Genomic DNA, 72,089 nt, shown 5'->3' on the forward strand with positions numbered 1-72,089 from the left:
GTATCTTCCCATTTCCCCTTCTCTCTCTCTCTCTCTTTCTCATCCTATTCCCCTCCTCTAGGCCTGTGACAGAAGGGGATCTCCTCCCCCACCATATGATGACAGCCTATCAGGTCTCATCTTGATAACATGCTTCCTCTTCCTCTGTGTGCTACCAGACCTTTCCACCAAGGGGAAGTAGCCAAATTGGGGCCACGAGAAGTCATGTCAGAGGCAGTCCCCATTCCCACAACCATGGAGAATGAGCTGTCCATTGGCTAGATCTTAACAGGGGTGTTTGGGTTTACTTCATGCATTGTCCTTGGTTAGTGCAACAGTTTGAACAGGGCCCCATGGTTCCAGATCTGTCAGCCTTGATGGTCTGTCTCCTTATGGGGCTCCGACTCTTCCTGTTTTCTGCTTAGAGTTTGAGATGTGATATCTCAGCTGCTCCAGTCCCCATGTCTTCCTGATGCCAAGCTTCCTACCATGATGGTGATGAACTCTTACCCCACTGGAAGGACACGCCCCCAACAAATCCTTCCATCTATCAGTTGTTCTTCATAGCATTTAACCACAGCAATGGAAAAGTAACTAACAGAATCTGACTCCAGGATCATGAGTTATTGCCGTGGCCGACTTCAAAACACTCAGTTTTCTGGAGAAATGTAGAAGACTCTGGAACTTTGGACTAGAAAAGTGGTTGAATGCTATAAACAGAACTTAATGGGTCATCCTAGTAGAAGCTTGGAAAACAATAGTGTGGCAGCTATGTTGACTGTGAGGTCCAACTCAAGGGACTTCTGTGGAAACAATATTTGCAACTGGGCTAGAGAGCTTACTTGTTATATTTTGGCAAAAAAAAAAAAAAAAAAAAAATATGGCTGATTTCTCTCCATGTCCTGAGAACTTGCCTGAAGCTAAATTTAAAAGTAATAAAATAATTTCTTGGGTGGAGGAGAGTTCAAGATAGCCTAATATTGACTCACTCTTATGCAAGTTTATAATGAAAAAGAACAAATGGAACAGAAAGAAATGCAAAATGTATAGTTTGACAAGAAAAGGGAACTAATACATTTAGAGTTGCAGTTAAAGATTGTGCAGAAAGAGTTAAGGAGATTAAGGAGAGGTCCTATTGGCAGTGTTATAAAGGGGAGTGTTGGTCTCCAGGTAAGGCACCGCCCAGCTAAGCTTCCAACTCATGAAAGGAAATGGCCTAAGAAAACGCTTGCTCCTAGAGATGAGCATCAATCTTAAGCTGTCACAAATGTGATTCACAGGGGCCAGAGGCCACAGCCAACTGGCAGGGGAAGTTGGCAGTGTTGTTCAGGTAGTGTTGGCTTTAGAGCCTTGAAGGACACATGAAGAGAAATGTTAAGAAAATTTCACCCACAGTTTCAGAAAGAGTTGGAGATGAGATGTGTAGCACAGGAGCCCCTGACTGAAGGCCCTGCAAGGTAGAAGGCCCTAAGAGGCCATTGCATGGAGCTGAGGAAGAGAAACATAGGTTGTACTGGACACCCCAAGACATTGAAGGAGCTAGAGCCACGGGGTACCTGCCAGTAAGAACTCCATTCAGGAAGTGGAGCCAGGCCACATCAACCATGTGTGTAGCAGGAAACACTGGAGGAGAAGAGCCACCTAAGCCCTTTGACAACAGGCATGGAGCTACAGTATTTGACCTGATAGGTTCTCATTTTTGCTTTGGCCCAGTATTTTCTCATTATTGCCAGATTCTTCCATGTTGCAATGGTAATATGTACTATTACATGTTGGAAGTATAAACTTACCCTTTTGAATTTACAGGGGCTTGATGACAGTAAATTGCTTTGGGTTTCAGAGGAGAATATGGACTTTTAAACAGTGCTGAGACGGTGTGACATACCATGAAGACTTTTTAAGTTAGATTAAATGCATTTTGCATTGTGATATCACATGAGACTTATGGGGGCCAGGGAGTGGAGTGTGACGGCTCTAATGAGATGTGCCCCACCCCCCATAGTCTCAGGCATTTGAGTACTCAATCCCCAGTTGGTGGAGTTATTTGAAGAAACATAGGAGCTGTGGCCTCACTGGAAAGGGTGTGTCACAAGGAGTGGTCTTTGAGGTTTCAAAAGCCGGATACCAGTCCCAGTCCACTCTCTCTATTCTTCTCTATTTCCTGTGTGCATGTGTGATATGTGAACTCTCAGATGCTCCAGTCCCCAATCTGCCAAGCTTCCCGGCCAAGATGGTGGTGGACTCTTACCTCACTAGAACCATAAGTACAAAACAAACCCCTCCTTCTATAAGTTGCTTTGGTCATGATGGTTTACACAATAGAAAATTAAATGATTTTATGTAAAAAAGTAACTAATAAGGGCATGAACTCTACTAAACATGATAATGTGTCAACACTGGCTTACTTGTAGCAAACATACAACACTGATACGTTAATGGTAATGGTTCTGGTACATGGGAACTTACTCTGTAGTTCCACAACTTTTATGTATTTCTGTTTATATAGTGGAGGATGCACGCATATGCACAGATGCAATCACATGCATATACACGTATACATGGAAACCAGGAGTTAATCTTAAGTATTATTGCTATGATCCTGTCCATCTTATTTCCTGAGATAGGTCTCTCAGTATCCCAGGCTCATCAAGTCAGCCAGGCTAGCTGTCCATCAAGCACAAGGATCCTCTTCTTCCTACTTCTCTGGGTCTAGAATTATACACATGTGTCTCTCTGTATACCTTTCTAAGGTAAGTTGCTGAGGAGGCTGGGAGAATTGAACTTGGATCCTCACCCTTGTACGACAATTATTTTACCAATGGAGGAGCTTTCTCCAACTCCCATCTTCATAAATTGTTCTGAAGTATAAATAAAAACCTGTTGCAATATACAATATACTATAATAATAATAATAATAATAATAATAATAATAATAATAATAATAATAATAATATCTAAGAGAAGGCTGTGAACGATCAAGAGGAGGGTGAGGCTGATAACATCAGGGAATCTAAGCTAAGGATTCCTTTGTGGTTGGAGACAAAGAGGACACAGATAGATTTGGTAATAGGAAGATCGCCTTGGAGATTCTGAATCAAGGTCCAGAAGTCCAATAGGCCACAGCAGAGCCTGATTTGGTGTCTTGGAGGTAGGGAAGGGAGAGCAGGTTCAGAGACACCCACTTGGGAGTCATTATGTACATAGGTGGTGGTTGAAGCATTTGATGTGCTAAATACCATTCTGGAGATCAGCGGCTGGCAACTCTGTTATTACCGTATAAAGGATGAGCTGGGGGAGGGGGAATGGGAGCCAATCTGATTATAACTGCAGAGCAGCTGGAGACTCTCACCCTTGTCCTGTGGGCACAGACACTGTTTTCCCTGATTCTGGAAGGCATTTCCTGAGACAAAACTCTGGATACAATAATTATGCTGGTTGGTAAGTTGATCTAGCCTCAACTGCATAGACTGGGAGCCCACAACAAAATGCTTCCATGTCACTCAATACATTGGCTGTTCTTAAAAAAGAAACATTTAAATTCTTTCTCCCATGGCAGATCTGGGATAATTATGTCAGATGAAACTAGTTTGATAAACATCTTTCTTGAGGACACAGCACCTCCGTCATTTTAAAGCCTAAGTTAATTAGATATCTGATGCTAACAAAAGCTTCCATTTAGAAAAAGAGTCCTCAAATACTACATCCCCAGACTTCTGCTTTAGCAGAGGAGCCAATGCTAAGTACAGCTTTTATCATCAAACTGGCATTTTTACATAGTTAATCATAGATGTCTGCTGGCTCTGAGATGCAGAGGCATCCCCATTCTACCCCAAAGATGAAAGAGCATCAACATGGTGAAATTCATGTTTTCCCCATGACTAGCCTATCGAGTGGCATCAGAGACAGTAAGAAATCCACATTGCCAGGCATCCAAGGCCTACCAGCTTTGTTAGGGAACAGACATTTCTTGGTCACAAAAGTGAGATACTCTTAATGACCTCAAGAGTACATACTGTACATGCCATAGTGGTCCCCAAAGGATGCTGACAATCACTTGAAGTGGACAGGATGACCAGCATCACACATGTCTTCTTCATGAGAAGCCTTTGATGTGTAGAGCTTCTTGTAAGTAAGCAGATACAAATGGAAATATTCACCCCACTAAAAAAGCAATTGTGCATAACACACACACACACACACACACACACGAGAGAGAGAGAGAGAGAGAGAGAGAGAGAGAGAGAGAGAGAGAGAGAGAGAGAGAGAGAATCTCTAAACTGGCAATCCAAGGGTGATCTCATCAGCTCTCTTTAACTTACTGAAAGAAAAAAATAATTTAAGACTGCCAGGTGGCAGAGGCTCCAGGAATAGGCAGTGTGAGAGCTAGGAGTGCCAGAAGCCTGTGTGAGCTTCTACTCCTCGTCTTCCAGGTTCTATGACCTCATGTACACTGCCTGTTTCCCTGAGTCTGACTTTTCTGTTGTGAAGACCTGAGTATAATGATGCTCATTATAAGTGTAGTGGTACCTACTCAGAATCTCTCACTTGTCAGGCACTTCTCTTGGAAGACAGTGTTGAGCGCAGAAAGCTTGGTGGTCCCACTGAGAGATTAGAATGCTTTCAGGGAAGTTGCACAGAGGGTTCCAGGCTATTAAGTATATGTGTGGCTTGCTGCCTAGCTGCTCAACAAAAAAACTCACTCTTTCCCAAAAATGAGCAATTGAATTTGAGCAAAATGATAGTCTAATAACAGGACCGAGGAGCACGGGGCCTAGGACCATAGAGTATTATTTTGCACAACTTCAGAAGACTTTAATAGCAAACACATTGAAGAAGCCAATGAGCTTTCAAGTCAGAGGGAGCTGCCTGGGCACCTTTGTCTTGTCCCACTAACTATATGATGGATTGCAATTTGCCTAATTTTTTTGAGGCTAAATTTCCTTATTTGTGATGGAAAGGTATTGTTAGGTATATCTATCTGAAACCAATCTTATAAACAATGAACAAGATATTCTATGTGAAAAGCAGTCATTAGAGGCTAAAGCAAAAGCCACATGTTAGTTATTATTGATTATTTTCATTATTATTGAGAAACCGCTAACAACAACGGTGGCTGCCATGTGGTGCCTGTGGGGCTGCTGTTCTGGGCTGAGGGATTGCAGCAGCTACATTAGCACATCTCGGGCTCCAAAGTGACATCCAATCACTGGAAGGCTTTGTAAATAAGTCTCTGGCCTAATTAAGAACAGATACAAGGACATGGACTTTCTTTGTCATAATAGCAGGAGAGACCACGGCACAGAGAAAGCCTGGAGAGGAAATTCCTCAAGGTCCCATGAGCAGTGCTGGTACATGCATCTTAGGCAATACAGCTCTTCATTAAGTGCTCTCACAGGTAGCTTAATCCCTCTGTGTTTCAGAGAGTGACACATGTTTAAGGAGCACAACTATCTATCATTCTCAGACTAAGTCCTCCTCAGCAGTCATCAACTGCAACCCTATATGAAGCCAATAACTCTGAGATCTTACGGCCCAAGATGAATTCCCAATCTGATCTGAGCAACCATCACAGAATTTGGGGGATCTCCATGATCTTTATAGGTTCACAGTTCCATTGAACCCCAATGGTTGTGGAAAATTTAGTCACTTTAAAGGGTCAGCTTCCACAGTTCTTCCAAGAGGACACAACATATTATGTATCTAGATCCCTGAAGAGCATCTCAGATGCCTTAGCGTTGGTAAGATGCTTTGTCAAGAATTTCTCTGTTCTACAATGTTACTCTGGAATTTATAATAAAGGCTTAGTCATAACAATATGAGTCTATCATTTGAGTCCATCGTATGGTCTCACACATCTTTACCCTTGCTTTACCACTGCCGGAAGGACTTGTTTCTCCTCTGCCTGCCTGATGATTGACTATTCACTCTTTATAACTTCAGCTCCGTGCTTCTTGTGTGAAGCCAACCCTGGCCTCTTTCTACTCCACTAGCCCACCTGGCTTCAGATCTCAAGATCTGTCCCATGAAGTGAGTTCTCAAGAAGTGATTCGGATTTCCTCCAGTTCTGGAGCTGACCTGGTTTCTTCCCCAGCCTCTGATAAATAGATCCAGTGCAATGCAGGAGACTGGAAGTCAGCTATGCAGTTGTGAAATCTTTGATTTAAGGCAAGACTTTAGATTGCTCAAATGAGAGTTATGTAACCTAGGCATGGTGCAATGGGCAGGAGGACCTCACTGGGAGCAGATTTGGAGGCTCATTCTGATGTGACAGTATCAAAGCTAGCACACCTCCCTGCCCCAGCCAAGGTCTACGCACTATAGCAGGAGTCTCTGATATTTATAGGACAGAAGAGACAAATCCAAGAGCTAGAAGACTCTAGGAGTTTTTCTTTTATTCTCTACAACACTGGTTGGCCCATTTGCAAAAGCCCAGTGAAGGCTCGCTCTACGGAAGCCATTTCTCCATTTATAGATTGTAATCAGGTAAAAGAAGGCAGTGTCATTATTGATAATGAGGCTGAAGAGTTGGCAGTAGGCATCTGGGAGAAAGATACTGTCACAGGTCAAAGTCAACATTATTATATCAGGATTGTTATTACTAATTTTTTGCTTTGTTTTTTTAATGGCAGAAAAATTGTTCAGAACTTTTGCAAAGTCATTCTTATTATGACCTATTTATTTTAACTTTCCTGTGTGATAACCCTGTAAAGATGTCTGCAGAGAGAAGAGGCTCAATCAATAAAAACTGAATCTCACACCCCAGCCAGCAACTTAGACTGGAGTGATATGAGGTATCCCTCATACCATGAGAAATGGTACAACTGGCAGACACAGAGTCTCAGTGTGTCTTAGTGTCTCCTTCTGCAGACCAGTCCTAGCCTTCTCACCAAAACTAGCCTTTCTCCTCCACATCATTTTGTTCTAAAGACCCTTACCAGAGCTGCCCATGCACCTATGGCTCTTCATAAATTAAGGGCTTCTGGGAACATAATTGAATGCAAAGAACACAACGTCTGGGAATGTATGCTTGAGTCAGATTTTTTTTCTGCGATTCATTAGCTGAGTGATGTTAGACAAGTTCCTCTGCCTTTCTGACATGATTTCACCACCATCTGTAATGCATGCATAATCCAATCCTCTATCCACAGGGTCACAGGGCTAGAACAAGAGAATCTGAGTGACAGTGTGGTAACATAGGCTCGTGGCTTTGGATTGTATGGTCTCTCCGACTCACTAGCTGATCATTCAGATCATATTTATTAACTTTCTATTTTTGGCAAAATTCTTATTAAATTTGTTCTTTGGTCATTGATTATTGTCCTTCTCACTGTCTTGTCTCTGAAGTCCCCTCCAACCCCCCGCCCTTTACAAGTCCCCTTTCCCAATTCATGCCATTTGTTGTTGTTTGTTTTCTTTTGAGACTGAGCTTAATTAGGGCCATCCTTGTGCCAATACATCTGAAACTATGCATTGGAGTGTGGTAGTCTTGTCAGTGGATACTGAACTGAAGATGGTATTTTCTCCTCCCTCAGAATCCATTAAAAGCACATCATGGAGTCTTAGGGCCCTGTGAGGCCCTCCTTACACTGTGACTGACAGTTGGCAGGTCCAGTCTCACGCAGCAGCTCCATTTCAGGTTGCTCCTGTGCAATCCCCATTTGGATTTTACACTACCTTTGCTTTCTTTCTGCATCCTTTTCTGAGATACCCCTTAGCCTTCAGGACGAGGATGTAAATGACAGGTTTAGGGATGAGCATTCAGCCATCTCTGATTCCCAGAATCTTGAGCAACCATGCATTTCTGTGTTGACTGTCATTCGCTGCCCTTTGATTAGCCTGAGAGACAATCTGTCTGGGAGTGTAAACACAAATATTTGGAGGAAGCTTGTGATGTAGAATAAGTAAATCCTTGTAAGGTTCTAGGGGTATGAAATGAGCAAAAAATAAAAATTAAAAATAAAGAGCCCAGCCCAGAGCTTGACCCAAACCAAATGCACAACAACCATGGGCTTTTCTCCTCCTTGCATTTGATTCCCTTTCCCTGACCCACATGCTGATCTTCAAAAATACCATACACAGGACCTGGTAGAGAGGCAGCTGAAATGGTGGGCTATTGCAGCATACTATGGAAAGGTAGGATGTTCCAGCATTGTATAGTTTTAAAGATATCTCATCTTTTCTTTGACTTTAGCCAACTTAGATAAGAAAAGCAAGGTTATGACTCAGCACAGAAGAGGAGAGAGAGAGAGAGAGAGAGAGAGAGAGAGAGAGAGAGAGAGAGAGAGAGAGAGAGAGAAGAATTGACATGGTTTGGGCCTCAAGGAGAGGCCTGACAATGATAGGAAAAGAGATTGAGAGGATAAGGTCACAATATTATTGTCATGTCAACCTTGCACAAAGACATCCTCTGTTTGAGCATCTGCATATGAAATAGGTCCACTGTCCCTAGACTGGAAATGAGATGTAATACAACATGCCATGCTAGGAAGTCTTGGTATCTAAGAGTCAACTAGGATGTGTCTAACCTCACCGCTTGGCTCAAAGAGGCCCTGGTGATTGATTCTTCAGTTGGCAGACCCATTGAGCTTGGGCATGCTTTTCCAGAAACAAAAAGTATGGCATCCCAGTCAGAACTATGCCCTCTCAAAGGCCTCGGGGGCATAGTCAGGTCCCTGTGCACCCAATGGCAACAGCAGAGCCCAATTAAAAGCAGCTTCTGGCCTGTAAGCCATGTGAGACTTGGTGGGTTCCCTTGGTTTCCAGAATCAAAGACACTTGCAGAACAAGCCAGGCTCAGTGCTGCAATTAAAGTACATGATTGGAAAATCCAACAAGATCCTATTTGGGAAATTTCTCATTTCATTCTCAAACCAAACCAAGAAATTCTTAGAAATCCAAAGCCCATGCTTACAGCAGTGTCTCTTTCTTTTGTGTTAAAACCATCTCTGCGGGACAAACGAGGGACAAGAACTATGTCCTTTTGTTTCTTTCATCCCTGGCTGTAAATAGAAGCCCATGTCTTTCCTGGGAAGGGCCTTAGGGGTAAGCACATGCCATATTCTCATGTGAAGTTGCAGTATATCAGAATTTTCTAGAAGGGTTAGAGAACCGCTTTGGGTCCCCCAGTAAACAAGATACCCCTTCCTTAAGGAGGCCGTACCCACTCTTCCATACAGGATGGCCCATCTATCTTGGCCCTAACATTGGTTGAAATGCAGCTTGCTTTGGCCAAGTACTGACAGACTTCACTTTGTTCTTGTAACACATTTCCTGAGGAAAAAAGGGAGGTGTCTAATTTTCTCTCTTTCAGAAAAGAGTGGATTTGTGGTTTTCCAAAGACAGGCAAATTTCTCAGCTTCTTTCTCATCCCCAATCCCATCCCAGAGCTGGGATTAACCTTGAACCCCTGTGCTGAATAGTTCTTATCACCCTATGGTCCCAATTCCTGTTTCTCCCTCCCTGTTCTGTTTGTGTTTCTGCTTTGGGCCCCATGATAGAAAGAAATGCTTCTCATTTTTGTTTGTTATTTGCTCTTCTTTTCCCTTCTAGTCTATCTTATTTCTTTTCTTGACTGAGACGCAGTGTGAAGTACACCAACAGCTGGTGTACAGATGAGTGTGTTTTCATCTATATATTCCTAGGTTACAGTTTTCCTGATAAACCTACGAAAAACCTCCAGTGCTCTGAATCCTTCTTGTGTCCATGCCCACTAGTGCCTTCCCCAAAGGTGATCACGATTCTGATTTTAGTGTTGTTTTCTCTTAAACTTTATATGTAGAATCATGAAAAAAAGTCAATTTTGTAGATAGCTTCTAACGCATGTCCAATGGGAATTACCTCTCTTCTTTGACGTGTTGGTCATTGAATATTCAGTGAATGAATGTATAAAAAACTCAATGTCTGAAGCTGTTTATTGAAACAACATGTTAAGAAATGCTTTATAGAGCTGGGAAGTGGTGGCACACACCTTTAATCCCAGCACTTGGGAGGCAGAGGCAGGCAAATTGAGGTGAGTTCAAGGCCAGCCTGGTCTACAAAGTGAGTCCTGGACAGCCAAGGCTACACAGAGAAACCCTGTCTTGAAAAATGAGAAAAAAAATGGTTTTTAGTGCTAAAATGAGATCTTTCCTAATGAGAAAATGAGAGGCCCTGGTAAAAACATTGTGATAGGTCATCTTTTAAAAATAGAAGAACATGACAAATGTCACTCAGATGATTCCCTTCCTCTTTGTCATCATAAATAAGGAACTAAATTGTTTATGTAGATGGTTCTGCACTCACCTCTCACCTTCTTCTTCGAAGAAGGCACAAAGGGGATGTGTTCAGAAGTTTGCTGTGGTCTGTGAGGTGTGTGTCGCTTTCAGTGCCACACCTTGGATTCAGGTGCTGTATGTTGCTCGGCACTCATGCTAGGTAGCTACAAGTGCTTCAAGAGTTTCCGAGATTTCAGGCTCAACTTAATAGTCTATCATCCATATATTGAGTAGATTAAAGGAGATTACTATGTGAACACTTAAGAACATCATGAACCTTTAAAGATTGGTTTTATAAGCTAGCTGTGATGGTTAATTTTATTGTGTCATCTTAGTTGGGTCATGGTGCCCAGATGTTTAGTGATACATTATTTTGGATGCTTCCACCATTGTCATTTTTGTGTATGCCTATGTGTGTGTGTACATATATAAGTGTGTGTATTTGTGTGTGTGTGTGTGTGTGTGTACATGTGTCCATGCATGGAGGCAGGATGCTGATGTCAATTGTTATTCATTCCTCAGTCATTTTGAGAGACAGCATCTCTCACTGGAGTCAGAACTAGGCTGGCTGGCCAGCAGTCTAACTGGCCCTACCTCCACAGCACTAGGATTACAAGTGTGTACTGCTACATCAGATTATTTTGCCTGCATTCAAAAGCTCTGAACTCAGGTCCTCATGTTTGCCAACTGAGCCATCTCTCAGGTCCAACGGTGATTTTAATTTTGATAAAGGTAATATTGAAATGCTTGCCATTAGAATAAAGTAGATTATCCCTATAATGTAGGTGGATTTTATCCAATTAGTTAAAGACTCTAACTGCACAGACTGCCCTCTCCTAACCAAGAAAGAACTCTACCAGCCAACAGCTTTGGATTTGAACTCATCTCTGGATTTCAGTCTGCTGGCCTGCCCTGCAGAAGTGAAGAAAAATTAAAGTGTCCACCATCATATGAGTCATTTGTTCTACTTGTGTTTGCTGCTTAGTGATCCGCAAACTGTATATATCTCTGGAGGATGTTAATCTGCTATTTGTTCATTTCAATTCTTAACTCTAAAGTTTTCTTACTTGTTTTGTCTCCTCTTTTATTTCAGATGCTATCTAGCTTATTCTTTGCTAAATCACTGAGGAAAAGATTTAAAACCACATTTTCTTCTTATTGTATTTATTTCAATTATTTTTTCTTTTCATTATTTTCTTGTCTGCTGTCTCTGAGAGAGGGGGAAGAAATAACTTTTTGGCAGGCATACTGTGTGTCTCACTCAGAGCTGGGATATTAGTGACATTTAGCAAAGACACTTCTTACCACCATGCAGATTTCAACACACTGTGATTCTTAGTCATGTCATTAGATTACTGGCTCACCAACGGGCACATCTTACTCCCTTCCACACCAAGGTCATGTCTGGTTTCCCCAGAAAACTGACTATAAATCCAGATACCAGCTGTCCCCAGCTCTTTCTGACCACACAACCCACACTTCTGATAGGAAAATTTCTCTAGAACACCTTTGGTTATCTTGAAGACAAGGTTTCATTTGACATTTTCTCCTCAAAACTCAGCCAAGCTTGTCTTTGTCATGCAAATCAGAAGGCATCAAGAACCTCATGACCACACAAGCCTGGCTTGAAGGAATAAAGTCCAAGGGAGACTTGGAGTAAAATGAACCCCCAAGACCATACCTCCTTGTGGTTGTAGAACTTCCTAGCATAGCACGTCCAACTGGGGACCCAGCTGTGATTGCAAGAGCGTGTGTGTGTGTGTGTGTTGTGTGTGATACTTCGTACTTAAATCATAGCTCAAGGTTTCTTTTTATTGGTAAACATGGAGTTGTTTATAATAATAATAGATTTTAATTGAAATCCAATTGAATGTCTTTATCTGATGTTTCAGAATTATGGGCTCTGCTGTGTATAAAGTATAGATGTTCTCAGAAAGAAAACAAAACAAAACAACAACAAAACAACCCCCTCCAAACTTTTAACTAGCTAGTAAGTGGCTCAAGGGTTCTTGATCCATATATGGAAAGAGGTACCTAGTGGTATGAGACGAGAGATTAGAGTGGCTATTTGGGGCTGTACCAACCACAGCTTCCCATTGGGTCTACCAAATGTGTCCTACCTTAACGATCGCTATTTAGACCATTACCCAGCTCCCAGTATAACTAAAACAAGAACCCCTCCAGTGGCTAGCCCCAAATGTCCTGTCTGTGGAACAGTAGCATTACCAATTCTATAGTAGCAATGGGCCGTTCTCACTCAGGCGGCTCATTTCAGGTTATGACACTTAAACATTATTATAGTGTCACTCATTATATTTATCTTTACCTAGAAACTGGTTGCTATTTCATAAAATTTATGATATGTTCAAGCATGTGTGCCATGTATAAATATGCCTTTTATCTGTAAGTGTGAAATAGCAGAAGGGAATGTTTCAAACTATCGGTAGAGAGGCTACGACTCTGTAGAGTTGAAGCTAAGGTAACAAGCTCAAGTTCTTTGTCTAACAAGTTAGAGGAGCAGGATCCGGAGATGGAGGGAGGTGTTTCTCTGCTTGTAGAGTGACATGAGTGGATCCACATAATGTCCAGCATCTAACTCCAATAGGCCAGAGCAATTGCTCCCCAGTGGTGAACAGAGGCCCTGGCACCTCTGAGAACTAGATCAGCCACAGAGTACTTGGGCCTTGGGAGCCAGTGTCACCATCCTCTTGTACTATGATGTGTTCTCATCAGGGACCATTTTTAGTGCATTTGCTATTTATAAAGCAGACCTTTGTCTTAGGATAGAGGCTGGAGAGGGTACTGCAGGAGGCAGCTGAGGATAAGACCCTCAGATAGCCTTCCCTGGCTTCTGCTACAAAATCGAGATATCTCTGTAGCAACGACTTGAAACAAGTTGAAAGGGAAAAACCAACATGACCCGAATTCTGTTAATCACTTATTTTGGAGATTTGAGTTGATTCTGCTTCTGGTTTTGCAAGGTCTGGCTACATGGGCTGCCTTGAGGAAGCCTCCCTAGCACTTAGAGTATTGCCAAGACCTGGCTGCCACTGCAAGCATCCACTAGATTAGAAGTTCTCAGCCTGTGGGTCGCAATCCCTTTGGGGGGTTGAACAACCCTTTCAAAGGATTGCCTAAGACAATCAGAAAATACAGATGTTTGCATTATGATTCATAATAGCAAAATTACAGTGATGAAGTGGCAATGAAAATAATTTTATGTGTGTGTGGGGAGGGAGGGGTCACCGCTACATAAGGGACTATACTAAAGGGTCGCAGCATTAAGGAAGGTTTACAGCCACTGTGTTAGACGGATACTTGGCCTCTTAGTAGCTTTGCTTAGGACAGGTTTCTGGTCCTCAGTTCTCCAGCGTCTGAGTATATGAGCCACCATCATTCCCACTTTTGTTTCCCAACCTACGATGCTGCCTAGTTGCTCTCTGAAGGGGATGTCTCCTTCTATTTGCCAGGCTTTAGAAACTGCACTAAGCCACATGCCTTCTTGACCTCCATATGCTGCTCCATGATCATCAGACAAGTGGCTTTCCCGGGGTTCATGCTTACACAGACACAGACAGACAGACAGACAGACAGACAGACAGACACACACACACACACACACACACACACACACACACACACACTCCATCACTTCTCTTCTCTGCGTACAACAGGATTGCAGGGCTGTAAATAGCTATGGGTGGGATCCGCCTATGAAAACCATCAGCTGCTTGTTCCAATAGAGATCCAGCCACATGGAAAAATGAGGAAGTTCTCATTAGTGTGGGTACAGTGCATTCCAGAAAGAGAGTAGGAAAAGCCCCAAATCTAGAGTGTCAGCTTTGGAGTCAAGAGAGCTTGGCTTGGAATCTGGGACCTGCTATAACAGAGGGATCTTAAGAGTCAGTCTCTAGCTGTCAGACATTTTGATAATCCACAGGAATAATTAGTCTTTTAAGCTCAAGGTGCTGAAACAAATTCAAAGCAACTCTTTAGCAATGGCTCCTATTCTGTGTAACCAGATTATGCTGCTGTGAAGCCCACTCCAGCACAATGCTGTGCCAGACCAGCACAGCACACACAGCAGGCAGCACAGCAGGCAGCCCAGCACACACAGCACACACAGCACAGCACACACACCAAGCACACACACACACACAACACAGCACACCAAACACACAGCACACCAGCACACCCACACCACCAAGCACACAGCACAACACAAACACACCAGCACACACAGCACAACAGCACACACAGCACACACAACACAGCACACACACACACACACACAGCACACACACACACACACACACAGCACACACACACAAACACAGCACAGCACACACAGCACACACACACACACAGCACAGCACACACAGCACACACACAGCACACACAGCCACACAGCACACACACACAGCACACACAGCAGCACACAGCACACACACACACACCACAAGCACACACAGCACAGCACCACCACACACAGCACACAGCACACAAGCACACAAACACACACATCACACAGCACACACACACAGCACACACAGCACACACACACCACACACAGCACAACACACGCAGCACACACAGCACACACAGCACACACAGCACAGCACACACAACACAGCACACACACACGCACACACACACACACACACAGCACACAAAGCCACACAGCACACAGACACACACACAGCACACACGCAACACACAGCACACACACACAGCACAGCACACACAGCACACACAGCACACACAGCACACACAGCACACACAGCACACACAGCACACACATCACACACACACACACAACACACACAGCAACACACACAGCACACACAGCACACACAGCACACACACACACACACACAACACACACAGCACATCCAACGCACACCACACACAGCACACACACACACACAAACACACACCACACAGCACAACAGCACACACAGACACACAGCACATCAACACAAAGCAGCACACACAGCACACACACACAGCCACAGCACACACACAGCACACACACAGCACACACAGCACACAACAGCACACACAGCAGGCAGCACAGCACACACAGCACAGCACACACAGCACAGCACACACAGCACACACACACCCACACACAGCATCAGCAGCAGCACACATCACAGCACACACAGCACAGCACACACACACACCACAGCACACACCACAGGCAGGCACAGACACACAGCACAGCACACACATCAGCACACACACATCACAGCACACGCAGCACAGCACACGCAGCAGCATGCACAGCACAACACAGCACAACACACACAGCACAGCACACACACATCACAACACACACAGCACCACACAAACAGCAAACACACACAGCACAACAGCACAGCACAACACACACACACACAGCAGCACACACACACAAGCACACACCACACACACGCCACAGCACACGCAGCAGGCAGCATACTTGGCACCTTTCTGTGTTCCTCGTGCTTAAGAAACACTGGGATGAGGATTTTTTTTTTTTACCGCTGTTGTTATAACAGCAACATCAATACCCGTCATCCTAGGCATTCTTTGTATCAGCTGATATGTTACCATTTGTACCCTCTCAGCAGCACTCAGTCCTGGCTTTTAGATCACTTGGAAGACAATTAAAAGTGTCAGTGCATGGGCCTTACTCAAAGGTTCTAAAGGACCGCTCAGAATGGATTTCGTGACTTGTTTTCTGCAGGCATGCTTTCCATTGGAAGAGGCTGAAGCTAAGAGAAGGGAGACAAATTGTTCTAGGACGTCAGTTAGACAGAGCCTGGCTCAGAGTCTGCCTTAGTCTGCCTTCTCCCACTGATATAAACACTATGGCCAAAAACAGCTTGGGGAGGAGATGGCTTGTTTCAGCTCATAGGGGTGGTCCATCACATAAAGAAGTCAGAGCAGAAACTCAAGGCAGGAACCTGGCGGCAGGAGCTGAGGTAAGGGCCGTGGGAGAGTGCTGCTCACTGGCTTGTTCTCCCTGCATTTCTCAGTCTCCTTCCTTATCCCACCTAGGAACATTACCTGCCCAGATGGCACAGCCTACAGCGGGCTGGGCACTCCCACTTCAACCAGTAATTTTTTAAAAATGCCCTACAAACTTTCCTATAGGCAGTGTGATGGAAGAATGTTCTCAGCTGTGTTACTTCTCAGAAAACCCTAGCTTGTGTCAAATTGACAAACAAATGAACAAAAACAAGAACTGGAACAGACACCAAGCTGGTTGTTCCAGATTCTGGTACAGCCATCTTGCCTGGGCTCCTTCTTGTCTGGTTTAAAGAATGAGCGAGACAGGGGGAGTGTAATGGTTTATCGCCAACTGTCAATTTAACTGGATCTGGAGTCACATAGGAGACACAAACACCCCAGCTCTAGAGCTGCTTACCTGACGGAGGAAGGCCATCCCTCAGCAGCAACATCCTGTGGGCTAGGATCCCAGACTGAATAAAAAGAGAGAAAGAGACGAAGCAAGCCAAGTACCAGCACAGATCTGATCTCTGTTTTCTGATTGCTGTCACGATGTAACCAGGGCTTTGTGCTTCGACCACCCAGCCCTCCACCGGGATGGATTGTACCTGTCTTAAACCCTGAATTAAGAAGAAGCCTTCTTCCTTTAAATTGCTTCTGTCAGATGTTTTGGCACAGTGCTGAGGAAAGCAACTGACCCAGGAGCATATCCTAAGGGTTGCCCTTTATTAAACAAGAAATGTCAGGTTTCCCTCTGCTCGGCGCAGAACTTCAGGGAGCATGTCTTTATTCTCCCAGATAATTCTTGTGCTTTTGCTACTACTACCAAGGCCTGGGCTAGGCTCTTCTGAGATGACGCATTCCCTCTGGAAGCTCATGGCTATTCTAGGAAATGAAGCAGGCAAGAAAGAACCAGTCAACTGAGATGCCCCTTTTATGACCACTGGGATGGCCATGAGCTACAGTTGCTCATGGAATCCAGAGGAGGCTTCTGGCCTTTAAGGGAGAAGTTGAGGGCCTGGCAGAGAAGTCTTTATTGGAAAGCCAATTTTAAGCTGAGTTTGGAGGGAAAAGGAGTAGTTTTCTTGGTAAAATAGGAAATACAATGTAAAACCAAGAAAATGAAAAACCAAAGCAAAGCTATACTTAAACCATCTAAACCCAGGGATAATATATGTGGAGTTTGAAGGGGCTAAAAGCATTGGAAAGTGTGAGCTGCTGCACCAGTGGGAAAGCCAGGGCTGGGGGGATGGCAGGGTCATCCAGTAAAAAGTGGCTGTTAGAGTGTAGGGGCAAAAGATACAGGGACCGGTGAAAGACAGTGTGTCAGAAGCATCAGGTCACAAACTGCAGAAAGTGGCATGAGTGGCCATGTGGAAGCTGGGCTGAGGTGAACTGTCCAAAGGCAGAAACACACACAGGAAAGGAACAAAGTAACAATGGGGTTAGGCAGGCAGGAAATGCAAGTAGAGTCAAAGCTGTCCCCTAGGCTTCTGGCTTGGACAACTAGGACAACCTTCCTAAGGCTGTGACCCTTGGATTGAGTTCCTCATGTTGTGGTGACTCCCAACTATAAAATTATTTTCATTGATACTTCATAAGTGTAATTTTACTGCTGTTGTGAGTCAGAATGCAATATCTGGTACTCAGATATCTGATATGTGACCCCCCGCAAAGGGGTCGTGACTCACAGGTTGAGAACTGTTGAGGTCAATAGAGGTGTCAAATAATAGGGAAGCATATTTGTTTCTACCTTCCATCTTAGACTGGACTGACATAATGAAGTATCATAGACTTCAACAAATGAAATAGTTTCTCAGAGTTACAGAAGCATCTGTCATGGCTGGCTCTGTGCAAAAGGAGATAGAAGACCACATGCCTGCATAGGAGGGTTAGAGCTAATCTGTGAATTTATAGTGAAGACTTCCCACTGCAAATGTAGGAAGTTAGGCTCCTGAGGACTCTTTTGTGCATGACCCAGAATTAGCACTTGGGAATAACATATGAATGGGGCGAGGTGGGGTGAGGGGAGCGCACTCTCCTTGTGGACCTTAGATCTTAGTAAATTGTAGTTATGCGGTGAAGAACCCTTCTAGAAGGTCAACCCGTTAGACATTAGGTAGCCTTGGGTCATGAGAATCCTGCCTCGGAACATAAAGTTTGAGACTGATCTTGTCACTCTCCTTTCCATGGTAGCTCTTCTAATTCCTCAGGCTAGGGCTATCTACTTCCTGGACTCCTAAGTGCCTTGTTAGCACGAATCAGGTTCTGATTTTAAAGAAGGTTTTGCTTGTTGAAAAGAGCCCCTCGTTTGATCTCAGGTTAGAGTGTATAGGTTTTGTTCAGTCAATCATGAACCTGGCGTCAGGGTCTCCCAGCATCGCTTTCTGTATGATATTCAAGGCGTTTGGGCCTGGCCCTGTAGCCAATATGACCTGACTTCAACAGCAATTGGTGTCTGTTTTTCTCTATCTTTTTATGATAATTCATCATTCTTGGAGTTCAAGGAAAGGTAGGTCCTTCTAAAATGGCCCCTGTATCTAAGAAATCAATGACAGGATAAGACATACATACACCCAGCACAAGAAATGCTGATAATTAAAACCTGGCCCTTGCTCAGGTGACCTTTTAAGAATACATGATTCTTTATTGGACATCGCTGTCATGTAGAGAAAATGACCATTGGACAGACTTTATTTTTGTTCTAGTGGTTTTCATGTGCAAAGCACATTCATTCCATCTTTTCCTTCACCTCTCATATCAGCCTCACATAGCAGAGACGGGGAGGAAAAGAGCTAAATTTTTCAAAAGAGAATTTCTAAGACTTGCAAGACGTGCAAGACTTATTCACTATATCAGGGGTAGCAGACGCAGAAGAACGGAACACATGTTGAGCCATAGTATGACTCCCTCATATGTGGACTTATTTAATCCATAGACCCATCTGAGAAGTAAGTGCTGCTGTGCCCTTTTGAAAGATGAAAACACTGACCAATCAGCAATGGAAGCAGCTGTCTCAGAGTTGCCCAGAGGAGAGTGTCTTAAGTCCCCACTGACCACTCAGCATCTGGCAGGCAGTGTGCTCCTCAAGCCGGACTATAAGGGCAGAGCAACATTTCTGCTGAGTTAAATGTTGGAAGAAGAACCACAGCAAGAAAAGTGGGTCATCTCCTGTGTTTACAGACAGATTTGGAAATGTGCTTCCCTATGTATAAAATGAAAGGAGTCACAGAGACAGAAACCAGCTGCCTGTGTGCTTCTGACAGAATTCTGGGCTTTCCAGCGATCAGCCATCCTAAACCAAGCGGCAATTCCCAGGCGCAATTGTGAGGCTCTAGACCACAGGCCAACCCTGTGTGAAGAAGACCTTCTTTTCTCTGCCTTTTGTTGATATTTTCCTCTTCTTAGGCACTCTGTGGTCTGGCGGCGGGTCTGGAAGCCTCAGTGGAGAAGGCAGTATGGCAGCAGTCGTCCTTGGTCCTTGGATGGAGTGAGCCTAGCTCCACTTCTCAGCCAGATAGAAATTTAATCCCAAGCAACTAAACATATTTCACCTTCGAGTCATTTGCCAAGTCCAAAGCCAGGCAGACTTGAAGGTCACTGGGCAGGAAGACACTCTTTGGAAAGTTGAAATAGCAGATCAAGGATCTTCCACTCTGTGCTCTAGATGCTCTTCCCTGTACCCCTCCCTGTGATGGACAGCAAAAGGAAAACAAGTGTTCCTTTAGGCCAGGAACTCCCACACTTTGTCTCATTTAATGTCTATATAATTCCTTTCTGAAGCGGGTATTATGACTGGATATCCAGTTGAGGAAACTGAGGCTCTGAGTAGCCTGGCAGTATGCCTCAGGGAGCCAGCAGATCTTGAACACCATGACTGTTAACCCTGTTCTAGCTTCCCCCTCTCTCATGCACAGATACAATTTTAAGCTTTGCTGAGGCTCACAATACCCTATTCTCCTGGCAGTCAAAGCTCTTCAGCACCAAACCCTTGTTGAAGAGTGGTAATGAGTAGCTCAAGGGCAGTAACCTTCTTGCTCTTGTTTTCCTCCTTCATCAAACTTAGCACAAAAGTAACAGATACTAAATCATTTTTAAAATTAAAACCCAAAATTTCATGCATATATACCCCACAGTTGCTTCTCCTCAAAGGTCAAGAGTCTCTGGCATTTGGGATAGTGTTTTCCTTTGCCCCAGTGAAACGCCTTCCTACCACTTTTGCAGGTCTTCTTCCTCGTCTTTGTAGGGTAAGGTTGTTTAACCTGTGACCTCTTCCATCTCAAAAGCTCTAATCAGAGGTACAAAGGAAAGCTAGGTTATCCCAAGCATGTTGTATAAGGAAGTTATACTCCTGACTCCTAACTCCCCATACTATAGCCCAGGGTCTGGTTTTCATCTTCAAGCATCGAAGGCATCTCCTGGGGCTACAAGAAGAATGCTCTCATTTCGGGACAGAATATAGCCCAGAGCCAACTTGGCAAAGGCCAGAGGGATATAAATTCAGAGCGACAACTTAAGGAACATGGTTTTAATAGAAACGTACTTCTATTTCTTCTCCAATCACATGTCAACTGTCTATTTGCATGGGGTGATCCAAACTGAAATAAGAGTTGTCAGGATTGGTAATCGAGGGGCTCTTATTTTTCCCTCAAAATTCCCCTATCCTCCAGATGACAACTTTGAGAGATCCTGTGGGTGGTTGGGGACTTTGTGAAGTCAGCATTATGGAGCAGCCAGAGAAAATCTAGATTGCTTTGTTTTATGCCATGGGGTATAATTCTAAAAAAAAAAAAAATCATTTAAGAAAACACTAACAGATCCATGGAATGAATCGAGCACATGCTGGGTGGCAAGGTTTCAAAAGATTGTGGTATATTTTTTGAGGATCATGCTGCCCAGTGTAGGCAGCAGACCCAAGACTGACCTGGATTTAGAAGGTACTGCAGGCGACATCTTCCAACTGGGGTGAGAAACAGAGAGAGAACAACCTCTCAGAAGACACCTAGGGAAGGGGAATAAGAGTTTCCTGTATGAAAATGGAGGAAAGAAGATTCTAGAAAGGAGGCATAAGTGAACAGGGAGTTTGGGGAGCTACAACAAAGGAATTCGTGAGAGACCAACATTGTGTTTTCATACACAGTAGAGAAGTGGGAGGTGCTCCATCTGGTGAATAGATGGAGGCTTGATTACATATGGCCTTGAATTTCACACCAAGAACTCCCAAATGTTCCTTCTAACAAGCACAGAGAGTATCATGGTCAGATATACACAGTGGAATAAGCAATCGCTTTGGCTGAGGTATGGTGGATATAAGAGAACAGAATTGAGGAGACAGAAAGAAAAAACCCTAGAAACGAGGATAATACGTAAGGTCTTATAGGAAGGAGGTGATAAAAGCCAGGACAGAAAGGGAAGTGGGGTGAAGAAATGGAGTTTGCAAGATGGTTAAGAGGATCATTTCAGAGACTGCTATGATGTTGCTCTACAGGGAAGTCATATATTGTCTACCAATGTTCTTGGCAAGGGACAACAGGACGGATTATTTCCCTTTACTGTAAGATGGTCAGCTACAGGGAAATACCCTTGGAACTAAATGAGTCTTTGGTTAAATGCAAAGGCTAGGGTTTGCAAGGCCCCTTTCTGCATAAATGTTTATCATTACAAGAGTTGAGAATCACATATTGTTTAATTACTATTATTATTATTATTATTATTATTATTATTATTATTATTATTATTACTATTTCTACAGTCTTCTCATTAAAATCACAGAAATATTGCAATGTTTGAAATAAAATTTAAAAGAGTAGAAAATATAGCTGCTTGGTACTCAGAGTCATGATTCCAACTGGGTCATTTGTAAAATTAGTTGCTTATAGCACAATGTAACATGAACTTTCACAATTTGCTTATTAGAATTGCTTATTTCAGCTGGGCATATCCACCCATGGTGAGCAAGAAAGCCTGCGTTATCTGCTTTCATCAGCATTGATCTTCATCTTTAAAAAATATCTTCATCAGCATGATAGAAACAAAATTAGGGTCATTAGATTAAGCGTTATTTCCTTACCAGAAGAGATCTTGGAAGTTCCCATTCTCATGTCGTAGGTGAACAAAATTTATAAACGTGGGTTAGTAACACAGATGTAGTAAGTGGTTGACAGGGGACATCAGGTCAGTCCAGGAGTACTCCTTGCCTGATGGTCTTCTGAGTGTATATTGTGCCAAGAAATGATCCAAGTTCTCTGAAGTAACAACCTTAGGCTTGTTCTTTGCTTCTTTTACTTGAGGTTGGACTCACAGCTCCTCACTGTCAAGGCTCTAGACTGTACCTACAGGGGACTTCTCCAATTCACAGGGGACCTGGAGTGGGGCAGTTCAGCCTTCTACTTGGTGAGTCACAGGTAGGATTGAGCTTGGGTGGCTGGTCCCTCCTTGGAAGGAGGTCCCTTCCATGGAAGCCCTGCATGGAAAATGCTCTCAATAATTATACCTTGTATTCTTTCTATAATGAGAGCCTGGCCTTCAATCTTCTACTGAAACTCTCTGGTCCCTTCAGTGATTTGCGGACCTGGTCAAGACTCTGACATCTGTTCTGGAGGCCTTGAAGACCTGACCTCCTCTCTTGCTGTCACAGGCCCGTGCCATGTCCTCTCATATCAGAATCACTGGCTTATTTTACTTGTTTTGAATAGTCTCTTGTTCTTTGGCTTTGGTGCCACCTAAAGTCCTCTTCTAAGGAGGATAGCCCCCCCCCCCCCCCCCCGTAAAGGAAAAAGGACCAATTTCTTTATCCTTATGGTGACTGCCTGCACAGCCAGGGTGTTGAAATGCACAGAGGTTGATGGGTGTTGATAGTCTCACAGAATCCTGCAGTGACCAGATCTTTCACTCACACCAATGAGCATCTTCTTAAGGGCTTTAGTGAACTTGCACCACTAGGCACAGATGCTATTGCAGACACTCTCCAGTTCCACAAGGAGCAGTTTCCACTTCCAATAGACATGTATATTGGTGGTTCTCAGCTGTTTCTGTTTTGGAATGTATTCAGTGGAGGACAAATTCCAAGATCAAAGTTCCATTCCCTTCCTGGAAGTAACCTTCATCTAAGACAGGTGATGAAAGGCTCAACTTTCTTGCTTCTATCTGAGATAACACTGAAGAGTCATGCCTATGTCAAGTAGCCCTTTTGCCTACTTCATTAAAGATCAGCTCCTCTGCTTGTCCAGTCCTTTTACTTACTCTCCCATCCCATAGGGGTCAATGCTGAAGCTCCTCCCCAGTAACTTGTTGTGTGTACAAATTTCCACCTCAGAATCTGCTTTTTTAATAGAATTTGATCTGTAATGATGACAAGCAAAAAGACATGGTAGCTGTTCACACGGGTCTTGGAGCTGCCTTAGTCCATATGACTTCTGACTCTAAGCCAATTGCTTGGCCTATTGCACCAGTCACCCAACACTGAGCTCCCCCAGAGGATCACTTCTTTCTGTGAGGCTCCACCACATAAAGTTTTAATAGACTCTCAAAACAGTGTCACCCACTGAGAACCAAATGTTCAAACACAAGATTCTATGGGGAACTTTTCATAAGAAGACAAAGAGTGGTATGAGGACATAACTGTGGGAAAGAAAAGGATTTCTGAAAGATGAATTGTATATAAACATACAGGAGCTCTGAATGAGAAAGTACAGTTGAAGATATGATGTCATTTGTCCTCATCAATAACCACATGAGCCTGTCTACCAAGATCATTCTGAGACACTGAGAGTATTCACTATAGCTATGTTGACCAAAGGTTTATGCCCTGAACCCACATCTTTTAACTTTAAACCAATAGTCCTGTCTATTGTGCCATTCAACAAACACCGAGCACGACTTCAGTTCCCAGCATTCCAACCAACAAGGGTAGTGAGAAACATACTGTCAAGGCCCTATGCTTGCGGTCTTTGCTGGTGGATAAAAAAAAATCAATACTATCAAAGGACAAGTATTAAGATGAAGGTCATTTCTAAGTTTCTGGGATCAGAGCAGAGGTATGCTTCTGAGCCCTGTTTAATATTTGGTATCAGTAACTTAGACAAAGATAGATAAAGTTCGCTTATCACATCTGTGGCTGACACACAGCTGGGAGGGATAGAAAATGATTGATGACAAAAATCAAACTTCTAAATGATCTCAGTTGGCTGGAATTGTGAGCCAAATCCTGCAAGATGAAGTGCAGCAGGGGTCCTTTGGAGATTCTGCATTTCTAAGCAAGCAACCCATTGCTTGTGAGTAGGAGAAGGGCGCCTGGCTTGGCCCTCAGCCATTAAGAAAAACAGGAATACCACCATCGGGCCTCAAATCTAACTTGCATCAAGTGAGCAAATTAAAGGTCCAGCTACGCTGATACCAAGAGCTTGTGGTGAGATTATGCTCAAGCCACTGATCACATTTAATGGGACATTTTATGAAACGTCTTGGGGGTGATTCAGTGAAACATTTTATGAATCAAATCACTTTGAGTGGTGGTGGAGGGACAATATCCTTGGATGGAGATGGGAGTTAGTTCTGGGCTGTGTCTTCCCGGCAGCACTCCCTGTGCAATAGTCAGGTACTGAACATCATAGACTATGGGCCTGGGTTATCCGGACACCTTGTAGAAGCTTTACTTAAAGTCTACTATTTACCAGCTGTGTCTCCCTGCTGTTTAGAAAATGGACCACCTCCTCCAGTCACACAAGACCTGTGTGTTATGGATGAACTCGTATGATTAAAATGAGGAAACAGGATTTGGGCAGAAGTTGAATTTAATGGTACGCACTCTTGCTCTCCAAGAAAACTAAAGGGCATTACAGACAGTAGGGTCCATGGACCAGGATTCAGGGTCAGGTTTCAGTTTTCTGAAGGGTTTGTCTTTTCTAAAAAGAAAAAGGACCAAGTTTTTTTCCCTTTTCTGTACATATGTTCTTTGTGTGAGAAACTTAAATCTTAAGAAAGCAGCCAGCTTTAGAATGTTTTGGGGGTATTAATCAAAGAGACAATTACACCCCTACAAGACTGGCACTCTAAGTGAGAACAGGATCCCAGTAAAATGAAGTAGATCATGGTGCCCAAATTAAGACCAAATATTAGGGCTTTGTGGTAATCAAAAAAGACATGGAGCTGATTTCTTTAATTATGGCCTGAGATTCCTTTTACCCACCTTCAGGTAATGTTGGTCTTTGGGCCTCTGTATCTCAGATTCTACACTTGAAAAAATGCAAAGTTTAAACTAGATTTGGTGAGAGAGAGAGAGAGAGAGAGAGAGAGAGAGAGAGAGAGAGAGAGAGAGAGAGAGAGATTGTGTGTGTGTGTTTGTGTATGTGTGTGTGTGTTGACCTATATTGAAGTCTGTGATATCCTGCACAGAGAAACTCTTGGCTGTTTTATGTTGGATTTCCAGGGAAATAAACAACTCCCTCTACTCAGGAAGAGTTTACACACAGGCAGGTGCTTTCCTGTCACCTCCCTAGTGAGATTCCTGGGCCACCTTCATAATGTCTCTTTTTAGCTGTAGAAGAGAGGGAAGTAGAGCCACTGGAGGTGACAGTGACTTGAACTACTCATCCACTTCTCTGAATATTCTCAGAAGAGTAGCAACTGAATGCAGTAGTAGGAGGACTTGCTTCCCATTTTTCATGTGCAAATTTCTGAAGTTTAATTTTCGATGACAGCATTGATAATGAGTGACAGAACTAGCTGGAAGCTCAACTTCACTATATAGCTCAGTGCTGCACACACGCCCATCAGACGGGCAGCTGGGAACTCCAGAAATGAAGTGCCACATTGCTTTTGTTTATTTATTTTCTTTTTCTTTCTCTCTCTTTCTTCCTCATTTTCTTGGATGTATATGTGCATGTTTGTGTGTGTGTGTGTGTGTATGTGTGTCTGTGTGTGTCAGTGCGTGTATGTGTGTGTGTGAGAGACAGAGAGCACTCATGTGTGTGTTTTCATAACACATATATATCTGAAGAAGACATCTGTTGTGCATCCTTGTCTTCCACCTTGACTAAACAGGGTCCTATTGTTGGTTTCTTGCTAGGTTAGCCAGTCTCTGGTGGCCTGCAAGTCCTTGGTTATTACCCTGCCTGCATCTTTGTGAGTTGATTACTCAGGAAGAATTCAAATCACAGTGATGAGAAATGAGCTAACAAGGTCTGGCATCAGTCCTAATACTGTTTGAACTGTGAAACAGTGGTGAGTTTAAGTGCTGTCCTAGAAACCTTCAATGAAGGCAACGCCCAATGAAAATATCTTTGATTTTTACTGGTGCAGAGTCAAGGTACTGCTGTCATACTCTGTCTTCTTTCACACTTAAAGGAAATCCTAGTCTTAAATGGCAGATAACTGGGAACTTTATTTTCTTTGGCTACCCAGTCCCTGAATTTTATCAACTGACATCTTCATAGAGCTATATGCCTCACTTTAAGAATTACGTCATCCAAGTTTATGCTAGTTTTTCTAAATAGTCCCAATACATCCCTGCCCCTGTTAGTTTTATTTTCTCCACATGGAATAATTTTCATGTCCTCTTTTTACAGATGCAAAATTTTCCCTCTAAGTGTCTCTTCTTTAAGACACTTCCAGAGCCTTCTCTCTGTTTTTTGTTTTTTGTTTTGTTTTTTCTGTGCATAATAGTATTGCTACCATTCAGGCTCCATGGCTCTTTACTGTCATCTCTGGTAGCCCATGTTGGCTGGCTATTGCAGAATGACAATTCAAGTCTCAATTATCCCAATGTCCCTGCTTTATCTACATCTTGTGGTTGCAAATTAAACATCACATCTCTGTGACACTCCTCTCTATTTCTCTTGACATATTTTCAAAAACAGGTTTTGGTCTTGAAACTAAACCCAATAATTTGGGTTTTTTTTTTTTTTTGCTTCAACATAGAGCTCACAAAATTTCACCAATTATCACCAATTATCAAAATATCTCATGTCAAACCTGAATAACCTCTGCTCCCTGACTCTACCCTCTCAGCCTCAAACTTCCCATCCTATTCACTTACCTGACTCTGTTTCTTCAATCTAGAATATCATTTCTGCTTCCTGTCAAAAGCTTGTGTGTTTGGAGAGCATTTTCAAATGTCACTGCCAAAACAAGCCTGTTGCTTTTTTTTTTTAACTGTTCCTTTCCCAATTAAGTGTGACCACAAGTTTCCTATAATCTGTTATTATCAATTCTTGGTATAATGCTTTACCTTAATGTACTCTTATCTCTACATTTATACTTTCTATTTTCATTAGACAACAGCTGTAGTAACACAAGAGCAGGAGATAGTAGGTTTGACTCTCTCTTCCCTCAGAACAAATATGGGATAAGTTGAATGGAATTGACCACTTCTTCCTAATTCATTTAACTCAAACAAACAAAAATTTCTTGGTCTTAAATTTGAGCAAGAAACCTCACAAAACAAAAACAAAAACCCAAAAGTCATCTCCTACTTCCTGTCTTCTTTCTTTGGACTGAGAACAAGCTTAACATGAGCCATTCTGAAAGCATTTTCTTTGGCTCAAACTATGACAAGACCTAAGGTGTGGTTAGCAGTAAAAAAAAAAAAAAAAAAAAAAAAAAAAAAAAAAAAAAAAGAAAGAAAGCTAATTTTTCAGATCTGAAATACAATAGGAAGTGTCACTGTGGGTTTTTCTGAGGTTTGCAATAAAGACATGTTTGCCCTCATTTTAGTTGCATGCTGCTATGGCTTGAATCTGAACAATCCCCCTTAGGCTCATGTTTTGAAAACTTGGTCTCAGCTTATGGGCTGCTTTACCAACAGTTGCCTGGCTAGTGAGAGCGGGTCACTAGAAATAGAGTGTTGACAGTCCTGCTTCTTATTTTCTTTTCTCATTGCTGTGAATAGCAGCTGCAGGAACACCTTCCAGAAAGACCAACTTTGGTTCTGCCCACATTTGCTCTGAGTCTTCACACATCAAGTAACCCAACATAGAAATGTCCTCACAGAAGTTACCTGATGCATGTCTCTTAGGTAAGGTTGAATCCAGTCAACAATCCAATCCACATCACAAGCTGCAGCTGGTTCCGGTCTAGCTCTTCGCTTTCTGATCTGTGCCCCATGAATACCTGTCGGTGCATCTTCCTGCTGCCACAATTGAACTCCCCTACCACTGCACTTGCCAGTCATGCTTTCTCCGTCATGACAGACTCAGGTCTCCAAAATCATGAGTCAGAATAGTTCCTTAGTTGTCACCCTGAGGTGTTTTGTCACAGCAGTGCAAAAAGAAATGAACACAGTCACTAAACTGTTTTTGTTAATACAGTGCAGAGTGGGGATGCAGAACCCTGGGGCGGGACAAGGTAGTCTCCTTGTTTGCACATACTTGCTGCTCAGCTCAGCATTCAGAGTTCTTTGATTGCTGTTACAATCTGTTTCCTCCTCTTCAGCTCAGAGCACTTGGTCCAGTGCAATCCAGGCGTTTGCCAGACCCTGCCATGTTTATAACATTTCAAAAGGCTTTGGTAGTACCAGGATGGCAAAGGCTCTGGCCATTCTCTTGAGAAGGACCACCGTTGTGGGTTCTTTAGAAGAGGTAGTAGTGTTCATGCAGGAAGAAGAAAAGCCTGGCACAGGTTAAATTGTAATCCAGAAGAGAGAAACCTCAAACAGAATTGGCTTTGGTGTTTGTAGAGCATATAAGAGCTAAGCAAAACACAATCTAAAAATAAATGTGAGGCTGAGGCCGTGGCGCAGTACTTGCTGTGCAAGGGGAAGACTTGAATTCGTATCCCCAGCACCCACAGAAAAACTGGATGTGGCCATGTGAGTCTCTAGTCCTGGTACTGGGAGGACAGAAGTGGGTGGATCCCAGAGGCTTACTGGTGGCCAGTCTAGCATACACAGCAAGTTCCAGGGTCAGAGTGAAACCCTGTCTCAAAACATCAAAAGCAATAGAGGAAGACAGCCAATATTAACCTCTGACCCCCTGCAACACACATGCAAGTGTACTTGCACATACATGTACACATATACATGCATCTCTCTCTCTCCCTCTCTCTCCCTCTCTCTCTCTCTCACACACACACACACACACACACACACACACACACACACACACACAAATAATGAAGAAATCTATATTGTTTTTCCAGTGGTGATAGCTACATTCTATACAATGGTAGTTTTGTTTGTCAATCAACTTTAATCAAATAACGTAATGTCACCAAGCTATCACGTATTCATCTTTGAAAGACATGCTGGCATGCGTAGTAGCTACTTCCAAAAGTTTTTCCATCAACAGTGAATTAACCAGGCTTTCAAAATGATCAGATCTGATTTTCATTTTAGTAGCTTTCCTCTCTCGACATCGCACAAAGCAATTTTAGACAATCTGGGGGAAAGTTCTCAACACATTGAACTTTCTCTAGTTACCATCCACACCTAGGTGACCTCACAGAGGTCATTTTAATTTATTTTATTTTTTATATCCCTTCTTCCTAATTCGGAAGATGGGAAAGATTATATTCTACCTTATGTCTGCCTCCTCCAAAGATGGAGAGCATGATCTAGGCCTTCAGAGGCAGTGATTGTGTGTGTGTGTGAAGGGGGGGGGGAGGAAGGCAGGATGATGACAAATGTCATTATTATCATTATCGTCATTATTTCCACCTCTCTCCTTTGGTTTACATTATAGTTTTTAAAGTTTTAACTTTGACAAAAGCAAGTTTTCATGATGGTATTTATGTTCTAAGATTAGTAATATCTTCAGCTTGGAGAACAGGGGTGCTTGATATTTAGGGTGACCTGGTTTCTATTTCCAACTTGGAAAAACTAAACAGCCTGAAGACTAAAGACGTCTTTCTTCATTTGGTACCATGTCAGCCCCTGGTAGTTTGGCATGGAGAAACCCTTAAGATAGGGGGCAAGGTGTGTGGGTTGGGCTCTCTCTTCTGTTCCTTATTAGTGATTTGACATGGAGCAAACAAATTGCCTTACACATTTTCTTTTACGTAAAGGAATAACAGCATCATCTACTTTATAGAGGTTTTGGCTTATACTATGCAGACTGTGACTAGTGCCTATCATTCTGCTCTTGATAGAGTTCATGTATTTGGAAAATGTCCATGAAAGTCTCATTAAGATTTGCGCATCTTATTGGTGCCCAATGGAAGACATGTCCACTTCTTATCTCTACTCACCGTCCCGTGGTTCTCACAGTGTTTCACAGCCTTAAGTACTCACATATTTCTGATTCTCACCCACTGGACCTTCTTCGTCTCTAGTTGAATGACTGCTGCACATCCCGGACTTAGTATGCACGGCACTGGATTCCTGAACTCCTCTCCCCACCTTTCTTCCTCTACAATTATTCCCACCTCTGAATGGTAACTTCTTTCCGTAGCTTTGGTTCGAACCCTTAGATTCTCTCTTGCCCTATCCCCATGAAATGTACATGCAAACTATCACCAAGGGGCCCACTCTCCTCTCCTGACACAACCCACAACTCCACAAGGGCTCACCACTGCTGCTATTGCCCAATACGCTTCCTTCACCTGGATTCTCAGGTGCTCCACCACCTGCAGTTTCCATAGAAACCCCCAGCACAGCAGCAAAAATCAGTCTGATCTTGTCACTCATCTGTTCTCCTAAGACTTCCTAGTTAGAGAGTCTGACATCTGGATTCCTACTAAAGCCTCCAGACCTATGCAGCCTGTCTGTCGCCAGCTTCTTTCTCTCCAATCTCCCCAGTCTTCTTGCTGTCCTTGCTCCTCCCTCATTTCCGCTGCCTCCTTCTGGATTAGGACTTTGGTTCTAGTGTTATCCAAGTAGGTGCTTAATAAATATTTATTGAACAAATGAATAAATGAGTAAGCAGAGCATTCTATTGCATAGAAGGAACAACGTCAGTACAATCTTTGCAATAATTATTGTTACATTACACTCTTTGCAAACTGAACATTTGCTTTTCGTATTTATTTGGTCGTATTTATTGTGACATGGGAACAACATACAATTTTCAAACCCAGGCCTTTTCTATTATACATCAAAACATGACACATACACAAATGCATAAAATGTATGCTTAATTAAAAGATTAAATTTCTATCCTTATCTTTTTTCATAGTTCCTTGGACTCCTGCTTTGTACCGACAAGTAGAAGACTCTATGCCTAGGACACATCTGAGTCAGGTCTGTGTGTATGCTGAACTATACTTCTGTATTCTCAAATACGTCTTCTTAGCACCCCCTACCCCCAATCCTGACGGGCACAAAAACATGTAGGAAGCTACGTTTGCAGAGGTCTGGTTTCATCCAAACATCCGTAATGTCCAGGAGTCCCTGGCTTCATTTCTCAGGTCCCCAAAATCCTTCTTCACAGGCAGGCTCCTAGCCCCTCCTTCCATACAACTTTGCCTTCTTGCATTTAGCTTTCCAATACATCTGGCCACAGAAGACATGTGGGCTGTTTTTACTGACAGCAGCCACCAGCCCATACTGTTCCCATGACAACAACTGTTACCTTCATTGAGACCAGTGTGTGAATGAAGGGGCTGTAGATAATACAGATGTCAAGTCCCAGTGGCCACTGGTAAGGCTCCCAGGATTTGCCTTGGCAGGTAGGCTGGTCTCAATGAATGTCCTTCAAAACCAAATTGGAATGGACAAACCTCTGATTAATTTACTCAGCTGTTTTGGTTTGTTGTTTGTTTTTTTGTTTGCCTCCATGTTCAGCTCCATAGAGTTTCAAGAGCGTCAGGGTACAAAGGCCAGTTGCTTTACATGGGGAGAGAAATTTGAGTTCTGTATCTTTCTAGTGTCCAAGCTCATGCCACCATGATTCTGTCCTAGGATTGTTCATGTTAACTGTTTAGTACAATAACATGGCTCAATGCAGAGTATATGTATGTATGCTGGGAGGAAGAAGTCCCTCAATACCCCATCCACCTCTGCAAAGATTATTGGTGACTTCCAGACTTTCAATATATGGATTACATCTCTTTGTGCATGTAAAACATTCTGTAACTCATAAGCCACTTCCAAATACAGTATCTTGTTGGAATTTCACAATGTTGGGCTAATAGTGGGCTTTTGCTTTTTCCCCCACGTGTGGGGAGGGATTGCATACTCATGGGTATATGTATGTGTGTGTGTAAAATATGTGTACATTCTTGTGGAGACTAGAGGTCAACCTTGGGTGTTGTTGCTTAGGAGCCATCTACCTTGCAGTTTTAGACAGATTTCTCTGGGACCATGAGGGGAGTTAGACTAGCTGGCCAGCAAGTCCCATAAATCTGATGTCTTTACCTCCATAGCAATGGAGTCGCCAGTGGGTACTACCATCCATGGCTTTCTCCATGCGTGCTGGGGATCAAACACAGGTTGTCAAGCTTGCATGACAGGAATTCTATTGGCTAAACTAGTCCTTCCTTAGGCCCCATCCATTTTCATAGTTAAGGTGAGGAAACTCAGGCTTTCAAGGGCAAACCGACTTGACTGAAGCAACATGTCCCTGAAGAGCCCCATGTTGGGACTTCACCTCAGCTCCCTAGACTGTAGGTAGACCAGATCTCACGCTCCAACACCACAGCATCCCCAGTGACTTAGAACAATACTGGGCAGGGCTCACTCGAGAACATAAGCTCGCAGCTTACAATGGGGCCTGATGGGGCATGTTGCATCGAAACTGGAAGTTGGCATTGAGAGCCTGGCTCCCTGTGTCACAGCAAAGCCACGGCCACTCTAGCTGGATGGCATTGAAATGGTTGTGAATAAAGAGCTTCCTGCAGGGGCTAATGCCTCACCGCAAAGGAGCTATTGTAGTGACTGAGAAGGAACCTTCCAAAGAAAGCAGTGGGCAGGTGGAAGAGGATACTGAGCTGAGGATGAGACAGGAGGCAACGACGAATCGTTCTGAGACAGCCTGCCCTAATATGTGTTTTCTGGTTCCTTGCCAGCAATAGGAGGTAATGGCAGATGGAGGAGTAAGGACATGAAGGGCTGAGCTCCTTGGAGAGAAGCACTGGGCAGAAGGAGCTGAACTTGCTGACTAGCCCACCACCTGCTCAGCTGGATGCTGCATGACGGATCATCTTCTTTCATTCTTGTCCCAGCACTAGGACATGGACAGGTGTCTTCTTTCATCTTTGTCACAGCACTAGGACATGGACAGGTATAATAATATCTCCTTGTTATGATTGGAGAAAAGTAAAATTTTCACAACCATGGAGTAAGAGATAGAATGAGCAGCCGACCATAGTCTTACCTTCTTCCTTCCCACAAGAGCTTCTCCTTCCCGGTTTCCCAAGTACAACTTGCCCTTCTTGCTTCTTCTCTTTGCTAAGAGGCATTGTCTTCGCTGCCCTTTCATAACGGTGGTAAGATCCCTTCAACAACAACTAGGAGTCCTTTTTGTAACCAACTTTGCGGGATGCCTTACATGGTTCCTTAGGCCAGATGAACCGAAGAATGCGCTAGAAAGCCTATGCTGCTCACTAAAGGCAACTCGTGATGATAAGCTATACGCTCCACACTGTGCTCTAAGCATGTGACATACGTGGTGGCATCTAGCACTAGTAAAACAATGCTCTATATGTGACTTTATCTTATGCTATTACCTTTCTAACTTTGTGCGAAGCCTCTTGTAGCAAGGTTCTGCTTTAAACAGATGTGTCCTGGCGCCCCATTCTTCACTAACCACCTGTCTCCTTTCATGGCTCTGTTGCTGTTTTATAAGCAACACAGGCTCGAGTGAGCCAGAACGTCTACCTCAGAGCTGGTGTATCTTTGAAGAGAGGCTTCAGTTCCTCCATCAGTAGCAGTCGAAAGTTCATCGTCTGCCATAAGAAGTCACACTGCTTTCTCTGAACAGGTGCGACTAAAGGTGAACTGCCCAGAGTCAGGTTTAGCTATGCTGGTGTGACGGGTAACTCCACACACACACACTCACTTGTGTTTATTTACTCTGGGAAATATTGTCTATTTGTGGACACACACACACACATATCGTAGTAAGCACTCATGATATTAACAGTATGTGTGTATCCTGTCTATGTGCTGAACTAAGAATTTTCTTTGTATTATTGTATTTTTATTGCATTTCTTTATTTCATTTGTGGGGGTACAATGTGCCATGGCAAATGTGTTAATACCAGAGGATAAATAGAGAATCTGCTTTCTTTTTCCCACCATGCATGCCCAAGGTTGTCAGACTTAATGGTAAACTCTTTATCTACTGAGCAATTTCACCAGTCCTATATTATTGCATTTTAATACTCCTGACAAGCTCTGAACCTACACTTTACTACGTGTGTGAACACATAGAAACAAAGGGAACTTACCAGTCATATTAGCCGATGCATATTCCTGAGCAACTATATCTGCATGGGAATTCTGTCTAAGACTGTATGCAGAGCAAAGTGTGGAAGATTTCATAGCATGCTCTTCAGAGTCAGGGAAGAGTTACACCTTTTTGCACTGTTTGATCCATGAGATAACCATGCACTACTTTTTGTTCAGTTCAGCAAAATTCTAATTGTTTTCTCATGGGCCAGTCATATGTCATTGGGAAATAAAAATTATTCAAACATGTGCTGCCCAAGAAAAACTGGAGGACAATTTGCCTGTCATTCTTCCTTGTACCTAGTAGGTCTAAATATCACCTTACACAGACTAACTCATACACAGGCTCTACGTTTACCTATTGTTTCCCTGTGCCAATGAGAAGTTAGGTTAGCTCACAACTGTTCATAAGGCTTCCTTGGCACACACACAGGTTGGAATCAATGTGGCCATTACTCAGACAGGAAAGGAAAGCTCATTCATGACCCAGGATCACATAATTCTTTAAGCTTTTTACTCATGATTGATAACTCATGGGCATAATATGGCTGCCATGGCCTTGCCTTGGCATCATCATCATCATCATCATCATCACCATCATCATCATCACCATCATTATCATCATCACCATCATCATCATCATCATCATCATCATCATCATAATGGGGGTGGGGTGTCCTAGGCTACATAGGCCAATTCTATTAGAAACACTTACTTTTCCTAGAAGCAAAGTAAAACCTGGAGAGAGATCAATACACACCTGACCACAATAGAATCATTGATTGAATCATGAAAACAGAGTGTGTGTGTCTATTGAAAGTACAACTGCTGTACAGTATGTCAAACAATTTAGAGAGCATATCCATTTTTAAGTGAAAAAAATCAGGATACAAAGAGCATAATTATAATAAATGATAGATGGTTGTGTAGAAAATAAGAGAATAATAAGGAGTTATGTCGGTATTACCAAATTCTCTCTTTCATTCGTTTCTTCTTTTCCCCTTCCACATATTCTTTCATGAGAAGATTTTGTAGACAGGAGCTACTCATTAGAAAAAGTCTCTGATTCCTTTATTGCCACTTCATTTACACACACACACACACACACACACACACACTCACACATGAATACACACAGACACACTCCGACACACACACACACAGACACATACACACACTCACACATGAATACACACTGACACACACAGAGACATATACACACACTCACACATGAATACATACAGACACACTCACACACACACACACACACACACACACACACACACACATACACTCCCAAGTCTAATTCATCTTTTGCTCAACACAGGGTTTGGACTATAAACAACAGGGTAGGGCAGGCAAGGTCACTTGCCTTCAGGCTCTCTGTGGTAGGGTGACATATGCCCTGATTTCCTCCCAGTATGCATGCATAATTATCAATACTTGCTCATTCCCTTTCACAAGTCTGCTGTCAGGGACTATGATGCCATGTAGAAGTGCTGAAACAGATTCGTTTTCTCTGCCAATTAAGGAACTGAAAGGCAGGTAAGAGGCATTACTGGAACTCTTGGGGAGTCCTACTAGGACCATTACATGATACCTGGAAAATTGGGATCTCCTCTTGGGGTTTAGTCTCATTAATAAAAGAATTTATGTATGGATGCTGCCATGAACGGACTCAAGTGGAAACCCTGGGACAATTTATTACAGCTGAGAAGGAAAACGTCACCATGGGCAGGCTGTAAATCTCACAGCTGCCTGGAAGGGAAGAGGAGAACGCAGAAGAGAAGGAACGAAAGCCCCGCTGCTTGAGGGATGGCAGCGTGGAAGCCAGCCACCTGGCAGCAGGCAGCCCCGGGCCAGCTGAGGGGGAAGAATTAGAGAGTAAGGCAGCCCAAAGCACCAGTCAGGGAGTTTTAAAGCACACATAGGTTTTGCCAGCATCTGAAGAAAAAAAAAAATCGAAAGAGAAGAAAAAAAAAAAAAAAAAGCAGTCAGGCTTCAAAAAGGTGGGCAGGCCCAGATGAACACAGTTCTAGGAACAGTGTTGGGGGTGGGAATTCTGGGAAGAAGTGCACAGGCTTAGGGTAAAGCTGGTCCTAAGAGACTGTGCCCATTATGGAGGAGACAACTTTGTTCTTACTGGAAAAGACACTTGCTCTAGTTATGGCTTTATCTTCTACTAAAACGACCACTCCAGGACTTACAGAATGCCATGGTCATGCATTCCACATAAGCAATGCTGAAGACCAGAGAACCCACCTCCTAGCTAAGGACATGTGGCACTGGGTGCCTGCTCATGGATTTCACTGATCTTACTATGTCCCCCAAATTGAGTTTGGTCAGTGTCTTACCACCTAGTTAGCATGGGGTGGTCTCCTAGTCAGGCATGGAGCCTGTGTCACTGGATTAACCATTAAGGGATGAGGCAAAGGCATGCCTCTCCATAGAGGTACATTACATTTTTTTTACAATAAATTATGTGTTCACTTTAAATATGAGGGAAAGGTAGTTTTCATCTCTGAAAAGCTGCCCATCAACCAGTTCTCCAGGCTTTGGTGCTCTCTCCTACATCAAAAACCATGTGCTCACTTCCTTTAGCCAGGACCAGGCATAAGAAGTAGAATTAATTCATGCAAAGTGCCAGGATCTATTGTCATGTCTGGTAGGCAGAAGCCAATGGCCATTCCTCTCTCCTTTCACGAAGGCTATGATAAATGCTTCAGAGTGCACATTCAAGTCAGTAACATAACACTGATAACTCATTTGTTCAACTTAATCCCACATTCCTTTCTCCTTTCATGATGAATACTTAAGAGTGCATATTCAAGTCAGTAACATAATACTGATAACTCATTTGCTCAACTTAATCCCACAGGTCCCTGTAGGCTCGCCTTGGAGGAGCAAAATCGCAGGTAGGCATGATGGGATTAAAGTCAAGGGATGAAGAGAAACAGAGTGGTGAATGGCATAATCATAGCTGATTTATATACATGGCCACGCATGGAGGAATGTGAGGGGAATTAGTGAAGGAGTTAAGCAGCTTTAAAACATGGGTGTCGCTTCTGTCACTCAGCAGTTTCCAGGCAAGTGGGCCATCTGCCAGGGGATTCTGACATATAGTTGGCAGCTTTTTGAGGCTCCTTTTAGAAAGGGTCCAAGAAGAGATCCTGATCATTGCAAAGCCCTTTGTAAAGAGTGACCTTCTGCAAACCTATGAGGAGTAAAGCCAATGAATCCTAGCTCCAGACTGTGGGCCTGTAACCCCCCAGCCCTGTGTATAGACTCAGTAGACACATAGGTCACAGAGCCACATGCTTGTGAAATGCCTGAGTCTTACTCCATTTTCACATTTCTTTGTATAGGCCACTCTTCTAGTTAGCCAAGAGGTTCAATTTCTCTGGGAATGAGTTTTTAGAAATCAAGCAACAAGTCACTGAGGAAACCAGCCTCTATATCCAAGCTTTGACATTTCTGCCTGGACATCACAATCCAAAAGTATTAGAAGCCAGATTTGATCATGAAAAGAACAAGGCTGTTTTCTTTTTTTTCTTGCCATTCTTATTGTTTGGGAATTTCTTCCACGCATGTAATGTGTTTTGATGAAATTCTCCCCTTGTTCTCTGATCTACAGTCCCCCCCCCTGCCCTACCACTTTGTAGTCCCAAGACCATGTGCTTTGTTTTTGTTTTCTAAGCCCCAAGTCCACTCAGTGCTGTCTGTGCACACATGGGTTTAGGCCCTTCTGCTTGGGCATGGTGGCCTCTCATGTCCCAGATCCCTGAAGAAAACCAACTTTTTTTCTCCATCAGCAGCTGTCAGCTGCCAACTGTCTTTCAGCTTAGACAAAGAAAGTGACAGTAATGGCTTTGTGACACACGAAGAATGATCCAGAGTCTCTGATTTAAGCATCAAGACACAGCGCTTCTTGGTCACAGTATGAGTTTACACCTGTTGAGAAGTAAAATGTGTCGGGTCCCGTATAAAACACATTGCAAATAAGGCTGTAAGGATGAAGCTCAGTGGCCAAAGTGTTGGCTTGGCATGCACCCTGACTAAATATTCAGCATCTTTAAACAAAAACAGAAACTTTATTTAGATGAACAAACTTAGAGTGTAACACTATTGTTTTCCCTATTTTACATGTCAAAAACAGTAAAAAAAAAATCTATAAAATTTCACAAATCCGTACAATTAAGCAGTCCCAAGACAGGATTTGAACCCAAGAAGTACAGTTCAGAAAACCTGGTGATGAAGTGAGGCCTCAGGATGCTGTGCACCAGAAAAAAAATATTTATGAGGTAACCATTGGGTCCTGCTGAGTGAATGAAGGGAACTTTTAGCCTCTAGCTCAGAAGGTAACAGCTCCAGAAAACACTTGGGACTAGGCTTTAGATAGCATTTATCTCTACCCAATTCCTGTACCCATCAAAGCTCAACTGAAATAAAAAGAGAACAGTACCTCCCCCGCCATTGTTCTATCATCACCAAGGCTCACCCAGAGCAGCACAAGGACTGCAGCAACATCTGTTTCCTTCTCCAACCTCATCAAGGCATGTCAAGAGTAAGGGAGAAAATGTACCCAGTCTATTTACTCCTCTATTACACCTAAAATAACAGGAGGACAGTATCCATCCCATTCCATGTCCATCCTCATCAGGTCTCACCCGGAGTCGCAGAATGACAGGACCCATGCCATCCTAATGTCCAGCCTTATCAAGGCTCTTCTGGAGTGATTGATAGAACTGTATTCATTCTGATCTCCTTTGTCCTCACCAATATTCACCTGAATGAAAGGTGTGTGTGTGTGTGTGTGTGTGTGTGTGTGTGTGTGTGTGTGTGTGTATACCACTTCCTCCTCCATCCTCATCAAAGGATGATGAAATAATAGAAGGAAGCGCCCACCTCCCTTCTCTTCTTGCTTCTCTTCAAGGTTATTCCATACTCACAGCACAGATTCCCAAGTGATTCCTTGTCAGTGGTGGCTACCCCACATAGCCCATATTTTATTCTCCCACTCTAATCTGAAGTCTGCCTCTCTTGCCTTTTTTTTTCTGTTCAGATCAGTGTTATTTAGTAGAATCTCAGGGATGTGTGAAATGGTCAGCATCTGCTATAGCCAATCGGACAGCCAATATACAGGGATAGCTTTAAACTATTACTTGAGCTGCGGAACTTGACTTCAGTTACTTAAATGCTTTCTGTGGCCAGCAGCTACAATATTGGGCCTTGGAAATCAGGGGACAGTTCTCTCTGATGATGACACTTGTCTCATCCAGCATAGAGTGTGTTAATCACGCTTTCCCACATGAACCTGCAGCTGTGTGCTGCCATTGATCCAGCTGGCCTACATGATGCTTCCTCGCTTTTGTACATATTGCCAACTCGCCGGAGACAAATGAAGTTGCAAGGCCAGGACATGCCACAAGCTGCTCACTTCTGCCAAATTCTACTGCCCTGTCTAGAAAACTCCATCTCAGGGCGTTTTCTACCCAGGGGCCTTCCAGGCTCTGCCTGAGGTAGATGCCTTCCCACCATATCATGCCGACCCTCCACAAAATATTGTCACCTCTCCTATCTGCTGTCCTGTCTTCCCCAACACTCTGGTGTATCCCTGTTGCTCTTAGTAGTGGATATGCTCATTTAACAAATACAGATTGAACCACTGCATCAAATTGTCCTGGACAAAGGGATTGTTCCATTCACCTGGCCTGCCGCACTAGGCAGCCCTGCCCCCACACTTCATATGTGTTTTAATTTGGAGTGAAGGATGAGATGCATGACGATAGCAAAAGAAATGGAGGAGGAGGGGACTTTATACTTTATGACTTAAATCTGCAATCGCTTCTTAGCCCCGGAAACTTCTTCCTTAGAAGCTTCTCCAACCATTTGAGACCCCCATCTCTTAATGTTCTCTTCTCTCTCCATCCCTCCTCCAATGTGGCCTTGTGGCACTGGGCTCTGGAAACTTTGGATTTTATCCCACCCTCTTCCTACTCTAGTAGGTAATTGGATGCTGCTGGTCTTGGCAGAGACCTTGAGGCTACACTTGTTCTATCCGCCCTAATTAGCTATTAAATAAACAGCAAGAAGCCTCAGGATAGGTCTCATGCAGAACTCTCAGACTGGGTGGAAAATGTCAAGAAGTAATGAAATGTCTCTGAATCACGTCTGGAAAAATGAAATACCGTGGAGAGCCAAGTCTTGAAACACATGAGATAAAGAGGAGAATGGAGTACAGTTCTCCTTGGAGTTTCTGCATCTTTGAAAAAGCAAGACGAGAGAGACCACTTGCATGGGCAACCCTGGGTGACATTCTGAGCCTCCTATGGCTCTGGGTTAAGCCTTACAGGCACTCAATGGATGTGTTGTATTGATTGAGGCTGAAGAGTTCAAGACAGACAGCTTCAAACTGTGCAGTACTAAATGCTGGACAGGAAACTCCAGCTAAGTGAATTGCTTGAGGAATTTACTGAGACATTGAGATGCAGGCATTGTGGCTTTGTTGGACACAACAAAACATTATTGTTGTTACAGTCTCACCTTGATGCAGGCTCTCTCACTTCAAGCCAGGGCTCTGATGTGGCTCAGCAACAGGCGGAAAATGAAGGTAGAAACAAGAGTTTCCATCATCGTTCCCCACTCTGTCCTTCTAATGCCTCCTCTGAGAAGAAAGAGTGAGGACAGAAGATTGATGATGGCCTCTGAGCTCTCCGTTCTTCTTGGTGGGGTAGAAGGACGAGAAATATAGATGTTAAAAACCAATGACCTTGAGTGAAGTCCCGACTCTTCCTTTGGTCCCCTTGTGACTAGAGGAACGTCCCCTAACTTTCCGAATTCTGTTTTCTCATCTGTAGAATGGCCCTCACAAATCTGATCTTGTAGGAGGAGGTAAATGAGATAGTGGGTAGAAAATTTCACATTCCATGGCCCTGTTTCCCAAATGGGGCAGCTATCCTTTGCTAGCTGCCTGGTGGCCCAAGGAAGCTGTGGGCATCTGTGACAGTTGCTAAATCCTGGGATTGGATTAAGATACCAGTGAAGGTGGCCCATTAACTGCAGACATTCAAAGTCAGAAAATCATTTTTCTCTACTTGTGTACTCTGTTATAACCCCAATACAGGCTGGGCAGAGCTTTTGTTGGCACTGGGCCACTCCCACTCTATCCTCCTCTCCTTTATTTGGCTCCTCCTGCTCCCGGACCTCTGGAGTATCTGAGTCAAGCACCAGTGAGATAATGTGTTTATTTGCTCCAATTGTTTTTGTTTATAATACTGGGCTCCTGGGGGAAGCCAGTTCCAAATGTAGGTCTGAGACGTGAAGGTCCTCTCTGAGGCTGACCACAGGACCATGGGGCTTCTGTCCAGCTGGGGAAAATACTAGGCTGCCACCCCCAAATGGGCCTCTTTGCACTGCTCTGCCCTGCCTTTGTGCTGGTACAATGTTGCTGCTTCACACAGCTTTCTGCCCAAAGGCTAGTAAGGCTTTCAAGTACTTGCCCTTGTAGATCACAGGGGCTCTGAAAAAGAAACAGTGCTATCAAGTCACAGTAACAACAGCTACAAGCACATCCAGAACTAAATTCATTGCAGCAAATCCTGATGAAAAGTCCTTATTCTTCTAAAACAGGAAACACTGGTGTATTCAAAGTGCCAAGGAGTCTCCAAGTCTAAAGTTTTAATGGCTGAGGCAGTAGGTGGGGAAGCAAGGGAAGGGGCAGGTTGAGATAAGCCCTCCACCCAATAGGCTTATATGCCCTCATTACACGTGCCAGAATTTTCCTCTGCCTCCTCTGGGCTAGAATTCATCCTCAACAATGTTTTCAGGAAATTACTGAGATGTGTAGAACTCAACCATTGGCTTCAAATGCCCCTAGGTCCTGTTAGCATTAGGAGACAAGCACAATTCCACAATGGTGTTAGTCTTGCATGAACACTTAGCAACATTGGCGCCTGAACCTCCCACAGCCTTATTGTCCCTGTCTGGAGCTGTATCATTGATGTCATACCTACACATTGTCTTACAGGGCTGATGAAATAGGCTATGTGAAGCAGCCAGATGTAGGCATAATTCAACTGTTGACTTCTGTATCCCCTATATCTGGTTCGAATCCTCCTTCTGAGAATCTCCTGTCTCGATGCTATGCAAACATTGCTCCCCTATTGTCCCCTGAAATACCAATAAAGCGCTTATAGACATTCAACAAGCAGGGGAGAGAATAGGGCTAGACTTCCTGCCAGGCAGGGAAGAGGGATTAGAAGAGAAAGTAGGAGATTGAGCCACTGGAGAGGTGCAGGAGACATCAGGAGAAGGAGCTGGAACAGGAAAGATACAAAGTGCAAGTATCTCTGGGATGTATGCTGGGAGAAAGCCAAATTAGCTTAGAGGGTTAAGAATAGAGTAATAACTGCTCAGTTCTTGTGTTATGAAGCATGTTTAAATAATGTGATAGAGTCTCAATTATTTGGGTGACAGATGGGTTAAGACAGAAATGAACACAGGTTTATAAAATAGCCATAAGAGCTAGCAGAGCCTTATCAATAAATTTTAGTGTAGTGATAATAGCAATGACTGACAAGATATTTTCATAAATAACTCAAGTGGGTGACAAGCGCGGTGTGGTGAGGTTTGAGGAGCTCATAGAGGTACCACATAGGGAAGGAGGCGTATGTGTTGGGATATGGTAGCTGCTTAAGAAGCCAACAGGCAGTAAGGCCAATGTGGAAAGGAACTGACAAGGAAGCATATGACAGCCTTACTTAGAAAGTAATAAAAGCCTAAGGTATGTCTATGCAGAGGCTGAGTTATTTCTAAAGTGAGGATGCTGGAGAAGATTAAGTAACTGCAAGCAGGGTCTCAGATGTTCCCAGTGATGGCTAGGATAAAATGTGTGGAAAGAAGGAAAGGACACAATTGCTGTCAGACAAGATCTCCTTAACACTATGGACATGTTGGAGAGGGAGGAGGAGATAAGAAGTCATTGCAATAGACCAGAGAATGTCATGATGGAAAAAAAGTAAAGAAAGAAATTTTACTGACAATGAGACAGGTTAACTCCTGGCAACACCCAGCCTACCTCAAAGAGGATTATGAGCACCAAAGAACCTCCTTATGGAGATGGCTTCAAATGTGACAAACAAGCCACTGGCCAAAATGTCCTCCTTTCTACTGCAGACAGAATTCTGCCTAAAAATGGGCAAACTTGGATGCATATAGTGATGAAGGCCAAACTCTGCCAAGAGAAGGTAAGCAAGTCCTCAATAATTCCTGCCTCACAAATATGTCTGTCATATATATTGGGCCAGAAAGCTGAAGATGATGCTCCAGCATTATAGAGAGTTTTGGGTGATGGTTCAGGCAGCAACGTCTTCTCATTTAAGAAGCTGCTAACCTGCATTCCATGTATACTCAGGTAATTAATTTTATTTCTTTTCAAGTCTGATGGAGTTGAAGACCACATAGTTTAGTTCTACAATTAAGCTGAGTTGTTTAGGGGTTAAGATGTTTTTAGGTGTAGATAGATGTTTTAAGTTGATAATGATGAGATGTGATCAATATTGATTTACATTCAGAATTTTAGACTCACCAAGATAGTAAAGAAGTTTTCTTCAAGGCTGCCAAATACAAATAGCAAAAACACTATGAATTTAACAGTTATACAATTCCTCATTGTTTTGTGGTTATTTATGCTGTAGGTAGTTTGTTGTATATACCTGTAAGTATATAAATGCATATGTAAAATAATAAAAGTAAATAAATAAACAAACAAAAAAGAGAAAGAAATACTTGAGAAGAGGAGTAGAACCGTTTTGGAAGGTATCTAGAAAAAAATCATCAACACGGCTTGGGAAATGCTTGATTAGGGAGAGACAATGACTGAATGAGCCCCTAAATGTACCAGCTCGGTGTATGTAGGGCTGCTTATTTTTCCTTTGACTTAAATGGAAACATTTTCCTTTTCTAGATGGAGGGAAAATCAGTTCTCACTTTTCCTGAAAGCAAAATACACTGTAGAAAACAGGAAGATATGCCAAAGTCATACAAACAGGACTGGAGCTAGGAGGGTGTTATGTGTCAGAGACTTGTGATTGTTTTCTTTACCATGAGCCCCATGGAGCTTCAGGAAATAAGATCCTTGGCACTAGATGACCTTCCATTTTGAAGACAAAGAGGTGATTTCAATGAAGTGATATACCCAGAGGATGAATTGACAGACCTACGAGGATGAAGTGATAGATCTGTGAGGATGTACTAATGGACCTGAGGATGATGTGAGTGATGGACCTTTAAAGATGAAGTGATGGACCTTTAAGGATGAAGTGATGGACCTAAAGATGAGGTGATGGACCTTTAAGGGTGAACTGATAGATCTGTAAGGATGAGGTGAAGGACCTAGGAGAACACATCGTTAGTTGGAATGTGAATCTTGACTGTAACCCATACTCAGTTCTCAATCCTCAGCCTCTCCCCTAAACCCCTCTTTTGCTTACCACCAGCTTTCTCATCATAAAGACAAATGCTTTATGGAATGCTCTATGGGATGTTTTTTCATCATCTTCTGTCCAAATTGGAAAGCAATCACAAAGTGTTGCCTCTGAATACTCAATGACTTTGCTCAACCAGCACATCTCTAAAGCACAATTGTCTTCTCTTCTGTTTAGGATGAAGTGCAAGTTTGTCCAGGATCTCATGACCAGTGAAAAGTGAAACCCATCCCTCCTGAAATCAGGTTCTTGAATTTATGATCATTTCTAATATGGGATTAATGGCATGCCCGTGACCCACTCCTTATCCCAAATTCACAAACATGAACACTGATACATATACAGACATGCACTTGTTATTTCCTCTTCTTCTTGTCTGATCTAAAGTCTCCTATCATCCTACCATGCTGTTTCTCTCATAGTTCACCTGGAAATTGCTTTCCTGAGGGTCCCAAAATCACTGTGTCCCTTTTAAAGACAGGGATAGCATAAAAACCTTCTCCTGGATCACTTTAAAATGCTTTGAGCCTATCGCTCATGGCGCTTGGTTGTTTAGCCTGGCATCAAGCTCTCTGTGTGGATCTCGGCCCTTCTGGTTCCACATGCTTCCTGAAACTATCCAGGCTATGCTGGGAATAGTTCTGTGTCTTGACTGCTCCACCTACACAGTGAGTGGATTCGTCACCCTGTAGAGCATGTTTACTGTCATACTGGAGAATTGTGCACAATTTAGACCAGGTTTCATGGGAGTTGCATGAGTGTTATTCACATCACATCCAATGTGGATTAGCATAGAGACTGGCTGACAGTCGGTTGATAGTTACTGAACCACATAAACCTTTGAGCTGATGCAAGAGGCTAGTGATACCAGTCTTTAATGACCTTGAAGAGTTACTGCGATAAAGACACACAGCATGTGTGAAAGATGCACACTGAGAGGTTCCAAGTGAATATGGACTATTCACACAAGTTTATCAAATCCACCTTGAAAGTGACCTGTGTGCATAACTTGTTTTGGCCTCAGTGGGTGCTGCCTTCTGAGTGACAGGCATGGAGGAGCATCTCCATTTTCTTTATGGAGGGAACCATGTTAAAATTCTAAGTGGGGTTTGGCAGGGGAATGCATTCAGATCATCTTCAATACCCGTGAGCCATTTCAACCCAGGAGGCAGTGTGCCATTCCTGCTCAGTGGGTCATCAGGAAATTCCAAAAGGCTCAAGTTGACCTTAACTTCTTAACTTCTCTGAGCTGAGGCTGATTTTTCTCAAGTGTAAATGTTTCCTTCTCTGAGTGATGGTGAGGATGATGCAGAGTTAGAAGCTATAGGTCCTGGTTTCTGCCCCAGGTATGTTAAGTAAGTGGTGATGATGCTGATGAGGATAAAGACATTGACAGGTAAGTGAGAGATGCTTCCCAGATCTCTGCTCAAGACCTTGCTTGCAGGTCAGCTTAAGTAATGCTCATTAGGAACAAACGAAGTCAGACCCTCCAAGAGAATCAGATTCAGAAGGAATAGACATGGGAAGTGAGATATTGGGAGAGTAATTAAAGCCAAGGATAATCTCATGAGAAATAGGATTTGTTTCTTTTTAAGAGATAGATGAAAATATGCTGTTAAATAAATGGTGGACTTGTTGAATCAGAAAAAACGGATCAACAGATACTGAAAAAATAATCCAAGTTATTTCTTGTGTGTCTGGCATTGGATCACAGAGAATAGCTTTGTGTGATTTGGCCACTCATCTGGACTACAAAGCTGGCTGGATGCTGGGTGCATACCTGACAGGAGGATGAGATGAGGCTAATTCTTGATGGGTTCCTATAGGTGAATGAAAGGTCCCTACCAGGCTGTAGGGTCTCATAGCTCTTTGCACTATGCCTGCTCACTCTGGTGACAGATAATTGTGCCAAGTGTTCACTTTCTGCCTGGAAGCTTGACATAGGTTATAGGTAGCATCTTACTGTAGAATTTGTTCTCCAAGGATATATACTATTTTATCAGATGCTATAAAGATCTGTAAGGATCTCTTCTTCAGAAATGAGTCCAAGCCAGTATCTCTTCTACTTCAAGTAACGTGACTGATTCTGGGCCTGTCTGGCTTAAGAAATACTCCATGCATTGCTAGAAGGGTATGAAGCTGGAGAGGATTCAGCTCTCTAGGAGGTGATTTGGGAAGCTACGTCTTTAGCATACCCAAGAAGTGTTATCGGAGCAGACAGTTGTGCAGGCAACTTGTCCCAGGCAAGAGTGTGGGGGAGAGCTTGCCATGTCAGTTGGTACCCCTTATTTTAGAAGAGGGTGTGCTCTAAGCAGGGAGGTGCATATCTGTCTGTGGATGAACCCAGGCTCGGCTGACCAGATACTAGTGGAAGTGATTAGTAATGCACTATTGCTCTCCAAAGCAGGCTGATGCCACATCCCACTCCTATATTACAAACTCCATTGCTCTGCCATAACATGGGCTGGACTTGTGAAATGAAGCCTTTGAGATAGTTGGGTCTGGGGAAAGCAGAAGTAGATACCTATTGCTTCGTTTGCATGTACATTTAGGTGCACACACTAGCTATACATATTTTCTGCTACACTCCAAGCTATAGTCTTGGCAGTGACCATATATCAGTTTTAATCTTCTCTGCATTTTCAGAACCCAACATGAGGCCTGACCATAAGATGTGTGTGCAACCTTTCACTGACGAACTTAGGAATAAACATCACAGCTGAGAAACATTCTTGCATTAATTGGGAAGGGGGCATGTTATTCGAAACCACAGAGTACCTTCGCAGGTAATCATGGGAAAATCCAACTCATATGCATCACACCTCAGCAGAGGTGGCAGTGACATGGGAGTAACAACTCCTTTCCTGGAGGCCTGAACTTAGATCAGAAGCACAGTAACTGAAGGCGTTATAGTGACTACAGTTCGCTGTGTCTCTGGCCTGCTTCTTGCCTTGGCTCATCTACCACTGGTTTGCCAAGAACCATCCTGGGCTCAGCATGGCTCTTTCTCACACTAAGAACACTCCCAAGGCTAGCTTGGATCAGATAGGAAGCTCCCCATGATCATCCATTCCTGCTCCTTAGGGGACAGTAGCAGACTCTGGAAGCAGAGTACCACACATGTGAATCTGACACTGAAGACACTTGAGGAAGAGAGGCACACATAGAGGGAAGGAATCAAGAGTGCCAGCTGCCTGACACCTCCAGCAGTAAGTGACCCTTATTTATCCAGGGCTCTGAGCTTATAGAAGTACGGCTTGAGTTAGAAATGCAGATTTAGCTTTGCCATTAAGGAAGGCAGGGATGAAGGCTATAGATAGACCATGCGGTAGATCAATGACAGATCACTGTGGCTTCTTTGCATCTTCCCCGAGAGTAATGACGTCAGACAGCAGGCATAGGACACACAAGGCTCACATGAAGGACTGCTTGAAGTTTACAGGCTGGATGCTACAGTGAGGAGAAAACAGAAGAAGAGCCATGTTGGCTGACTGTAGTCAGTTCCCGGCTCTCCCAGCCATACTGTAGTCCTGGATGGTAACCATTACTCCTCCTTCAGTGCAATAGAAACTAGTATTCAGGATTGTGACGTAATTCTCCCAGATCACGATGCTACTAATTGTGACATCCAAAACATGCTCGTTATTGAATCACACTACCCAGGATCCTTTTGGGTTCAAAAATTACTTTTTTCATACAAGCTTTATCTGCTTATCCTAACAAAAGCCAGTGAAGCAGGACCTGGAGGTAAACTTTAAGAGTGTGGTGGGAATATTCTAGATTTCTGTTATACACCACTGCTCTATCTGGTGTGCTCTCATAACAGACTACATGCTTAATCTGTGACTTTATGAAGAGACCTTTTTCTTAGTTATCTGCAAAGCAAGAAATCGTGCTAGTCTGTCTGTCTCTCTCTCTCTCCACTTTGGTGACGCCTCTGCGGTGGCCTAATCTCATAGGCTCAGCTGTTCTCCATCCTCCAGTGTGGGAGCCAGAGTGGTATTGCCAGCGCCTGGCTCTACTGTGTCTCTCAGTTCTGCTTCTTCCACGTCTAGAAGGTCTAACACTGATGACTTCATGTGGCACAATTCAGTGACACAGCGTCTGCCTTACCTGTATTCTTTTATTTTTGCCTCCTTGTGCCATGTAAGATTTTGTGTAACTTGGAATCATGAATAATCACTCCTGTGTGTTCTTCTAAGAGTTACTTAGCTATTGCAGTTACATCTCGGTCTTTGGAAATTTAGAGGGGTTTATCATACGATGATTTTATATTTGCTTTTATAGGGCTTGTAACACTTGACCTATTTAAGGAATTTATTTTCAATTAACATTCCAGTTACCTACTGTAACCGTGTGGGGAAGTTACTGATTTTTATATATTTATTGTAACCAGAAAACTTTCAGAAGTCTAACAAGTTTCCCTTTCACTAGTAGGGAAGAGAAAAATAGCAAGGCTCCTTTAATTGCCCCATCCCTTCGCACTACATTACACTGACTTAAATTTGTAGGAGAATATTTAATGGTAACAGCTGCTGGTGGGCATTTGTGTATTCTTGAATTTGATGGTCATGTACCCAGTGTTCACTCGAATTTCACTTCTGATATTCATTACCATGTAAGAATTATCCTTTTGTACTATTCTTATTTCACGGAGACACTGCGGTAAGTTTACCTGTGATGATCTTCTGGTTTCTTTTCCCTTTAATCACATGATGTAATCAGGATATCAACATGTTTGTACCTAACCATCTTTGCCCTTCTGGCACAAAGCCCGTGTAGCCAGAATGTGCTGTTCTGCTGCTGTACTGCTGGTTTGAGACTACTAATCTTATATTTATATTGACACACACTAATAGATGAAAATTTCCAAAACTATATTAAGTATTTATATTCATTTTGTAGAGCCTACCACTGTCTCTATGACTAGGTATTTCTATCAATGTTTTGTGCTCTGAGGCTCTGCCTTGTTCTAAGAAAGCATAGAAAAGAAGACCAAAGCATCATGGGATAGTCCTCGTAACATGGAACTGCAAAGACAGTGTCTTTGTATACTATACTATTTGGGTCTGTACAAAATAACATTTGTCCCTGCCTGTATGTATGTATGTATGTATGTATGTATGTATGTACGTATGTGTATGTATGTATATATGTATGTATGTATATGTACATACATATATATGAAAATGCATTGGGATTGTAATTTTCCCTATGTCAGGAGTTTGAAAAAAATGTATCTCTTGAGGGACCAATAATGATACCTCTCTAAAGAGAAAAAGCAACTAGAAAACACCCCATTGCTGCTCCCATCCCAGAGCCTCTGTCTGAGGCACCTCTTAAGCAAGGCTGGGATTGGGGTGGAGGAGGCAAAACTAGCCCTACAAGGTAAGAGACAGTTGCCATTCTGTCCTAGTGCCTAGCGTGTAGGAGCATGCTGTAGCAGGTTCCATACAGTGTCCTGAAAGGTGCCGAGATCTTTGATGTGGTGGTACAGGGTGTGACAGAACCAAACACTGAGTATCAAAGCCTCGAGATGTTTGCAAAATAGACCAATATTCATGCTTATCCTGATGGCTACAATTCTCTGCGAGTGCAACATTTTCATGTCAGCTTGGAGTTTCAGAATGCAGTTGAGTCTTCCACCTCTGAAATGTCCTACAAGTCCTTGTATGAAGCCCAGAAAGATGGAGGAAGTTCATCAAATCCCACCTTGCAATGGTGGTTTGTTTCTTGCATTTTCCTATTGTATATTGGTAAAACACTTATAGGATGTTTTGGAAACATTTAAGCATCATTCCCATTTTCCTGTAAAGGAACGGATACTCAGTGATGATAAAGATGATGATGGTCCAAGTTTAGGGTACTATCTCAGGTTAGCTGACCTGGTTTTAGAATCCACGCTGAACTATTATACTATGCCACTTTACATAGAAAAGCCTATTTCTTTAAGAGGGACTACTTTATGGCATACACAAGATTAGATACCATGTGAACATATGTGCGTGTGTGCACGTATATATTCTGTGTATGAATATAAATCTAAGAAGATATTGAGTGGGTGTGTAGCCCCATCCTTACATAAAAAACTTCCACGTAAGATCTTATTATATTAATTATCTCATGGTAAAGCAGAAGATGAACAATTATTCTAGTAGTTGGAGACTAGCTTCAGCCTTGCAAGTGTATACCTTAGTCTATTTGCCTGCAGCATGAGAATTTGCCATTTCATATTAATTTATCTTTTTCCATTATCATGGGTACTAAGTACGATTCTGGAAACAGTAAGAACTTGTTAACTGTAAAAAGATGTGCTTACTTCCACCCTGCTATTGAGATTGCAATCTGCACCGGTCACCTCAATAGAAAGCCTCTCTCCAGCCGTTGCCAGGAGACTGAGACATACATTGCAGTGCAGAAGGGATGGGGACAGCAGGACTTGGACAGTGGCCTTGGAAACTGATTGTTTACATGTGTTTGTAGTCTCCTCGAAGTGGAAATTAGATCATAGCTCTCCTAGACCTGGCAGTGTCAACTGGCAACTGCTAAAGGCCAGTCATCTCACCCAATTGCTTCTCTCCAGTCTTTCTGTATACACAGGGAGGCCAAGTAAGATGTGCTTTATTCAACACTCGGAGGACCTTCACGTTGTTGGCTCTTGTAGGCAGTCGAAGTGCTACGAGGTCTGTCATGGGACCAATGGAGAGCGTTTCATTCCAGCCTTACTCCAAAGAGACTTGTGAAGGTTTCTGCACTTTGAGATGACATCAGGTCCCTGCCACTGCTCTGAGGTCACACTGTGGTATTGTCTGCTGTCCCAGTAGCTCAGGACAAAATGTTAACCCATGATCGTGAAGGCGGGAGGGGGTGGGGTGGTGAAGTATTAGTCACAGTATCGCTTGTCACTTCAGTCCAGCCCCATAGGGATCACAACCCTGAATCCGTAAAAAAAAAAAAAAAAAAAAAAAATAGACTGAAATCCAAGACAATGAAATTTTGAGGGGAGAAGTAATAGGGAGTAATTGAAATTTAAAGATGGATTCTTTTTCTGTGAGCACTGGAGAAGTGTGCCTGGAGAAGAAGGTGTTTGGAGGGCTTTGTAAGGAGTATGAGAGTAGAGACTGGCCTTTACTCTCTGCTTATTCTGTGTACATGGCTCTCTAGAACATTCATACATACAGTGTATCAATTGTTAACTAAGTGGATGGTTTTGCCAGTAAGTAGAATATCCCCATGTGCTAGGAGATTTTCTGCCTCACTCGTTGGAAATCAAAGTTTGTGCTAACCTCCATTTTTTTTCCCAATTATTATGATGCCAGATATTAAGGCAGAAGTCACCCTGTCCTATTCTAGGTTCAAGGTTTTGGGTTCAGCTCTGGCCAATTCTGAACCGCAAGTTTTGGCTCTTGCCATTTTTATTTTCAATTTGTAGGGCCATGCAGAAGTCCTATGAGGATCTTGAGCTAAAGTTTCCTTCCTTGAGGATCTAGGAGATAACTCATACCTCAGGTGACTTTTTTCATAATTTGGTAAAGACACTGAGATCTGGGTGTGCTTTCTCTGGGAGGATGCATTCTAGCATCAAGTTGTGTTCAGGCCTGAAGCTGAACATCCTTGGGTTTAGTGCCTTTCAGTCTCTTGCTCCTCATTTATATGGATTCACAGGAAAATGGAGGGAGCTGGAGCATATTCAATTAAACATCGTGACTCAAATTCAGAAAGTCAACAGACACATGTTCTCTCCGCTATGCAGATTTAACACACACACACACACACACACACACACACACACACACACGTTTATAAATGGGTACAAATGTGTACAAAGCCCAAAAACCTGGGAAGGAGACAGAAAGAGGGTAAAAAGAGGGGCTGCAGAAGGAGTAGGGGTTCACAAAAGGGCACGTGTGAGATGAAGTCAGAAAACAGACATGATGGTATAAGGAGAAGATACAAGGGGAGAGAGGGAAAGAGGAAGAGAATCAACTAACACAGACTTTTACTGAAAATATCATCAGATACCTAATAGTCCATATGATAATTAAAAAGTAAAATAATAAAGTTTGGAAAGACACTAACAATATCTATTCTGTTGGGTTGAGGGGAAGATTAATGCAAATCACCTATGATGTCAAGTATAAGATAAATATTTGTTGAAGTGAGAAAGCCTTTTCTTACTTGTATGTCTCCCTTTGGTAAGACAAAGCTGCCTGTTTTTAAAAGCTCTTTTTCAACCTTTAGAGATACAATCACTTCCCACTGTTAAGTTCAACTTCAGCACTTTAGTGGAAACTTTTGAAAAACTGTTTTCCCTCTTCCTTCATCTGGAGTAGAACAGCAAACATGAAACGAGTTTGTAGGCTGTATAATAGCCTGTGTGCTTTCCTAATCTACCAGACACATTTCAATGTCAAGATATGATTATGGAAGAGGGCAGGACTAGCATGAGGGTAAAGATGGACAGGAGGGAGTATATCAGCATCTGAATACAGTTGGTCTATGTTATGTATATTTCATAGCGAGAGCATCCTACTGAAACCCACCACTTCTTACAACCAAGGTACACCAATAAAAAGTCTAACTCTTTAACAGTGGGGGATTTTCTTTCTAGAATGGTCATACAGAAATCTCAGACTATCAAGGGCATCTGTGTGTCAGGTTTATTATTTTGATTTCTGACTCACAGTGTCAGCAAAGGGTTGAAGATGGTCTCTGGCCCTCGGATTAGGAAGCGCTCCTCAGAGCAAATTGTTTCTGGTCCTACTGCTGTGCAGGGTCCGTCTCTATCCTGCCCAGTGGGCCATCTATAGTGTTCTGGAAACTCATGATGTCTTCATCTAGTTTTTTTCTCTGCCAATTTGAAGTTGTATTTATATGCTCTCCCTGACTATTTTCAAAGTCACAATCTTGTGACTGACAACCAGCATACCATAGGAAAAAGTGAACTTGCAAGATCTGGCTCTGCATTCCTTTTCCCTTTGCACTTTCCCTTGCTTTCTGTATGTACCTGGGAAATTTGAATGAACCTCCTGGTTAGCGTTGCAAGACAAAGTAAAAAGATGAGTACCCAGAACCAGAGAAGATTCTTCTCTTGGTCACTTTGTGCTTAAAACCAAGAAGACTAGTCACTAGGCTCTTTAGAGGTAAGGCTGTACCCACACCCTGGTGCCCATGGTGGACATCCTTGTTTGGACAGATGCCATTCTGTGTCTAACTTTATACTTTCACAGCACAGTGAAGTTGGCATAGTCTCCTGGTTTTCCAGGTTAGAAAACGAGGGCTCAGAGGGATGAGGCAACCTTTCTGAAATCATTCAGTTAGTGAGGAGCAGAGCTGGTATTCGGGTGCAAACCTGCCTGGCGCTCAACCCTGCAGTTCTTTTTCCTGTTCTAGACTTATCTCTACTGTGCTCTAATCAAGGTACATTTGCAGGCTGAATCCCAGAAATGCCTTTCCTTGGCAGGAGAGACATTATTAATGGGAAGAGCATTTGGATGTTTGGTTTCTCTCAGACCTAGAACCTGGGAGTACTGGAGCACTGGTACCTGCAACCATGGAAATCAGCAATCCCATCAGCTGAGCAGCTTCGAGACTCAGAAACCCAAGGGTGATTTCTGATTACATCAGCGTCCTCACAGAGCCAGTTTAGGACTCTCGAAACCATATATGTGACTCACACGTCATTGTTATAACTGTCGGAAATACATTAGCGTGGCTTTAAAGAGCACTCAATGAAAAGTTGGGTTTCTAGAAACTAGTTTCTCAATAAGCATAAAGCACACAGTTTAAGCCTTTTCCTCATGACAAAGTCCATGCATGAGGCCCTACATTATGTGGCCAAACAGCTTAACAAGACTATATTTGCTTTTATAGACTCCGTGTCCCAACACATTCCAGCGAAGTTATAGCAGGGTGACTAATGGGGATTTCACCACCAGGACATTTTGAGTTGCAAGCTATAGGGACTGTCATTTGCTTGAACAATGTATTAAACATGTTTTCATGCACTTGGATTGCAAAATAATCCTTTAGAAATCATAAACAAGAGTTCTTTCAGTCTAACTCATGACTAACAATAATGCCAGTTGGTTTCTTACAGATATTTTCAAATATAGGAAGAGGCATATCTCTGTGTCCAAGTATTTGCTAGCTGATTTTTTTTAAAGAGTTGGGTATGTAAATCAAGGGACTCCCCCATATTTGGATCATATATTCAGGAGCTTAAAATGATTTTTAAAGTGTTGGACTTTTTGTCTTCTTTATTGCTCACCCAGATTTGTTTGTATTAATTTATGCATATAGGTGTTTTGCCTACACGTATATATGTGCTCATATGTGTGCCTGGTGTCCACAGAGGAAAGCAGAGTTACAGAGGGTTGTGAGCCACCATGTACATGCCGGGAAACAAACCCATGTTCTCTGCAAAAACAACAAATTCTCTTAACTACCAAGACATCTCTCAAGCCCCTCAAAACTATTTGACATAATGTGGTTTTGCTGTGGGAGTTGGAGACCCAAAGCATGTTCTAGGGAATAGAAACTGGGGTAGAAGCCATCAGACTTAGACACGACTCAGTGTGGACTCAGTGCTGGACTGCATTGCTCTCGTGGCTGTATCATCTTGTGAGAGACGCTGACTAACTCTGTACCTCCATTTTCTTGGGGACAGGATTATACTTCCCAGGGTGCTCTGTTAAAAAGTCAAGTAAGATGACATGATGCATAGATGGTGATTGGTACATTGTGAAAACACACAAAAATACATTTTCATCTGTGTGCATGTGTACACAAGTGCATCCATGGCAACCGTGTACAACAAGATCAACAGTGAAACAAATTGTGAAGGAGCCTGGAATATGGCATTGAAGAACAAATTTGATAGAACGAGGCTGACTGGAAAGAAGGGGCCAAATAGCTGAGAACCTACCCACCCTTACCAAATGTCTGCCTCTACCTGAGATCAGTACATGTGACAAGGGAGGCAGGACTGACTGTTACATCTAGTTACAGGAAGCTAACTTGTTTGAGCTGGCTGTAGCATAAGGGTCCTGTTCTCTAGAGCTTTCTTGTGTGTGTGTGTGTGTGTGTGTGTGTGTGTGTGTGTGTGTCATTCCTTAGGTATTATTTATTTATCATTATTATTCACTGTTTTGCTTGATACAGGCTCTCTCACCGGCCTGAAGCTCAAGGAGAAAGCTAGAGTGCCTGGACCACAGTCCTCAGGTAGCTGCCTGTTTGCCGATAGAAATGTCTGTCTTCTTTTGGGAGGGGATTGGACTGAATTTGGTGGTCAGATGAATAGATGTCCCCAAAGATGAGACTGAAAGCCTGTGCCACCACACCCAGCTTTGTTTCTTATTTAAGTTCCCGGAATTAAAGTCAGGTCCTGGTGCTTCAAGGCCATGTCTCCAGCCTTCTTTTCTGTTTGTTTTTTCTTGTTTTGTTTGTGATTTGAGGAGAAGAAAGAAACATGATTTTATTTAAGAGAGAGACACAGAGAGAGAGAGAGAGAGAGAGAGAGAGAGAGAGAGAGAGAGAGAGAGAGAATAGCTTCACATTGGACTACTAAAAAAAATCTGACAAAATTGAAACAGAAGCATCTTGAGATTTTCTTATCATGTCAGGGGTTCCTGAGCATAAAATGATGAAGCTCCAGGGGTCTAGAAGTTATAATTGAAAATGAAATAGCAGCATACCCATAAGATAAAGGCCTGATTTAGTGTTCTACCCCATTTTAGCATTTTGGATTGTTTACTATAGGGGGGGTTATGAGCAGTTTTATTCAAATTTCTATTTGTCTTGAAAGAGGAGCTGCCTGTGAGTGGTTTTACTTACACAAATCTGCCTTCCGAGAGGAAGACCAGAGTCGACAGAGCTGAGCGCTGGACTGCAGGATTGCTCATCGAAATCCCTGTCTTCTTTTGGGAGGGGATTTGCCTGGATTAGATGGCCAGCTGGAAAGAAAATCCCAGTAAAAGAAGAGATGTATGTGACCAAACTAATATCCACAAGGAAACTCACCAAAGGGGACCTCACGGCAGCCTCTGTAAAATGTCTTTACAAGATGTCTTTGAGTAATACTCATCAAAAATATGAACGAACAATAAAGCAGCCATGTTGATCTACCAACTCAGTGGAACCTGGGAGGTGGCAGGACCTTCCTGATCCAACCCACCCCAGGGATTATTTAAACACTATTGAAATAGGACAGGCTTTTTCTTACCATAGAGACCAAGGTATGGAGTAGACAGACATACTCTAAAGCTAATAACAGTCATTGTTTGGGAGTGACGCAGCAGAGTGAACAGGCGTGTTGATCCCGTACAGATTCTGTTAGGTCCGTTTACATTTCTCCATATTTCTTCGCAGGCTGCAGGAGATTTGCCTCTAACAGATGGGATAATGGGGTTATTATAGACACTTTACCCAACTGTTCAGACAACTCTAAAACTCAGGAATGTTTTTGTTTGCTTGCTTGTTTGTTTGGATTGTTTTGCTTTGTTTTGGCCAGGCATCGGCAGGAGGAAAAACCAGAGCCTTTGGCTCCATATACTGAAGTCTGGATCAATTCTAATGTGTAATTTCTTCTCTAAGGCCTCCCTTTGGGATCAGGCTGAAGTTGCATAGTGCTTGAAGTCACACCCTGACTTGGCTTTTCCTCCTTACCTTTCCTGGTTCTCCTAGTTCTTTCTTTCTCTGAAGACACATCCTAATCCATCACTTGCTCTTGGATTGTCACCTCCAAATCTGCTTCTAAAAAAACTGACCCAACTCAGGAAATGTTTCATATGAAATTGTGCATGCATGTGGGCATACATTGGTACATGCACTTATGTGTATGTTTCTCTCTCTCTCTCTCTCTCTCTCTCTCTCTCTCTCTCTCTCTCTGTGTGTGTGTGTGTGTATGTGTGTGTGTGTGTGGTGTGCAGTTTTTAATCTTGTGAGCTTGCTCTAATGGTGTAGAGGAAGCCTGTCCAATAGGGGAATTTTGTAATTCTTCTTGGAGGATTAAAGTCATCCTTCCTATGTGCAATGGGAACTAGACAGGAGTTCCTGACTTGGGCTGCAGACTGCATGTCAAGCTCATCTTCAGCTCTGGCAGTCTGGAAAGGGGATGTGTGGACCAATGGTGTCAAAATAGGGCAAGAGGATGCTCAAGTCAGATCTAATATCACCTAGACTTGAGGTAATAAAAAAATGGCCAGAGTCCCCTGCAGTACAAGTTTTTCGAGTTTGGCTAGTGGATGTGGATACATATAGCCACTTTCACAAATATATAGAAGAGACATTCTTTTCCATCTGGGGATTCCCGAGAAATCCAATGGATCCTTGGTTCCAGCAGGAGATTAATTACAGGACCCCCTGCAGATAACAAAGTCCACAGATGCTCAATCTCTTACATAAAATGGCATGGCATTTGAATATGTACCATAATATCCTCTTGTGCGTGCCATACAAGCTCTAGATTATTTACAATGCCTTACATACTGTGCAGAACGCATTCATAGTCACAGCTTCTACTGTTAAAGGAATAATGGACAAGGGAAAGAAGAAATGTACATGTCCAGTGCAGATGCAATTTTCCAGAACATTATTGATCCACACCTGTAAAATGTATAGATATGGAATCTATAGGTAAAGGGAGGGGACGTAACTATAACAACATCATGGGAAGTCAGCATTTTCAAGAGAAGGTTTTCAATACAATAGGCCCTTAGAGCTTCCTGTTGCACAACTCTAATAATCCAAACAGTCTAAGACAATGATGAGGCCTTATAACTACGTTGCCTCTGGGTATGGGAGGCTCATCCCCAATAGGAACACCCATACCGGAGAGAGAGGAGTGTGATTCTGTATCTGTTTTCTGGATTTTTCCTGCGAACTGAGAAGGAACCCACTGGAGGGCCTTTCAACTCCTGGACACTGATCATTCTTCAGCAGATGCCTTATAAGTGCTCTGTTGAGTGTCTCTGCAGAGTGGCAGGAACTGGAGTTGGGCCAGACAAAGGTCCAGAATTCTTCGACTCACCGGGCAAGCAGGAAAGTGACTCCCTCTTTCATCAGCAGCTGGAGTTTCATCACTTACCCAACCCACCCAGCTTCTAACACAGCTTTTATTGCACAGAGCTGAGTGTCCTTGGAGGTTTGGGACACATCACAGGCAGATTTGGTTCTACCACGTGTTCGTGCCAGGCAGCGATTTGTCACCCTGTCTGCCCCTCCGCTCCTCACAATGGCACCATAGGATGCCATGTTGAGCTCTGCTACTGCTCACCTAGCCTGGCTGACTCTAGCAGGGGTGCCTCCTCTTGGTTGTGCCAGCTGCACGTGTTTCACCATGGGGCTGCTTGATGGCTGTGTGAGCTCTGTGGATGACATGGAAAAGGTAGCAAAAAGAGAGAGAAAGTAAAACACTGTGTTTTACAAAACAAAAATTGATTCTGGAGTTCGGTGAGCTCGAAAACCTCAGCATTTTAATGTCCTGGTTTTCCTTGCACCTTTGAATACATAAAGCCATTTCAACCCCCAGAGCTCATTCATGTGAGTGCAACTTCAAGCCTACAACATGACATGACTTCTCTTTGATGCAAATGCTTACTTCTGGCTTTGAGGTGGGGTGTCCATGGACCCCTTATGACAGGGAGGCAGGAGCATGTCATTTTTCTTGGAAATTACCCAAAAAGCTCAAAGTTTTGGAAGAAGCAGGAAGTGTGGGGGGGGGGGCGGGGGAGTGATAACCAATCTCTTTGAGCTTTCTGAGAGAAGAGACATAAGAATATGAGGGTCTGCCGCCCCTGTGAGGAGAAAAACAGGGACACAAAGGTCTACTTCACCTATTGGGGATGGAGAAATGGCGACATGAGGGGACTTCTTTGTGAGGAGGAGAAGAACAAGGACACGAGGGGCGCACATCATTTGTGACTAAAAAAGCAGGGACGTGAGAGTTCACCTTCCCTGTGAGAGGAGGGACAGGGGCATGAGGGGCTGCCTTCCCTAAAAGGAAATAAACAGAGGCAGGAGAGGCTGTCTTCTCTGTGAGGAAGTCAGAAGATCTGGGATTGTCAAGACCCAAACAGGCAAACTACGAATGAGCATCACCAAATGGCCCAGCAGAGAGAGAGAGAGAGAGAGAGCAATGGAGAACACTCAGTTGTAGGTCCTTTCCCATGGGCAGCCTCGGAGACAAGCGCTCATGCTGGAGAAGAGAGCGTTACTGTCCGCGAAGGGCTTGCCGTTCATTTGAAAGCCCACTGGAATATTCTAATCTCCTTGGAGCCCACTGCATTATCTGTACTTTTAGCGCAGCTTCACATTTCGGATGACAGGCTTGTGGAGAAATCTGACTGTTTTATGGGCCCAGCCAAAAGAGGCTCTCCAGTTCCTTTCTCTTGGCCAGGGGCCCTCTTAAAGGCAGAAGACCTGCGGTGTACAGAGACCCGCCAAAGGCTTAAAGATCTCGGAGACTTCAAAGGCGGGGGAGGAGCCAGAAACAATAAAAAGAAAAATGATAAACATTTCAGCTCCAAGACCAGAGCTGAGTTAAAATCCCGGAGAAATCACTCCCGAGCAGAGTGAGAGAGGCTGATTCTCAGGGGCCTGAGAAGCCGATTGTCAGAGGCCTGTGGCAGTGCTCCACATGGCTGTACAATAAGCCAAGAAGCAATTATTAGCTTTGGTGTTCATATTCATTAGCATAGTTAATGACCCAAGGACTCGACGAAGCAGAGAGAATGCTAAGGTGCAGGGCAAGATCAAGAAAGGGATTCCTGCTTCGACCCAGAATGTCCAAGGAAGGCCAACCCATCCCACCTTCCAAAGACCAGGATGCAATTAACTGTAAATTCAGTTTTGAAGATGTTTGATAAAGCAAAACAAAATTTTATAAGAGTCACAAAATCCTTATATAGAAGGGGTCCTCACTTTCCTGTGGCAAATTCTGTCATGACTCTGCCTTTAGAGACCTATCTACACAAAGAAAGCCAGAATATATAGTTGAAATGTTTAGCAACAAAATATTGGAAGCACCTAGCCTGACTCGTGTGGAGCACTTAATGCCTCATTCCGTAAAATCCTACAACAGCTTGTGAGCATTGGCAACGTGCTTGGTAACTCCTCTAGGAACATGGGGTGCCCTTTATGATGGCTAGCAGTCACCGTCAACTGTGTCCATGATGTAGGGATGTAAAAGCTGGTGACTACCATGGTGACAGCTTCCTGGAGATTGAACTCAGCTCCTCGGGCTTTTCCCATAAGCCCTTGCTACCTGCTGAGCCATCCTGATGGTACAAATTTATTATGATGATTACATTTGCTTTTTCTAGATTTCAAATCCCCCGAGAAACAGGCATCTCTGGGTGTGTCTGTGTGGATGTGTGCAGATCCCTGATTTCCAGATCCTAAATGAAAGTCTCAATACTAAGCTTCAAGTTAACAGCTGACCTGTGCCCTGGAAGTGAAACCATGAAGCATGGGAAGAACTGTCCGGAGTTCTGGGGTGCTTAGGGAGGAGCTAGTAGACTTTAACAAAGGACACACTTAGCTATATTTGGATGGTAGAATCTCAGAGAAGAATGAGTAAAAATAAAATAACAAAAGAAAGCAACAAAGAAGGGGATGCTATTTAGCCTAGGTACTTTTAGGAGAACAACATCCCAGAAAGAGAAACAACATTCTTTCAGGTGTGCACTTCATGAGTACAACAGTGAGGAAGCCAATGAGGCTATGAAAGAGTGAGTAATGGGAACCAAGGACAGAAACTTCAGGATTGTAAGGAGAGCTGGTGGAATCTTCGGGCCATTAGGACATCCCCAGAGACAAATATGGCAATCACTGAGTCTGAAATCTCAAGTATATTTGAACAGATCTGAATGTATACACTCATATGAATGTGAGTGTGTACATGTGTTTGTGCGTGTGCATGCATGTGTGTGTGTGTGTGTGTGTGTGTGTGTGTGTTCATACAGTTCTTTCCTCGATGAATCTCAGAACCCACTGGGAGAGATGGATGAACAAGAATAATCAGAATTGTCCTGCCAGATGCTGCCATAGACAAAGACACAGAGGAGAATCCATCATCCTGTGGAAAGAAATGTGGAAGGTTCCAGAGAGGAAGATGTTAGTCCTATATGTTACAGTGAAGGGCGCATTCATCAAGCATTTGTTTCTATAGATTTACCCATGGGGACACCAAGCCTCCAAAGATGTGGACTTGTCCTGAGTTGACTGGTACAACACCACAAAGGGGCTCTCCTTTCTACTTGAATTATTTTCTTGCTGTGTAGACTGTATGTGTGTGGTAAAGCCAGGTATTACAGAGCTTCCTCCAAAGATCATCAGACAGGAGGCTCTGGCCACCAATCAGGGCATAGAGCTCAGAGCTTGCCCTGTGCTCCTGATGTCACTGCCTGCCCTCTGTTGGAACATTCTTGATTGAGAACTCTCCTTCAGTAAAATTTAGAGTGAGCATTATAAAGACAGTTCTAAGTAGATGAATTCTTCATGATGGAAGGTTCTAGAACAGAGCTAGAAGACCTATTGTCAGAGAGAAAGCACATGGGCAAAGAACGAGAATCACAGGAAGCTGACATTGTCAAGGCAAAAAACTACACAAAGCATTGAAATGGATTCTCCCCGAAAGGAGGAAGCTTGCAAAAAGTAGTTTCAGCCAGGTTTGTGTTCAAGTCCGGTATATTCATGTCCAAGCTATGTAGTCACAAGTCTGCTTTCCTTCTGCGAAGGAGGTGAGACACTTTCCAAGTCCTGTGATTGTTTGAAAACTGAGCATAAGGAGGTGCCTGGTGCCTTAGAAAATACTACAATTACACTACTGCTTTCATTTTTCACAATAATATTTAAGAAAAAAGTCCTTGATTGTGCCACCGGTGATTATTGGAGTATGATTCATAACACTTCAGTTAGCAGAGCCCACTAAGGTATCTGCTAACAGAGGGGAGAGTAAAGAAAGTACAGAGGATATATACAATCCATTATTCTTCAGTCATAAAGAAGAACCTTGTATATTAATCTTTTTAATAAAAGAAAAAGAAGCCTCACCGGTTTCTTTGGTCAATAGTCTTACTTTTCCAGTGCTTGTATTCCACACCACCTTTGTATCAAATACTATAAAACTCAGAGGAATGTAGATGGGTAGACAGTGGCCAGAATTCAGCCTTGGCTTATGCAAGAATCACAGAGCAAAGCCACAGCAAAGCAGGTCCCAGGTCCCCTGACTCATTCTTCCGTGCTTTCAGATGGATGACAGTGTGCAGCTAGCAGAGCACGTGAGTGTAGCAGATACTTCCTGCCTCTGGCTGAGTCAGAGACGGGAAGGATTGCTTCCCCCTAGACTCTTCCATACCTATGGCTGTACCTTGCACTTCGTTCCATAACAAGGATCCTCACTGATTTTCTCTTCTTCATAAAAGGCCATGTCTCAGATTCTCTTCTCTGCCATCCTGATACAGTTGTTTGCCTTTAAACCACTCTATTTGATCTTTCTTGACATGGCGCATGATCAGTACGTCCACTTGTCACTATGTTCTTCTTGTAGGTTTCTAGGACCCTCTGGATCCTTCTATTTCCCAATCTCCTATATTTCTCTTACCTAGAGTCCCAGTAGGATGTCCTCACATCTATCCCAATCTCCTGGTAAGTAAAGACTTTCATGGGACATGCCTTTTGGGCTAGTGCCCAATTATAAGTGAGTATATTACCACGTGAATCTTTCTGCTTCTGGGTTAACTCACTCAAGATGATCATTTCTAGTTCCATCCATTTGTCCACAAATTTTGTGATTTCCTTGTTGAAATAAGCTTTTTGTAAAACAGCAGCTGAAACAGTAGAATCAGTCTCCACAAATAAACCTGGTAGGCAGAACTACGTTGACAAATTAAACTTCTGGGGTGGCCCGACTTTCTGTTTTTACAAGATTGCCAAAAAAAAAAAAAAAAAAAAAAAAAAAAAAAAAAGCAATAATATTTTCCACATACTCAGTGACTCTTCTCCAATTTGATGGAGATGAATCACAGGTAGGATTTACGAGTGTGTCCAACATGCAGCAGTGTGGGAGGCCCTATTACAGACCATGTCTATGTAATGACAGAAGCGCTGAAACCAGGCTGCTTAAATCACAGACGCTTGGCAGATCGGATGGATTCATTACGATTGTGTAAGCGGGCAGAAAGAGAAGAATAAGAAGTAAGCCTGGCTTACACTAGAAGCTGCTAGTCACAACAGCACAGTGTTTCTCTTCCTGCATGTGACGGGTGGATCAGGGCTCAGGGGGGTCTGCCCAAACTATTGCACAGGCCAAGGACAATACAAGTAGCAAACATCCAACCCCTACTCTGATCTAGCCAATGGACAGGACATTCTCCACAGTTGTGTGGAGAGCGGGGACTGACTCTGACATGAACTCTGGTACCCCGTATTTGACCACCTTCTTTTGGAGGGGAGCCCTGGTGGCACTCAAAGAAAGAATAAGCAGGCTACCAAGATGAGACTTGATAGCCTATGACCATGTAGTAGGGGAGGAGGTCCCCCTGGGTCATAGACCTAGGGAGGGGAATAGGGTGAAAGTGGGAGGGAGGGAGGAATGGGAGGATACAAGTGATGGGATAACAACTGAGTTGTAATCTGAATAAATTAATAAAATTAAAATAAAAAACAAAAAAATACATTATTTTACAACGAGATTATATAATATGATTTAAATTATTATTTAAAAATAATACTTAGTGATTAGAAACCTTTCTAGTATGGAAATGAAAGGAAAAAATGGAAAAGACATAGGCCAAGAGGTGAAATTAAACTGCGGAAGAAAGGCATTGAGATGGACGGAGATCCTGTGTGAGAGAAGGATGATATGGGCTATTTCATGCCAATGGAATTGCAACTTCCCCAGTTCCAGTTAGCTTTTTCATGGCATCATCTGGTTGGCTTTTAAACCCACTGTGAATCCTTGTGCAGGGCTGGCAAGCCTTTTCTCGAAAGGGCCAGGCAGTACGTTGTTTAGGCTTTGCCAGAATTACTATGTCTGTGGCAAACATTCAATTCTGTCCTTGGAGAACCAAATCGGCCAGAGACAACATGTAAACCAACATGCCTGGCCCATTCCAATAAAATTTAGTTGGCACAAACAGAGAAAGGATGGGACTTCCCCCACCTCGGGTGGGTTTCTTTTATCAGTTCTCATCTGGACTCTGTAATAGTCTCCAAATAGCGGCTGGTGAAGTTTTTGGTTTTGCTTTTGTTTTGCCTTTGTCCTCAATCAACTGGGAGAGATTTGAAAAGTCCCCTTACAAAGAAGTGAACAAGAAGCGTACAATGTTCTGGGGCTTCAGAGAGAAGGAAACCAGTTGATGTCCATCAGACAATGGGAGCAGTCCCATGCATGGAGAGATACCCAGCTTGCACTCCCATAATCAACCAGGACCTCACCTATGTGCCTGTTGTCTGAAGTGCTTCTTCTCCCAGATGACTTAGGCATGTCTCCATAGAAACTTCCTAATCTTGGCCTCACACAGAGCAGTAAAATTTCCCAAGAAACATGGTGTGGGCACTTTCCAGGACAGACATTCCTAAATCATCGCTGTGGCTTATTTAGCAGCCTTGTTTGATCACTGTGCTAAAGCAGCAAACACGGTTCTCCTTTGAAGTCCCTCTGTGTTGAGTTTATTTGCTGTGTGCATACATGTCATACAAGACACTAAAGATGAAATCTTGGGGAGTTGTTTCAAGATACAAATTCCACCCACAGCTCTGGGCTGTGGGGCAACCGAGGCCTCCATTAAATCTCATAAGGAATGCCTACTGTGTGCAAACGGCAGTTTTTCTGGGCTCCTGTCCAAGATAATTATCATCCCTCCTTCTCAAACACCACCCCCATGGTAGCTGCAGATTATTGTCAAGGAGAGGAAGATTTTTCTTAAGATACTGGGTGTAGAGGAAGCGAAGGGAACCAGAAGAAGGAAAATGATTATCTGGTGATGAGGGGCTAGTAATTGTGTCTTAGCAGGGGTCCAGCTAGTGTGAGCATCAGTGGTTCTATATCCATTCTTGTTTAGAGTGACCAGGCTTTGCAATAATTACTGAAACAACTATGCTATCTGAACCCATAGTATTAGCCAGCTCTTCCTAAATCATCTGTTAAGAAATACCCAGAGGGGTGCTGGAGAGATGAATCATGAGTTATAACTGCTTACCGACCTTGCAATGGATGCAGCTTTGGTTCTCAGAATCCACATGGTAGCTCCCAACTACCAGTAACTACAGCTCAAGGGGACTGGATGCTATCTTCTGACTTCAGCGAACACCAGGCACTCACATGCTATACTACATACATGCAGACAAACATATGCATAAAACAAAAGTCAATAAATCTTTAAAGTGCGAGGGACTCCGAGAGCAGATGTAATTAGATTTTCCTTTAGAGTAGTGGCACAAGAATGGCAAGATGTGTGGGTGGGGGTTGTGCCAGGCAGTGGGTGACAGAAATCTCACTTAAGGGCTGAGGGCAGGTACGATTTTGTATATGTTTAAAGTAAGAAAAGAGATGCAATGCTTTGTCTTAGGCTTTTAGGTGACGGAGTACATGAAATTTTGAAATATATAAACACTAGGCATGTAACAAGTTAAGAGAAAGATGTTGAGAAGCAGAGGAGATGATTTGGAGAGGAGATAAAATAGAAATGAATATGGTTCCATAGACAGTGATGGCATGGGAAAGATGGAGAAGAATGAACCAACGTTCAGTGAAGAAAAAGAGGAGTAAGAAAAGAGAAATTAGTAGGAGGGAAAAGCCCATCTGAAAAAGTACTCCCAAAATCTTTGTGGGCTCACTGTTTCCCAATCTTCCCAGTCAAACTTCATGTTTCAAAGACTCTGGTGTTAGTGGGAAGGCTGTAGCCAACACCACAGGGGAAGGGCATGTTATGCATGGCCATAGCGCTCCTAGTAGCAAGATCATTCCAGAGGTTTTGCCTTTAGAGCAAAGACAAATGTCTCCCCTGTACCAAGAAAATGTACATTAGGGTCAACAAGTATTTATTGAGCAGCTAGCATAGCTCTAGCACCATCCTTATCTCAACTTGTCTCATCTACTCTCCAAAACAGTCCTGGGAGTTTGTTATTACTTTTACCGTTTTCATATCAGAGAGACTAGAGGTTGATTTTATATGTTTTTTTTTTTTTTAATTCAAGCACTTTTACCTACTAGAGGGTATTAGGGCTTAGTGCTCAGCTCCCAGATCTAACTGCTTGCTACTAGCCCATCAAGGCAAAGGATTAGGCACATATGCTCACAAAATTGATGGGATGCTCTCAGAACATTAGCCATGCTTAGAGGTAACTGGCTGAGGGAATGCTATTGGTGCCGAGATTATAGATACCAGAGGCCCTTCTCCACATCCAGGCACATGATAGCCCTCAAAACAAGGAACTTTTTAAAAGTTTAGTCATGTTGAGTTAAGAAGTCCTGCCTGTGACGGAAACCCCATGGCACGTATTTTAATACGTTGAATGACTAGAAGTCAGCTGGGGAGAGGAAATAAGGCAGCTTTTCTAGTCTATTTGTTGTTTAAATACAGACTTTTGGCTTTGTAAAGTCCGGTCAGATCCTTTTAATATGGTAAATTGGAACAAAATAGAAAAGGCTGGCCATGACTTAGGGGGTGTTTCCTGCCATTTTCAGGCATGTTTATCTCCTACCTAAACACTGCCATGATGATTGGATTCTTCTCCATCTCTGTTTTCCTAGTTTTGCTTTCTTAAGCCCACTGTCCCCATCACTTTTCCAACATATAGTCATTTGTTGGCATCCTAGGATGCCTGGCTCCAGAGAACCACTCAGATACCAAGATCTGCCAAAGCCCGAGTTCCTTGCATAAAATGCAATAATTAATCTTCACATCACTTATGACACAGATACAATGTAAACACTAAATTATAAAGTCTAAATATACTCTGTTGCTTAGAGAATAATAACAAAATAGTGTTTGTACTTGTCTAAAATATATTGCTTTTTCTCTGAGCATGTTTAACCTGTGGTTATTTGGCAGAGGTGTGAGCAGACAAGGCAGTGCCTTCTGGGAGAGTGAGCATCACTGATTAATTTGGAAAGGGACATGAGATTAACAGGTGACAAAGACTTTATTTTCCATTTAGAGTTTTCATCTTCCTAATGTTTTACAAGATGAGCTCCAAGTGTGACCTTGATAGTTTTGAGAAATGATTAAATTAAACTCTACAAAGAGTATCATGATGGTTATTATCTGTTAAACACTTATGCTTATGTGATTGGGATGGGTTAGTAGGAGGGCATCCCTTTTCTGAGGGGCAGGGGAGGGGGAAGGGGGAAGAAGGAGGGAGGGGAGGAAGGGAGGGGCCATGAGAAACACCTGGAGAGGGTTACAACTGGGATATAAAGTGAATAACTAAATAAATTTTTTAAGTCATGAAAATTTCATTGTAACAGAGGTGCCATGGTTGTTCTCTGTAGCTTCTCCCTACAGAATGGAGACGGAGACAGGAGGATGTGTATGTCTGGTGCCTGGCTTTCTATTATTCACTCACTGCCTTAGGTGCATCTGGCTCTCTTGGCATAAGAATCCAGAACCCACAAATCCCATAGTCATGAGAACAATCAAGCCATTGTCACTAACAGAAACCATAAAGTCTCAATTCCATCATATGAGCAGGAGTGAGATGAATGCTTCTAGAACAGATGGCGCTTTAACCAAGCAAAGAAGCAGACCTGCACCTGAGCCAGAATAGCAGGAATCAAGAAAACAAATAATAACAAATACTGGTGAAGCTGTGGACAAAAGGGAATGCTCATTCACTGCTGATGGAGAGGTAAACCAGACCAATTACTAAGAGAATTCATATGAGCTTCCTCAAAAATCTAAAATTAGATCAACCATATGACCAGGCCATACCACTCCTGGATACTCACCCAAAGGACTGTAAGTCAACAGATCAAAATATCTTCACATTCACTCTTTTGTATTAAATGATATTTAATTGAAATATACTTACATCACTTTCCTCTTCCCTTTCCTCCCTGTGACTCCTCCCATGTTTTTCCATCACCATATGCATTATTGTCATATATACACACATATAAATATACACATACAATATACATATGCTATATATGTATTAATATAATACCATGTACTATGTATTACATGTTTACATATATAATAGCCATATATGTATACACACACACACACACACATATATATATATATATACATATATATATGTACCAGTTGAGTCTGTTTACTGTGGCTTGTGTGTACATGACTTCAGGGCTGACCACTTTGTATTGGAAAATGACTTAGAGGGTTCAGTAATGACCAGTATGGCAAGATAACCACAAATATATAATAGTGGCATTTATATCTTTGCAGTAACCAACAGCTCCACAGCCATTCTTATTATAGAACTATTTAAGATAGCTAGGTTATGGATCTAACCTATGTATTTTCGACAGAGGAATGGGTAAATAAAACATGGCAAATATGCAAAATAAAAATTTTCCATCCTTAAAAAGAAACTATACATTGCAAGAAAATATATGCAACTGGAGATAATTTAAGTGGATTAAATTATTGTCAGAAAGGCAATTCATTGTTGTTGTTTTGCTTTTTTTGTTACTTTCTTTTCATCAGCTTGATACAAATTAGAATCATCTGTGAAGACAAGCCCTCACTTGAGAAAAACACCTCCCTAAATTGGCCTGTATGCAAGTCTGTGGAGCATTGTCTTGATTAATGATTGATGCAGGAGAGCCCAGGCCACCGTGGATGACACCATCCCTGAGCCAGGTTCTCCTGGGTTATATAAAGAATCAGACTGTGTTAGCCGTGAGGAGCGACCCAGTAAGTGTAATTTCTCCATTGCCTCTGCTTCAGTCCTTGCCTTCATCTTCTGGCCTCGAGTTCCTGCCCTGACTTCCCTTCATGAAGGTACTGTGATCAGGGTTTGCAAACCATATAACCCTTTCCTTCCCAAGGCACTTTGGGTCATGATGTGTATCACAGCCACTGAGCCAACTAAGACAACAAATCTTGCATGTTTTCCCTCATTTGTGGTTTATAGATCTGTGTCAGAATACTTTAAATGGCATATGTTTAAACAACACAAATGTGGTAGGGAAGCTATGGAACAAAAGGACTGACAGGAGGAATTAGGAGGGGGAAAAATGAAGGCTGGGAAGATGAAGAAACACACTAAATATACAATACATACGTGTAAGGAAATGTTACTCGGCACCACATACAGAATATATACGCCAATGAAAAACATTTAGGAAGAAAATTGAAACAGTAAACAAGTTGTGCCTCTGTCTCTTTTGTAGCCAGTGCTACTGTTGTTTAAGTGGACATCTGTAGGAAGCACATATCTAGGAAAATGTCTCCTTGGGAGAGTGGTTATGAATAGATATATAAAAAAAAGTAATCAGAAATAAGGCTCTGGAATCCAGCCCAATCCTGACTTAGTGATTCACAAGTCACTGTAATTGCTTACATTTTTATTACAAAGATAATTGAATCATAAAACATAAGGCGCACTGGTAAAGCTAGACAGGTTCTAAATGCATCGCAGGGGTAGATTCGTCTCGGTGGGGTGGGGGGGAGTGAATTATCTCCCTGTCTTTCATAGTTAATGCTGTCCGTGTCTGCCGGCCTCATTAATCACGACTCTCGGCTCCTGAAATGGAGTAGTAAGGAGTGAATGAGCAAGTGCTGTTATTTGCACAGACACTCATCAACAGCCAGCAGGATGCCAGGCAGACCGTGAGCGGGATGACGTTAGACTAGAAAGGACTTTAGCTCAGCAAGCGTGTGTTAAGTACTCTTGGTTATGCTGTACTGATGGAACCATGGGGTAAAGGAAGGAAAAGACATCTCTGCCTTTGGCAAACTCTTGGTCTCCTGGTGAAGAGAGATTCAAAAGACTTAAGACTTGAGTTGAGCTCAGGGTTAAGAGAATGCAGAGTCAGATCTCACAAGACTCTGGTGCCCCCTTTTCTGACCACATCCCCTGGATGGGGAGGCCTGGCAGCACTCAGAGGAAGGATAGCAAGTTACCAAGAAGAGACTCGATACTCTAAGAGCATATATAGGGGGAGGAGGTCTCCCTCAATCACAGACATAGGGGAGGGGAGAAGGGGGGAAGCTAGAGGGAGGGAGGAATAGGAGAATACAAGGGAAGGGCTAACAATTGAGATGTAATATGAATAAATTAATAAAAAAAATTTAAAAAAAAAAGAGAGAGAATGCAAGAACAACAATACCAGGCCACAGAGCCTACCAGGAAGGCTTCCTGGGCAAATAGCACTTGAGAAGGGGTTTTAAGGGGGCTGGGGATGTTGTCAGTTGGTAGACTGCTTGCCCAGTACACATGAATCCATAGGTTCAATCCTTAGCATGCCATAAACTGGGCATAGTGACGCACGCCTATAATCCCAGCACTCAAAATGAGGAGAAGGCCAGAAGTTTAAGGTCATCCTGGGCTGCAGATCTTGTTGCAGGCCAGCCAAGGCTACATGAAGCAGTGGAATTAATAATTCAGCATACTGCATGGGCTCATACAGAAGGGGAGGGAGGGGGTCTCTGGTGAAGGCTTCTCACTGCATGGCCCTCCATCTTAGGATTCATCTTGTGGTCAGCCAGCCTGGGAGCAACGCCAGGATAATTCCAGTGTGTCCTCTCCTGTATCACACCACATCCTCACTTCGCAAGACCTACGAACTTTGTGCCTTCCAAATACTATGTTTTTAACGAGCCTGCTCTGTATACGTCACAGCGTGCAGCTCTTTAAACTATCTGGGGCCCATTTATGACCTTTTGCAGTGTACAGCCAGGTACACCCTGAGCTTCTCTGTGTGGGGGGTGGGTGGCTGGGAGACTGGGTTGTGAAACCTCCTTTATTCGAGGCCCGCTGACCTCAAATTTTACGTCCTAGACAGTGACAATATTGCTTTGTCTATGAGAATAAAGTGATGAGCAGATGAATAATATCAATCACTATGATGGTGCTGGTACA

Source organism: Acomys russatus, chromosome 2 (assembly GCF_903995435.1).
Source record: "Acomys russatus chromosome 2, mAcoRus1.1, whole genome shotgun sequence".
NCBI classification, from domain to species: Eukaryota; Metazoa; Chordata; class Mammalia; order Rodentia; family Muridae; genus Acomys; species Acomys russatus.